We start from the raw sequence: 72,089 nt of genomic DNA on the forward strand, positions 1-72,089 counted from the left end.
TGAAACCGCTGGGGTGAGAGTACGTAGAGATGGCTAGCAAAATGGAGCATTTATATGCAGAGATGAAAGAGCTTGAAGAGCGGTTCAGGAAGATTGAAGAAGAAAAGCGAAATCAGGAAGCGGTGGAAATTGCGGTGCAATTGGTATATGACAGGGTCAATATATTTGATGGTTATGATCCAGAAAGCTATCTAAGGTGTTACGAGACAGAGATGGAGAATCAAGGGGTATTAATAATAGTGTGGAGCGTGCAAAGCTAACTGGCTTGAGAGAGAACTGGATATTAATGAGTGTTGGGTGGCACTTTTGAAATTGGGACGAGAGGAGGCCCTTGGTAGGGATGGGCTGACGATTGAGTTTTTTATATCATTCTAGCCTTCCCTAAAGGAGATTGTGTGGGAAGCTTGCCAACAAGGCTTAAGACTGAAGATTTGGATAAAGACTTCAAGGAAGGCCTACTAAAACTGATACCTAAACAAGTTGCTTGCAACAAGTTTGGGCATTGGAGACCAATCACTTTGCTAATAACAATGATATACAAAATATTGGCTAAGGTCATTGCTATCAGAATCACCCTAGTGATACAAAAGGTGATATCTAAGAGGCAATATGGGTTTATTAAGGAGAGGTCAATTTATGATAATATTTTTGCTACTGTGATAGGAAAAGATATTGCTCTTAGAAGACTCAACAAAAATGTGTTATGTTTCAGTTGGATTTGGAAAAGGCCTATGATAGAATTCATTGGTCTTTTGTGGCTAGTGAGGGAGAAGTTAGGATTTGGACCCAGAATGGCCTCATGTATATATACTCTCACTGGGGGAAGCTTCTCTAAGGTTCTACTGAATGGCATAGTGGTTGGACGTTTTGCCATTAATAGATCTATTAGGCAGGGTTGTTCCTTGACCCCTCTTTTGTTTGTTGTTTGCTTCGCACCCGTTAATAGTTGCCCTAGAAGATGCCTGCTCAAGAGGTATTATTACTAGCTTAAAACTAAGATACAGTGAGCAGTTAATAATCCAATGTTTTGCTGATGACTCTTTATTGTTTTTGAAAGCTGGCAATGAGAACTTGAGACATGCTTAAAGCATTATTCAAGATTTTGCAGAGGCATCTGGTTCTAGATGTAATTTACAAAAATCTAGGATCATCAACTGAAGATAATGATTTTGACTTGTAACGATGGGGATGTGAGGTGGTTAAAAGATGACAAATTGTAAGACACATGGGAGTTCCAATTGGGGTTGATGTCACAAATAAACAGTTGGTTGATTGGGCCTTGGACAAATTCTTAATAAAGATGAAGAAGTGGGAAGGAGTCTGAATGTCCTTCCATGACAGAATAGTGATTTGCAATACAGTGTTGAATGCCTATGTAATGTTTTAATGCCCAGTGTTAGAATTTGGCAAAAGTCATTGGAAAAGGATAATGAGCCCTATAAGGAACTTTCTGTGGAGAAATGGCAATGGTAATGTAAAAGCTTTAGCTTGGTTGGATTGGGATAAATTAGCCATGCCAAGGAGTGAAGGGGGGATAGGCATTGTGCACTTACCTACTCATACCATGGCAAGGATGGCTCAACTTCTTCCAAAATGTCTGGTTCAGATTGAAACATGGACTATCATGACAAGAGAACTGATAGAGGCTTCTTTGGTCTTACATAAAGGTAACTAGCTGGATATGAGCTGGAAAGATAAATTGTTCTCTTATGCCCCTTTAAAGGTGACAGCTTCTTCAACGTGTAAGAGAATGTGTAGTAACTAGAAAGAGATTCTGAATCTAATGAATTGGGATGGAGACTACAAGGCCTTAGGCTCATTACTCAGCTTGAGCTTATGGTGGTCTCATAGGTTTCACCCACCATTGGGACTTCTAGACACTCTCTCTGCTAAGAGGTTGAATAACAGGGGCTTGAGAAAACTAGCTGATTGTTGGGATGTGATTGAAATGGGATGGAAAGAGTTAGAACAGTTGCAATAAGAATATGCCTTATCTACAAGAGAGAGTCTTAATGGGAGGTGTTGACTCTAATTCAAGAGGGCTAAGTCTCTACTGCTTTTGATGAGTTCTATTGGATCAAAGATTGGGCTTGGATTAATGGGGTTAAATTGGTGAATGGCTCAGCTAGGGTCTTGTATGCAATGCTAAGGAGAGAGGACTGGAATGTGGAATATTGCAATAGAATATGGAAAGTAAGTTGGAGCCCAGACTGCTGGAAAAAGAGGTGGAAAGAGCTGTGGGAGAGTTGGATTCCTGTTAAATTCCATGTATTTTTATGGAGAGTTTGCATGTGGGCTCTACCTATTAGAGCAAAGTTGACACAGAAGAACATAACTAGTGGTGGTTGTCCTAGATGTAAATCTGCCTTAGAGGATGGTAAGCATGCTTTCTAGAGTTGCCTAGCCATTAGAGGTGCATGGGGAAAATTAATGAAATGGGTGCAACATGGATTGGGAATTCAAACACATTGGGGGGATTGGTTACTGGGTAAATGGTTTGTTGCTGATGAGGGAACATAAGTTCTTTTTAACATCATCAGGGCCTGATGCCTGTGGGAAATATGGACTTCTAGGAATTGTGTGGTGTTTCATAAAATGTTGGATGTGATAGGTCTAATGTATAAATGTATATATATGTGTCGATATGTAATCTGTGTAAACAACATAAAAATTGATGATCTCGAACTACTGGTTCAGAGAGTGCAGAGTGGTATCAAGTGATTGTTGATCTTCCTGGGAAACCCTCTAGCATACTAGGGAAACCTAACCTGGAAATATTATGATTGCAGGTATCATTGGATGTGAAGCTGTCACGTAGGCTGTAATGCCTGTGACCGACAGCAGACCGGATGGCCATGTCCGGGGTTCAGTGGGAGAGGACGCCCGTGCGGAGTCATGGGCGGCCAGGCTAGTGTGGACGGCAGGCCACACACTATATAGCCTGGGGGATGAGGGGCAATCCTCATTCTTCCTCTATGGCTGGGTGGTGAGCCAGAGGCCGTCCCCTCTCGTGGTAACGCCCGTAGTGGCGTTACGGATATCTAACACTGGTATCAGAGCGTGGTTCGAGGGGATCGTGAGAGTCCGCGCGTGAACGGGGGACCGGAGCCCACTCGATGGTTTTCATCCACAATCTTCTCACCCTTATCTCCACAAGAAGGGAGTGTGTGGAGGAAGGAGGGCCAAGACTTTTGAAGGGAAGAACTCTTTCTCTCTCTCTCTCTCTCACTCTCTCTCCCCGACACACACAGGAAGTCGCAGGTAAGCAAAATTTTTGTTTGTTTTTTTTGTTTTCTACGTTGAATGGCTGCGAAATACTCTCCGTTGAATGGCTGCGCAAAGATTTGAAACCTGTGTGGAAATGGGGGGGGCGCAGACCAACCCCACGAAATTAAAAAAACGCGTGTGTGTGGGGGTGGGGCAGCGAAAACCCCACGAGAGAAGGTTTTCAGAGTTGAAGCTCGTGTGTGTGTGTGTGGGGCAAAGCACATTCCCCACGACCTGTGTAGAGAGCGGGGGAGGAGCTTCCTCTGCTTCGCATCCAACCACACGTCAACCCCAAAGCCCACGTGTGTAGAGGGGGGGAGGCGCAGGAGACCACAACGACGAGTGTGAGGCGCAGGAGACCACGTTTGACTTTTCGCCGTCGTACAGCCTTGCGGGGAGGAGGAGGCGGCCACGGCCACAGCCAGCCGATGGAGGCCAGCCAGCCAGGCCAGCCCTGGGCGGCCAGCAGGCGGCGGCGCCGGCCAGCCAGGCCAGCCATGGGCGGCCAGCAGGCGGCGGCGCCGGCCAGCCAACGGCGACGGCGGCCAAGGGCCACAACGGCCAGCATACGCCAGCCAACCCACCAGCGGCGGCCAGAGACCAAAAAAAAAGATTTTAAAAAATTTATTTTTTAAAATTAATTTTCATTATTTGTTTCTTGAAAATTAAAAATCAAAAAATTCAAGGAAACCCTCTCTCTCGGCTGGGGAGGAGAATCATCCCCGCAAGAAATAATCCCGGCAAGGCATCTCTCGATCATTTAAATTCTTGTTATGAGTTGCAGGCATTTTTCTCGTGGATCGGAGCATCCCGGAAGCATCCTTGTAGAGGCCCGCAACAACACACAACAATTCGACAGGCGACCATAAAGGGGGGTGACTATTATTCTGTCTCCACCATTGCTCATTTTTATTAGCGTTTTTTTTAGTAATTTCCGAGTTCTCGCATTATTTTTTGCAAGAATTAAAAATGTCTGCTAGGCGTAGTGTGTCCCCACCGCCTTCTACTTCTCTAGGTTTTTCCAGTCTCTTGTCCTCGGTCGCGGGTTTGACCCCGACCGAATTGTCAGGCCGTACACGCCCGACCGTTGTTCGGTCCGGAGTGCGCTTATCGATCACTCGTGATCCGCCAGCGCCCTCCTCGTCTATTGACCCCGTCTTAGGACCCAGCGAGCCCGCAGAGCGCGGCCGCATTGGCTGATGACCCCCTTTTTGGCCGATGAGCCAGAGGACATGAATACTGACGTCGCCGAGGGGACCGAGGAAGACCTCTTGGATTATGACGACGACGACTATGACCTATTGGACCCTGTTGATGTCCTGACAGAGACGGAGCTCTCTAGTGGATTGTTTAAATATCTTAATGACAAATTGAACACTATGGGTAAAGTCCAGGCTGATTTAGTAACGATGCTACAGAGCATCTCCACACGGTTAGATGCACTGACAGCCGCCTCGGCTAGTACTCCGACTCCTCGAGGTAGCCGAGCTCCTACAGCACGGGTGAGCGTAGCCTCGCCAGTAATTGCAGGAGTACAGGCCGATGCGCCTGCGGGGCCGTCCGTAGCGACAGCTTCGTCGTTGTTAAAAGACTTAAAGCCGCCTAGTTTTGGTGGCGAGGAAAAGGAGAGAAACAAGGACTCAGTCAATATGTTTCTAGCGAAGTGGTCAGATTTGCATGTGCTGCGACAGCAGCCTAGCCGTATACAGCCCGTAGAGAGGCTAGCCTCTCATTAACCGGCAAAGCGTACAAGTGGTGGATGAGTTTGACAACTCGCCCTGCCACTTGGACGGAATTTGAAACAATGTTTTGAAAAGAATTTTTGCCTGTTAATGAGGCAGAGAGAAGCTGGGAGTTATGGGACAAGTGCTCGATGGAGAACAAATCCCTAACTCAGTACATCTCAAACTACAGGGAGATAGTACTCAAGCTAAAGGGAATCAATGCATTCCAGACATTGCGAGGCTTTAAGAGAGGCCTCAAAGATGATTATCTTGAGTACGTAGAACCCCTACAGCCTAAAGACTTAGCAGAGGCAATTCAATATGCACAGATATTCGATGACATCAAGCGCCGTAGTGCGCGTGGTGGTTCTAGCAGGGCCGAGGGTAGTGAAAAGAGGAGGTCAGGCCTCAAAAGAAAAGGGTTCCGCAGTGACAAACAAGGGGATAGGACGGACCAGGAAGAATAGGGTGGTCATTGGTCTAAAAAACCGCGACCATCCAGGAAGAAAAGAGACACCGAAAACCAAAAGAAAGAGCAATATATTAAAGCGCAAAAGGAAAATCGCTGCTTTAATTGCAATGAAGTAGGACACACGAAGGCTGAGTGTCCAAAGCCTAAAGCCAGCACGAGTGGCAACGAGCCCAAAAAAGATGGTAAATCTTCTAGGCAGTTGCATACAGTGCAGAGACTCCCTCTCAGTTCCGCAGAGTTCAGAGAGGTGACAGTGTGTCATTGTGATGAGCATCACGCTTGTTCAGTGACACCAGCGATGTGGCAGCCTACTGTAGGTCCGCATGACATGGTGCGCATGTATGGCACCATAGGTGGCCGTAGAGTCACAGTTTTTATTGATGATGGAGCTAGTCACAACTTCTTGAACTACTCGTTAGTCAAGAAATTGGGATTGACTGAGACTCGGAGTGATCATGAGTATACTGTTGGCCTAGCCAACGGATATGACAAAACGGTATGGAATACCGTAGTATTGGGGGTCCCATTATCTATGCAGGACTACGAGGCTCCGCGTGACTTTCAGGTCATGCACTTAGCCAGAGCAGACGTATATCTAGGCAGGGAGTGGCTGTATGGCTTGGGCCCTAGTCTAGCTCGGAATTACTTACATAATACGCTATGTTTTGAGCATGGAGGTAGTGTCATCACCCTGCAGGGCCATCGTACTGTCCCTGCCACACCACTTATTTCCTCCATGGAGCTGTGTACAGCGGTCCGCAGAGACCAGATAGCAGAGGTATATGCTTGTTACCCTCTTTTGAATTCTGTTTCCGTAGATGAAACGATAAATGATGTTTGCGTAGACAAACAAGAAAAACAAAATAACCTTGGACGAGACTCATTGTTTGAAAACCCTGTTTGGCATGCATGTGATTCAAACAAGAAAAAATCCAAGGTGAATGAGACATTAAAGAAAAAGTACGTAGATACTTTAACGAATTTATTAGAGGAATTCAGGATGTTTTTCCTGATGATTTACCAGATGGTTTACCACCATCTAGAGAAGTAGACCATGGCATCGAAGTTATGCCAGGATCAAAACCTATAAGCAAACCTGCTTATAGATTAAGCCACTCCGAGGCACAGGAGGTGGAAAAACAATTAACGGAATATTTGAACAAAGGCTTTATTCGGCCTAGTTCAAGTCCGTGGGCATCGCCTATTCTTCTGGTAAAGAAGAAAGACGGATCTATGCGGATGTGCATAGACTATAGGGCTCTTAATCAGATAACGATTAAGAACAAGTATCCGATGCCACGCATGGATGAGTTGTTTGATCAACTCTATGGATCGAGATACTTCACAAAAATAGACCTGAGATCTGGGTATCATCAGGTTAGAATAAAAGCAGAAGATGTTGCGAAGACAGCATTTAGGACCTGTTTCGGGCATTTTGAGTTTTTGGTTATGCCATTTGGGCTAACCAATGCTCCAGCGACGTTTATGACGCTGATGGATAGTATTTTACGTCCATATCTGGGAAAATTCGTAGTAGTTTTCCTAGATGATATTCTTGTGTACAGTAAGACACAGAAAGAACACATAGAGCATTTGCGTCTAGTGTTCAAGTTGTTGCGAGAGCACAAATTATTTGCAAAGAAAAGCAAATGTGAATTTTTTGAAACAGAAATTCACTACCTTGGCCATATTATATCCGCCGATGGTATGCGGATGGAGCCAGAAAAAGTAGAGGCTATTCTTAAATGGCCAGTGCCGAAGAATCTCGAGGAACTGCAGATTTTTCTTGGCATGTCGGGGTTCTACCGACAGTATGTGAAGGACTACGCGAAGATCGCAGTCCCGTTGACTGACCAGTTACGGTCAAAAACAAAAAACATTAGTTGGGGGGACGCCCAACAGAAGAGCTTTGACAAGCTCAAGGTGACCGTAGCAGTTGCACCTATTTTGACAATTGTCGATCCAAATGAGCCGTTTGTTTTGGAAACAGACGCTAGTAATGAGGCCATTGCTAATGCAAAGGGGATGCCCAATTGCATTTGAGAGTAAAAAGTTAGATCGTGCGCAGCGTAACTACTCGGCTTACGAGCGAGAGTTACTAGCGATAGTTCATGCACTGAAAAAGTGGAGACACTATTTATATGGTGCCACTTTTGAGGTCCGGACGGACCATGAAAGTCTGAAATGGCTTTCAAGTCAAAATGAACTGAAGGGTAGAAAAGCTCGGTGGGCGGAGATTCTACAGGAGTTTGACCTTCAGATACGTTACCAGAAAGGTAAGTATAACGTGGTGGCAGATGCACTTAGTCGCATGCCACAGATTAATGAACTTAGTTTCATAGTCTTCAAGAATGATTTCTTGGAGTCCCTACGTGGTTTATGTGAGCACGATCCATCTTTTACAGAGGTCTGGCACGCTGTACGCGTACGCACTTCTTCACAGACGCGACCACCTCCCTCGTTGGCACGTATTGCTAGTCCGGAGAGACTGGCCGAAGGTGCAACGAGAAGGGAAGCGAGAGTTAGTCCGGAGAGACTAGCCGTGTCTTCTGGGTATAGTTTGGAACCGGAGAGTTCTGACGTAGGCCCTTCATCACCTTTGACTGCCACGGCTTCAAAGGGGAGTGATAAACTTCGTCGGGGGGAGAAATATGCTAATTACTCCATTGATGACGGGTACTTACTCTACAAGGGTAGAATATGTGTACCAACTATTGGTGACTTTCGGGCCCAAATTCTTAAAGAAAGTCATGATAGTCCAAGTGCGGGTCATCCTGGGATTCAGAAGACCTATGCACTAGTAAAAAGACAGTTTTATTGGCCTAGTTTGTTTAAGGACGTCCAGGCTTATGTGCTGAAATGCAGTAAGTGCCAGGTCAATAAACATGAACGTCTTAAGGTTGGAGGACTACTCCATCCGCTGGATATTCCTCAAGGGAAATGGGAAAGCATTTCCATGGATTTCATTACCAGTTTACCCAAGACGAGTCGAGGGAATGACTCGGTGCGGGTGGTAGTGGACAGGTTAACTAAAATGGCAAAGTTTATCGCCACGAAGAAAACTGTTAAAACGCTAGAGTTGGCATATCTCTTTATTGAACATCTCTACAAGCTATATGGCCTGCCTGCAGATATAGTGTCGGAGAGAGATAGAAAGTTCAACAGTCATTTTTGGAGGAAAGTCTTCAAAAAGTTGGATACTACTCTGAGTATGAGTACGGCAGATCATCCGGAGTCTGATGGTCAAACTGAAAGAGTTAACCAAATTCTAGAGGATATGTTGCGTTCTTATGTTAGTAAGAAGCAATCTAATTGGGAAGAGTACTTGCCCTTATTGGAGTTTGCCTATAACAGCTCCAAACACTCAGCGACTGGATTTACACCATTCATGTTAATGTATGGATTCCAGCCGAGATCTCCGATGGGGCTATAGGCCTAGAAAAGGAGAAGATTCAATCTGTCAAGGATTTCCTTGAAGATATGAATGATATGCTAAGAGCCGCACGTGAGAGCATTCGTAGCGCTCAGGATCGCGCTAAAACTTATGCGGTAAAGGACGAAGAAAGGTGACCTTTGCAGAAGGTGACTTTGTATTCCTCAAGGTTCCTGCGCAATCAGAAACCATGAAAACGGGAAAGTGTGATAAAATTTCTCCGAGATATTGTGGTCCTTTTAAAATCCTTAAGAAGATTGGGGACGTAGCATATAAACTTGAGTTACCGGAGAGTTCTCAAGTCCATCCTGTCTTCCATGTCAGTAAACTGAAGAAATCAGTTCACGGGTTAGAGAACGCAGTTTCTCCAGAGATTTTGGTGGACTTGATAGAGCCACCAAAGATACCACATGAACATGAAAAGATTCTACAGTATTGTGATAAACAAACCCGACATAAAGTGTACCAGGAAGTACTTGTTAAATGGACAGATAGGGATGAGGAGGTATTAACCTGGGAACGCCATAGTGCAATTTCCAAAAGGTTTCCCCAGTTTGTTTTCGAGGACGAAAACTCTTCTTAAGGGGGGGGTAATGTCACGTAGGCTGTAATGCCTGTGACCGACGGCAGACCGGATGGCCATGTCCGGGGTTCAGTGGGAGAGGACGCCCGTGCGGAGTCATGGGCGGCCAGGCTAGTGTGGACGGCAGGCCACACACTATATAGCCTGGGGGATGAGGGGCAATCCTCATTCTTCCTCTATGGCTGGGTGGTGAGCCAGAGGCCGTCCCCTCTCGTGGTAACGCCCGTAGTGGCGTTACGGATATCTAACAGAAGCCTAAGCAGTTGAGGTTTGGTCCCAAGTCTAGAAGATGGTACTTGAAAGAGAAGAAGATGAAATACATTGTTGTGGCTTTTATAGAAAATCCAGTAGGGGCTAGACCCACTATAGAGATTTGGTCAGACAAAGGAGATGTGTTGGAAAAGTAGACTCCAAGAGGATGCACCACAAAGGCTTTAATGGAGGCTTTGTCTTTTGCTGGATTATAAAATATCTTGGGAGAAATCTTCTTTTATAAATGAAGATGAGAGATGGAATTTTCTATACAAGTTGTTAAACAATGAAGAATAGAGATGTGGACACTAGGAATAAATAGGTGGCAACAGGGATTTATTTTGATGTAATGGTCTCATGATAAATATATATATATATATATATATATATATATTTGGTCCAAAAAAAGAAAAGAATAGATAGATGTGTATGCAACCCAACATGACGTTGTAGGCAAGAAAACATAATACAGAGCCAGGGAAACTACTCATCTTTCCTTGTCTCATAAATCTAAGGAAAAAGGCCACCATCTTTTTGAAATTATCTTTTTAAGCTAGTGCATGAAGTTGATTGGTTGCTCCTCCCTTTGTCCCAAGTTTACATGATCTAACACACATTTAAGACTTCCTAATGTGGGCAATGTGTAGAGGGGAGGCCGCCAACCTAGAAGATCTTGTGGTTTGCATGCAACCTTTCCCTTGGTGGCAAAGTGTAAAGGACCATAAAGAGGGCAGTCTACCGTGAGGACATGACCCTCATTGAAGATTTCTATAAACCTAAACCCCAAAAAGTATACTCAACTTTTAGTTAAGGTGAATGTATTTGATGCGTGGCATCCTAGATTTATTAGATAATTAGTAAGACTTTTCTCTTGTAAAGTTTTTCTTTTTCTCGTCCTCTAGATGTTTGGCATAAGACCTTCATAGTCTTTGTATTGTGTATTTGGTCTCATAGACTATTTTGGCCTTCCACAGGTGTCAACATAATTTTCCTTCTCTCTCTCTCTCTCTCTCTCTCTCTCTCTCTCTCACACACACACACACACACACACACACACACACACACACACACACACACACACACACACACACAGGTAGGCTCTTACAAATTTGTAAAATAGAAATTCTTATTGTGTTGATATAGAAAATAGGAATACACCCCAATTAACTATAATTATAACCAGAATAGAGATTAGGGATAACATGTTGAGTTAGTGTGTGTGAGGAAACAAGCATGTTGAGTTAGTGTGTGAGGAAACAAGCATGCCCGTCACACAAAAATGATAACAATGCACGATATTTCATTTTTTAATATGATTCTTTAAATGACTTTTTAGGTTTTTAAAAAATGATAAAATAAGCAAAAACATCCATAACGGTCATAAAATATCAAGCCTAGGGAGGGAGACTTCTCTGCTCTAAAACCATACTAAATGATCAATGTAACAACATCACCAAAAAGGAAACTTTAATCAGTACTTCCATCTAGTTCAGCTAAGAGCCTTTAAGAATCAAATTTGATGGTTTAATATTCTAAGTAGTTCAGAGGTTAAATGTAGTGTTAATAGAGAGTGAGTGTGAGTGCATGTGTGTGTGTGTGTGTGTGCGTCTGCGTGTGCATGTGCGTGTGTGTGTGCGTGTTGCTAGTTTAAAACATATACAATATCCACAATGAATAGACAAAACTATTCATGAAGCCATACCATATTGATTTAAAGAAATGTTATACATGAAACAAGTTCAACTATGAGTCATGTACATTTTAGGGTCAATGATGACAAGTTGCATCCTAGTGGAAATAAAATCAAAATAGCAAGGGAAGCTTATTTGAAACCGTAAGAGAAGACAAGGTAGGTCCTATTACCTGCATCCATACAAACAGACAAGGTAGGTCCTATTACCTGCATCCATACAAACAAACAAGGTAGGTCCTATTACCTGCATCCATACAAACAGACAATAATTTGTTGACCTGAATGCATATTACAGGTGTCATTGTACCTATCCACATGTTATAGATGTCACCCTATCTCTGCGAGTTAAAAATAAAGAAGCCTAACCAAGCTAAATTATGTAAGTCCAAGTAGCACTTAACACCGCATGTACTAATACATCCAGTTGTTATGTGTTTATCCAATAGTCATCATTAAATTTATGTTGAAAGAACCTCCATTTAGCAAGTTCACTAATATCTTACAAATCTTATGATTTTTTTATGAGCCAGCCTGTGTCTCTATCAATCTTGAAATCTTGTTACATAGATAGAAGGAGGACCTGAATAGAACCAGATCAAATAGGTGAAAGGGGAGTGTACTTCCTGAATAGAACCAGATCAAATAGGTGAAAGGGGAGTGTACTTCCTCTCAGTAAGAGTAGACCAAGTGAGCTAAAGATAGTAAAGTATTCATTGCTATGTAACTAGCAAACTTGCATACAATTTCTATGGAGTAGTACCCCTAGAGCTAAACCCTGTAGGTTTCAATAAGATGTTACTATTTGAAACGGACTCTTAAAACTCAATAAGACCATAATAATCTTAGTAAGATTGTAAAAACACTTGTGAGTGAAGATCTGAAGTATGTTAGAGTAAGGTTTGAGTCTGATAGCATCACCTGAGAGTCATTAGTGCCCGACATGGTCAAGTGAGTGTCATAACTCGTTAGTTGAGGATGCGGAAGAATAGAGTCAATCTTTTTGGGTTGAGAGGAAGCTATTTTGGGTCTAGTTTGATAATCAGAAGTCAGTCTAAGTCAGTCAAGTAGTTTGTAGGTTGAAGGATATCTAACAAAGTTAGCTGGAAGATAGTTGATGTCGGTTTAGAGGTTGTAAGGTTGAATCTTTGTAAAATTTAAGGTTTTGGAAGGTTTTTAAGCCTTAGAGGATACATAAGTGGAAAGATCTGAGTCAGATCAATCAAAACTAGACAGGACTTAGGCAGTCATCATAGTTGAAGGTCAACTAAAGTGAGGTAAGAGATTGTAGTGTTCAATCTTTGTAGGATCTGAAGTGTTTGAAGGTGAGTGTCAAAGGACACAGAGGTAAGGAGATCTAAATCAGTTGAATCCAGTTTAGTCAGAAGAGGACAAATAAGAGTTAGTAGAGGACAAATAAGAGTCAGTAGAGGACAAATAAGAGTCAGTAGAGGACAACAATTGACATATTTAGTAGGGTCTTAGAGCTAGAGATTTGAGGATTGAAGATTGCTGGTTCTGGAGGAAAATCTGAGGGTCTAGAGGATAAAAATCTAACAGAGGAGGTCAGCAAAAGCAGCAGTTAGCTGAATCAGATTACAGTCAAGTATGGGTCAATTGAGAGTCAACTGGGGTCAGTTTAGGTCAGCAGGTTATCAGAGAAGGTTAGCTAAGGAGATAGGGTTGCTTAGAGTTATATCTGACCTAAGAAGACATTTTAGAGAATCAACTCATTCAAGTTGAGGAGGGTAAGGTGTCGAGCTGTATCAGCAGAGATTCAGACGATAGTTGAAGGTCAACTAAAGTGAGGTAAGCGATTGTAGTGTTCAATCTTTGTAGGTATGTGAGTGTTAAAGGACACAGAGGTAAGGAGATCTAAAACAGTTGAGTTAGACTTGAGTCAAATAAGAGTCAGTAGAGGACAACTGACATATTTAGCAGGGTCCTACAGCTAGAGATTCGAGGATTGAAGATTGTTGGTTCTAGAGGAAAATCTGAGGGTCTAGAGGATAAGAATCTAATAGAGGTCAGCAGCAGTTAGCTGAATCAGATTACATTTAAGTAATGGTCAGCTGAGGTCAGCTTAGGTTAGCAAGTTGTCAGAGAAGGTAAGGTAAGTAGATAGGATTGAAGATTAGGGTTGTTTAGAGTCATATCTAACCTAAGAAGACATTTTAGAGGATCAGTTGGTTCAAGTTGACGAGGGTAAGGTGTTTGACTATATCAGCAGAGATTTAGAGAATAGTTATAAATTTGTTGTGTGCCCTAAGCTAGGCAACTCATAACCATGTCTACTGTATCTTTAGTATGAGTAGATGTAGTCTAAACAGAATGATGATAACGGCCAGAATGAACCCATGTTCATAACCATGTGTATTCATAGCTCAAAGCAATACTTTTTCATTTTTCTCAAATACTTACCATGTAGAACAATTAAAACAAAGCTTTGATCCAGCAATATCCACAGCTAAAACACATAATGATGGCCATGAATATGGTTCCATAGATTAGTTTAATTACTTGCAAAATCCCAGCTTATTGAAGTATGAAAAATAGTGTTTTTCTTAAGTATTGTGTACCTGGGCAGAAGGACCCCCATGCAGAGGCAAGGGCGAGAGACATCGTGTAATGCTCAATAAGAAGGCAGATAGGCTAAGTGAGTAAAAGAACCCACCTCCATTCTAATATATGGGTCATGACTGAGGCAGAGGGGAGGAGTCTTCCATCTTCATCATAGTAGCAGGTGCCGCAAGAACATTACTCCCCACCACCACCCCTTGTAAGATTATGATGAACAATCGTGTATAAAGGCGCAGCAAATTCGTAGCAACCCATAGGCAACAAGTGCCACAAAAATGTAACTGCCCACCACCATCCCTTGTAGGGTTATGATGATGAACATTCATGTACAGAGGTGCGCCAAAGTCGCAACAACCCATAGGTCCAATGTGAAAGAGTTGCAGAAGTAAAGAACCCTAGTAAAGTAGGCTATTATGAAATTTGTGCCGTTATATGTGTCATATGAGCACAAATGGAGTTTGTGTGTGTGTGTGTGTTTTGTGTGTGTGTGTGTGTGTGTGTGTGTGTGTGTGTGTGTGTGAGAGAGAGAGAGAGAGAGAGAGAGAGAGAGCGAGAGAGAGAGAGAGAGAGAGAGAGAGAGAGAGAGAGAGAGAGAGAGTATGTGTAGGTGAGAGTATGTATGTAAGAGTGTTTCTGTGTCGTTTTGGGGGTCATGTATGAGACAATGTAGGCACGAAAATATGTGATTGCTACAAAGCTTTATGTAATGAGAGAACCTTATTGCTACAAAAGGCAAAGCTCCTAATGGCTTTGATGGAGGTGACAATAGATTCTGGGAAACTATGAGATGAGTAGGCATAGTTTGAATCCACAAAGAAAGTAGTGGGGCAATCTTTTTTGATGGCTAAGATTTCCATGTTTGGGTCATTTAGGTAAAGGCTAAGAGAGAAAAAAAGGATGAGATAGGCTTTCATAGTAGCAAACCTAGTTGTGATAGGTTGATATGGGCTATGGGGTGATGAGCTTTAATATCGACAATGTAAATTATATGGAGTTTATCTAAAGATTAAAAAATGTCTTATTTACATTTTCTAACTATGTAACAATATAAACAAAAAAGTCCATGTTCAACTATGTTAAGTATATAGGGTTTTTTCCTTAAATTTTATAAAATATAAAATAAAAATAAAACCTATAAAATGTGTTTGATTAAAGGGAAGATGGTAAAATATAATGTATAAGAGATCAAGTATATACCTATTAAAATTTAGCAAGTAAACAATGGGTAGAGGATAAATTGATAGGTAAAAAATAATATCTGTATATATTTAAAAGAAATGTAAGTACAAGTGTGTGTGTGTGTGTGTGTGCACGCGCGCATGCATGTGTGAAATGACTCCATAAATCATTATAAGACAAGATCTAGTGTTCTCTCTTTTGAAAGAAAACTAACTTTATCCTAACCCCGAGAGGAGTATACATGATTTATAATCATTCTTATGATTATGCAGTTGTTATATAAATTTTGTTAAGAATTTTGCATACATTGCACATTTGTTGAGACGTCTCCTAAAGAAGGCTAAACAATTCCATTGGATCAATAGACACAATGGATCCTTTTAATAAGCAGCTCTTACTTATGCCCTTGTTTTATAATTTCCTAACTGTACTAGACCTTGTTTGTACTTGTGTGACCAATGCCAATGACTATGGGATTCCTCATGCAAGATGGTCGTCCACCAGTACTATGTTTCTTCTTCTTCTTCATAAGATCGCAAAATCTTGTTGTTTGAGGAATATGTAGCTCATCATATGACTAAAGGTTGCAAGAGCCTTAGTAAGTCACATTGCTTATCACTTTTCATTATGCCTCAGTGATTTGCCTCTGCCCCATCAGGGCTACCCATAGCTGTCCATCACTTTGCCCTACACCTGGCAGCAAATTGATCATGAACTAACCGCTTATCCTTAGTCGTCTCGCAAACTCCATGGCATATCTTGGACCATCCACATCATCCACTTCCTAGGCAATTGCTTCACTACCAACTTGAGTGATATGAGGATGTGGTCACCATTAGGAAGGGGGTATGTTAACCACTATGTTGGTTAACATGGTTTCGCTTGCCCGACCTACCGTAAGGTGCTTTGCCATCTTACTTTTGCAAAAAGGCACTTAACTTTTGTAAAACAGTGCTGGAACATATAAAGCAGCCTTACCATGAGCTTAATGTCAATAGGGAAAGCCTACAAACTTAGTACGCATACTTGTTTAAGACTAGTAATACAGGCCAAACTATTTTTAAGTTTCATAAGCCTAGTGTAAAAACTAGTCACTTGTATATAAGTCATTTTTTACAATAAGTAATATACAATCAATAGTTTTCTTATGATATCTCTTTCTTCCCTCTTAGTGCTTAATTATATGCATGCTTGAATAGGTTTGATTGTAGTCTTCCCTTTGCAATTAGCTTCTTCTTCCCCTACTTTTTATGAGAGAGAACCATTAGGAAGGATCCTCTCTTCTTGCCTCCATCTAGGCGTCGAGAGCTCTCCCTTCACCCCTTTGGCAACAAGGAGCATTCTGATGTGACAACGGTGAAGTAAGGACATGCGATAAGCTAGTGTACCTACATGGGAAGTTGCATTTACAACTCAAAAGTAAAACCCAATAACACATGCTTCGATAAGGCTAAGGTAAGCTCTTGACTTGAACAACATCAATATAACCCTTACATTGATCATGATACACATATTATATGGATTACCAAAGATAGTTAGGGGTTTTTTTGTATAGGGGGTCAAATCAAAGAAGAGCGTAGCATTTTTCTTAGCCACATGTAGGCTAAGCGAGCCTTGCATAAGAGGGAGAAAACTTATATGGTGTTGGTTATAGGCATGGAAAATATACCTACTAGTCCCTCACAACAAATATTCCTCTGTAAGTTCAAGGATTGTTTCTTAGAGAAATTGCCTCTTGAATTTCCACATTTTGACCTAAAGACCATAAGATTGAGGTAATACACCACCTTGTACAGCACCTTATAAAGTTAATACTCTAGAGCAAAAAGCAAAGTTAATATACTAGAGTAAAAATAAATCTAGCATTAGGTAAAAGAACATTTAGAGAGAGGTTTGACTAGACCTAGTGGCTTCCACCTTATGGTGCTCTTGTACTTTTGGTCAAGAAAAAAAGCATCAATTATCGTGTATATGTATAGACTATAGAGCCCTAAACATGGTAAAGAATAGGTATTTAGAAATTTTGACCTTAAGTCTAGCTATCATCAAGTAAGATGTCTGAGGAGAATGTATATAAAACGACTTTTTGGTAATTCCCTTTGGACTTACTAATGCTCATTACAAGTTTTTGGCTCGATATCAAAGTTCTCAAAGCCTAAAACCTTTCCAAAATCATTTGATATACCCCTCAATGATAATAACACAGGTATTGACACCAAGGTTGATGATTCACAACAAGCTAATAAAGATGATTCAAAGAAGTGTTACATGTGCAATGCTGGACATATCGAATCGAATTGTCCACAGAAGTCAAAGTATATTTCACTTGGGACAAATATGATTGATGGTGGGACGAAGAAGAACACCCCTACTACGACAAGTATTCTGACTCCTAAGGTAGCATACTCATTTCGTTTGATTATTTTTACAATAAATTTTATTTAAGACTTTTTTTAAATTTCAAGGAGAATTTTTATGCATCAAAAGTAGAACTTCTTGGAGGAATTGGCCCTTTCATCTTGAAATATATATACTTCAGAAATTTTTCACTACGTATTAGTCTTGTGGTATGGGACATAAAGATTAATCTTGTGTGAAGGATTCCGATGCATACTTATCTCTCGATCTATGTGGGATAATTTCTGGTGGTATGGGACATTAGAATTTATTACACACATACTTATCTCTCGATCTATGCATACTTATCTCTCGATCTATGTGGGATAATTTCTGGTGGTATGGGACATTAGAATTTATTACACACATAGAATTCCTTGATAGAATGTCTTTTATCATAATTAGAGAAGATACTATCATTTGTATATTGTAAGAAATTGATCTCCTTTTCTCGCCCCAATAAGTAATCACACAACTGATGTGCCCATGTAGAGGCACCATCCCTTTCACTAGACTCACGTAGCCACAGACCGGTGCACTTTCACCATACACCATCCTTTGTACCCTGCTTTTTTCTCTCTCTTTCTCTGCACTCGTACCCGTATTAGCCCCTATATAAACCCACAGTACTCCTTTGTGTGGCTGACACTTGACGCTCCGAGCGCGGAGACTGTACTCGACAGCCCTCTGTAGCCCGTACTCGACAACCCTCTATAGCTCGTCCCCCCAGTAAGCCCTTTTCAGCCCATCTCCCAGTACGCTTAGCAAAATTTATTTTCAACATCCCACCCTTGTGTTGTGGAGGAGGTTTCCTACACCGTTCCCCCCTCATGTGAATAGACTTAAGAGGGAACTCTCCATCTCCCCCTTGCGGTTTAGTTTCCAGTCTTGCCCCCAACTTAAGGGCACTCTACTTTTTGCACCCCCCCCCCAATTTGCTGTGACTTAAGTAAGCACACTTTGGCTCTTAGGTGGTTCCCACATGAGAGTTTTATGCTCATAAAGTGAGCAAACAAACTCCGATTCACAATCCAACTGAAGTGTTAAGTTCGCAATGATACAAGCTATGAGAGGGTGGATAGACTGGCTCCTCCTCAAAGACGCCAAAATACCACCTCAAAAAGCTTGTGTAATGAGATGACCCTAGAGATAATGCCCCGGATGCAGCCCCGACTCTCCCCTTGGGAGTCCCACAAGGAACCAATGGCCAGGTTAGCTTAATAATCATTTAAAAAGAGGTTTTTTTATTAACCTTTAATGTTAACATGAATTAAGTAAGAAAGAGGGTGATACTTTTCCTTGCTTTAAAAATACCAAAATTCTTGTGAAATTATTGCTAGAAGATGATGTGGTTTCTTGTATCTTATGGTTTAGTTAAGTAATTGTGTTGTTATCTCGATTAAGTCAAAGTACAAGTACATCTTCTCCTAGCCTTGATGCTAATCCCGTTCATGTGCTTGTGTAGTCGGGTGGCTACGTTAACGAGGCCTGGAGTCGGCCCAAGGTATCCCTCCTACCATTGGGAAGTTGAAACTCACCGGTTTGGGCGAGTATTATTAATGTTGCCTAGTTCTATAGGCCTAGGCTAGTGTGGTAAATAAGCCCACCCTAGCGTGTAGACATCCCTCCGAGAGGAGTGGGATGATCAAGCGACGGAGCTTGAGAGGGTGACAGGCCGGCTACCAACGACGAGGTGTATGGTCCCGTAGTAGGGATTGCCTAGTCTATGGAGACTGGAAGGCCAAATTCTAGATAATTGGCGGAATAAAATAAGCCTTGATCTAGCTATGGATAGATTTGAACATTGTATCTATTTTTTAAATTAAATCCCTTGTTTTCTAGTATTGTTGTATCATTGTTAAGTGGATGTTTTAACGAACATTGTGTAAGGTCTCTAATTAAGGAACTCGTTTATTTATGTTACACAGCGTAGTAGGACTAATTAGAAAACAAAATTGATGCATGAGTTGGGTGGAAAGTGGGAGGATGGAATGCCCTGATGGCACCATCCTATGGACGGGTGGACCCAATTAGTTGGGTAGCTTTCCAACAGAATCAATTAAAAGCCCTACGTTAAGTAAGTAGGTCCCTGGGTAACCCTACTCTAGAGGATTAGACCAACGGTTGTGCCTCGCTTAGATGGGAAAAAAGTGTTATTTCTAGGAATCAAGAATAGACGTTGCCCAAGTGACGATCAATCACTTTATGGATGATTCGATTTTAAAAGTAATTTAGGAGACCATGCTCCTCCTCGAGATAGAACTAGGTCTTACCTATTAGATATCCTCACATATTTACACGATCGAGGTGTTGACAAGAAAATATTTCTTTTAGACTTAGTAGACTATCTTAAGGTTTCCAAAAAAAAATCTGATTTAAAAAAAAAGATACCTTACTAGTATAATTTGAATTTGTGATTGAATGATTGTAGGAAGAGGGAGATGCTTACACGATATTCCTAGTCTTCCACACATCTTGTCGCTCTTTGAATTTTGAATTCCATGATACAATGGTACATATACTCGAGAATTTGTCCCTCCCTCATTCCTCTCGTATCCAAAGAGGGTGGGGTAGAGATCACTTCTAAAATCATGGACCGAGGTACTTTATCATCCGAGTGAACCGAATTGTAACCGCACCATCAATTTACAACAGGTTCATTGGATTGAGAAGCTGAAGATGGTCTGCTTATTCTAGTTCATGACCCGACCCAGCTACTTGACCATAGAGGGGAACCGTATACCACAGAACCACTGGGTATATGATCAAGTGATGCAAGTCTTACCCACCGAGAGAGTAGCTGTTATGGGACCCAATACCATCTAGAGTCTACCTCCCCTACCTTCAATCTTCCATATCTTAGAAACCACGGTGGAACCCCCGTATTTCACCGACATGGATTGCACGAGTCTTAAGTCTTAGTTAAGACTAGAAGTCTCTTTTCTAATAAATAAAGACTAATTACAATAGTCTCAAACCCTTTTAATAAATCTTGTCCTTGTAAATATTTGAATTGAGAAATAAAGTGATTTCAAAGTTTTAATTTTAAAATCATGAGCGTAGTGTAAAGTATGAATCTCGTGATCCTAAATTTAATCTTGCGATGATGACCAAGACGATCAACCTCCTCTCCCCAATGCACTATACATAGATACTCGAGAAGAAGCTACTACTAAAACAGGTGCAACCTCCCTCCTTTAATGGGGAAGGTTCAAAAATTGAGAAGGATGCCGAAGTATGGATTGATTACTTCTCAGCTACTGTCAGTATTGGAGCAGCAAACCAATCCATGCTTGCATGATTTCTCACTGGGGATGCTAAACTCAGGTGGAAGCAATGGTGTCATGATAAGGGAGTCATCGAATACTCCCAAACCTGGGATGACATCAAACAAGCTGTGAAGGAGCAATATCTTCCCCCCTCTCATATGAGTTCTTTAGCCTTAAGCACCTTAATTTAACCCTGGAAGAATACTACTCTAAGTTCATCACTCTCCGAAAGTATGCCCCATCCATGACTACCTCCCAGCAGGTAGCCCGTTTCTGCCAAGGCTTGAATGGACCTTGGATTCCTGCCTCAAAGCGATGAGGCTCAGTACATTACAAGATGCTCTCATACGAGCCAAACCTCTTGTGAAGGAGTAAAAGTTTGGCAAAGCTAGGTCCTAGAAGAGATCTCACCCTGAATCAAACCCTAAGGATCGGTCTTACAAGAAGCCCCAGCAAAATTCTCCCTACTACAACCGAGGTCGGCAAACCAACTCCTTTGTTCCCCGCTCATATGTTGCTTCTTCTACAGAGGCCCTTGTGTGTTTTCAATGCAACAAGCCAGGACACTTTAAGGCCAATTGCCCCAAGCTAGCAACATCCTTTCCTCAAAGTGGTTAAGCAAATCAGGGCTGTGGAACCCCCATCCACCAAGGTGCAAGAGGTGGAGGACATTACAGAAGTCATGGAGCATTTGCTCGTACCCGTCTGTGCTATAAATGAAGAACCAACTTTGGAATTGGCTAAAGAAGAGCGTGCCACTATCCATGCGGTTGTATAGCATCAAGGTCCTAATCAGCAATTTGGTGTTATTCAAACCCTAGCCACTCATCATGGTAAGCCATTCCAGCTTTTGATTGATTGCAGCAGTATCCATTCATTTCTTTCTCTAAGATGTTTACAAAAATTAAACCTGGGTACCAACTAGGAAAATGGTTATAGAACTAGCTAGTCGAAAGGAAGTAGTATCTCACCACTCTCTAGGAAACCTTGATTTTGAATTCGGTAGTAAACAAACTCATGGCCATTTTAGGGTCTTACCATTAGGTATTTATGATGGGATCCTTGGGATGGACTGGTTAATCACAAACAATGCTGGTATTTATTGTAACCAGGGGAGTTTCACTTTTAAAAATGAGCATGGCCAAGTAGTATTAGTTCAGGGGAAGACATGTAAACCCAAGTCTAGGGTAGTCAAAGCAAAACATCTTCTCAAGGAAGCACATAAGGGACAACAAGTTTTCCTAGTTAATCTCAACAAAGCTGATGAACCTACTAAAGAATCAGAACCCTCTTGGCTCCAAGAATTCTCTTACATCTTTCTTAATGAGCTTATAGGGCTACCACCTCCTCGAGAAGTCGATCATGAAATTAAGCTAATTCTTGGTACTCAACCTGTCTCAAAAACACCCTATAAGATGTCTCTCCCTGAAGCCATAGAGCTCAAGGAGCGACTTTCCCAACTCATTGAGCAAGGATTTGTATGCCCCAATAGCTCTTCTTGGGGAGCACCCATTCTTTTCCAAAAGAAGAAGGACGACACTCTTCATCTCTGCATTGATTATCGGGGGCTAAATCAAGTCACTGTCAAGAATAAGTATCCTATCCCTCACATTAATGAGCTTCTTAACAGGCTTCATATGGGGCTAAGGTTTTCTCAAAGATAGACTTGAGGTCTGGCTACTACCAAATCAGAGTCAAGGAAGCAGTTGTACCCAAGACAACTTTGAATACCTGTTATGGCCACTGAGTTTGCTGTAATCTAATTCGGGTTAACCAATGCTCCTGCAACTTTCAATCGCCTAATGCAAGATATATTTTGTCCCTACTTGGATGAATTTGTGCTTGTCTTTTTTGATGACATCTTAGTCTACTCTAAGTCGGTAGAAGAGCATGAGGAGCATGTGTGTAGAGTTCTACAATTATTGTGTAGACATAAACTCTATGCCAAGAAAAGTAAATGTACCTTCTTTACTCACCAAATTGAGTATCTTGGATTCATTGTCTCCTAAGATGGTATCTCAATAGATCCTGACAAGGTCAAGGATATAGTGGAATGGCCACCCTTTAAATATGCCCGTGAAGTTCGTGGATTTTTGGAAATCATAAGATGGTACAAGATTTTCATCAAAGATTACTCCTTGGTAGAGCTGCACCTTTCACCAATCTTCTTAAGAAAGATTACAAAATAGTGTGGTTGCCAATCCATCAAGTCAGCTTTGATCAACTCAAAGCCATCATTACATCAGCGCCAGTCCTGAAACTTCCTGATTTCACTAGGAAATTTGAGGCGGTTTACTGATACCAATAGTCTAGCACTTAGTGGTGTCTTAGCCCAATAAGGAAGACCGGTGGCTTATACTTCTTGCGAGCTGAATCAATATGAGGCTAACTATGCCACCCATGATTTGGAGCTCTTAGCAGTTGTTCATTGCCTCAAGTTATGAAGACATTGTCTCTTGGGATGCAAGTTCCAGCTTGTAACCAATCACAAGAGTCTAAAGTGGATCTTCACCCAGCCTAACCTCAATATGAGGCAGAGAAGATGGGTTGAAATCCTGCATGAATATGATATCGACATCAAATTCGCTCTGGGAAGATAATGTGGTAGTAGATGCACTTAGCCCTGCAAATCTTTCTTGAGTGCAATTTCGATGCCAAATGACCCCATACTGGTCAAGGTGAAAGAAGTCTCATTTCATGATCCTGATTACCAAAAGGATGGTGAAATTAGTCGAAGAAGGGGAAACAGAGAGAAAGAGAAAAATCTAATCAAGGGTTACTTCACCCATGATGGGTGCCTCTATTTCAATCACATGCTATATATTCCTAAGGATCCGGCACTAAAGAAACTAATCCTCCACGAAGCTCATAATAGCCCTGTTTTGCAGGACATCCATGCTATGCAAAGACCTTGAATGCTGTAAGGAGGAGCTATCATTGGGTAGGCTTAGAAAATGATGTCCTTTGATACTTGAAGCAATTTCTCTCATGTCAAAGGATCAAAGCTGAAAGAGTTAAGATGCCTAGGAAACTTCAACCCTTGGATATCCCCCAAATGAAGTGGGAATGCATTAGTATGGATTTTGTCACAAGTCTCCCCACTATACAAGGAGGATATGATTCCATTTTTGTGGTGGTGGACTTGCTCACCAAAGTAGCTCATCTTATACCACAAAGAAAACCTTCAAAGCTTATGATGTTGCCCAATTATTCATCAAGGAGGTCTTCAAGCTTCATGGTTTACTAAAAAGGATAGTCAGTGATCGGGACTCTGTCTTCACTTCAAATTTTTTGGCAATCCTTGTTTCACGCCTTGGGTACCCAACTTTGCCCTTTAGTACAGCTTATCATCTAGAGATTGATGGCCAGACTGAGAGAGCCAACCAAGTAATTGAAGACATTATTAGATCATATTGTGGGCTGAAGCCAAGAAGATGGATTCAATGCCTTTCTCTAATAGAATTTGCCTATTAATACATATTATCATTAGAGCATAGGAATGTCACCATTTAAAGAACTCTATGGGCAGGAATGCTTATCTCCTCTAAATTTCTTTGATCCAACCTTGAGAGTCAAAGCCTCCAGAAAAATGCTCGAGGAGATGGAAGAGTAGACCAAGGCTATCCAGAAAGATATTAAAGTTGCTCAAGATCAGCAAAAGCATTATGTCAACACAAGGAGGTCTGAAAGGATCTTCAAAGAAGGAGACAAAGTTCTTTGCGACCCAAGCGTAGTTCTCTGTCACTTGGAAAATATAAGAAGCTCAGCCCAAGATACTGTGGACCCTATAATACAATCATCAAGTGTCTGGACAGAAGTGTCTATAAGCTATAGCTCCCAGCCCATATTAAGATCCACAATGTATTTCATGATGTAAGCTTGTTAAAGCCTTATGTACCTAGTATTGATCATATACTTTATGATGAGAAAGTTGTAATCCCAACTCAAGGACTCCTTGAGTTGCAACCTAGTACGATCATAGATTCTAGAGAAAGGAAACTCCGTAATATAACTCTTATAGAACATGTGGTGCAATGGAAAGACTACCCTCAAGAGGATGCAACTTGAAAAGATGAAGCTACACTCTTAAGAGATTAACCTAAATTCATGTGATGAGATGAATACATCTCAATTTGTTTCAGGAGGGAAGGATGTAACACGCCCATCTTCAATAATAATATATATCCATTTCATAGATGAATTTATGGTCCCTTTTATAGTGTAGAATGCATCAATTTTAATAATTGAGCTATTTCCACTTGGAATCTTAAAATTTTGAGTCCAAATTTGGAATATGTGTGCAGTTTTACCCTAATATAAGATTTTACAACGCTCAAAAACTTACAATAGAATAAGCCTACGTAAATTTTTAGTTAAAGTACGGTAACTTCCAACCTTAACAAATGCATGTCCGGGTGTCCGATTGACAAACAAACTGCACCCCTACAACCAAGGAGACACCCTGGACAATTTCAATAGAAAACAATTTGTAACCATCGGGTGCATCAGCACGCATATCGAGGTTGGTGCCCAAAAAAGGGATCCCTACTCCAAAAATATGTTGTACACATATTAGGCGCCCATACAACAGCCCCGTAAGGACCAAAGGCCGACTGCCCTAGCGTGTGGTCCCCACTATCTACTACCACGTGGACACCCATGCAACACTAACCCGGAGGTACATGTGTACGGCCCACATACAAGCACCATCCCTTTCCCCAGACTCATGCACCACAGAGACCAGTGCACTTTCACTTTATACCATCCTTTGTACCCTGCTTGCTCTCTCTTTCCCTGCACTCGTACCCGTACTAGCCCCTATATAAACCCCCAGTACTCCTCCGTGTGGCCAACACCTGACGCTATGAGTGAAGACTGTACCCGACAGCCCTCTGCAGCCCGTACTTGACAACCCTCTATAGCCCGTCCCCTAGTAAACACTTTTCAGTCCATCTCCCAGTAGGCTCTGCAGATTTTTTTCTCAACATCCCACCCTTGTGTTGTGGAGGAGGTGTCCTATATCCTTCCCCCCCTCCCCCCATGTGAATAGACTTAAGAGGGAACCCCCATCTCCCCCATGTGGCTTAGTTTCTAGTGTTGCCCCCAACTTAAGGACACTCTACTTTTTGCAGTGACTTAAGTAAGCACACTTTGGCTTTAGAGGTGGTTCCCGCATGATTGTTTTATGCTCATAAAGTGAGCAAACAAACTCTGATTCACAATCCGACTGAAAATTGAGTTCACAGCAACGTAAGACACGCGAAGGTGGATAGAATGGCTCCTCCTCAAAGATGCCAAAATACCGCCTCGAGAAGCGTGCATGATGACGACCCTAGAGAGAATGCCTCGGACGTGGGCTCGACTCTCCCCTCGGGAGTCCCACGAGGAACCAATGGCTAGGTTAGCTTAATAGTCATTTAAAAAGAAGTTTTTTTATTAACCTTTAATGCTAGCATTAATTAAGTAAGAAAGAGGGTGCTACTTTTCCTTGCTTTGAAAATACCAAAATTCTTGTGAAATTATTTCTTTCTCGATAAGATGATGTGGTTTCTTGTATCCTATGGTTTAGTTAAGTAATTGTGTTATTATCTTGATTAAGTCAAAGTATAGGTACATCTTCTCCTCACCTTGATACTAACCCCGTTCTTGTGCTTGTGTAGCCGAGCGGTGACATTAGCGAGGCCTGGAGTCAGCCTAAGGTATCTCTCCTACCATTGGGAAATCATAACTTACCGGTTTGGGCAAGTATTATTAATGCTACCCAGTTCTGTGGGCCCATGCCAGTGTGGTAAATAAGTCCATCCTAGCACGTAGACATCCCTCTGAGGAGTGAGAGGATTAAGTAATGGAGCCTGACAGGGTGACAGGCCAGCTTGAGTCCTCACTGGCTACCAATGACGAGGTGTATGGTACCGTAGGGATTGCCTAGTCTATAGAGACTAGAAGGCCGAATTCTAGATAATCGACGGAATAAAATAAGCCTTGATCATGGATAGATTTGAAGCTATTTTTTAAATTAAATCCCTTGTTTTCTAGTATTGTTGTATCATTGTTAAGTGGTTGTTTTAACGAACACTGTGTAAGGTCTCTAATTAAGGAACTTGTTTATTTATGTTACACAGCGTGGTAGGAAACAAAATTGACACATGCGTTGGGTGGAAAGTGGGAGGATGGAATGCCATGATGGCACCATCCTATGGATGGGTGGACCCGATTAGTCGGATAGCTTTCCAATAGAATTAATTAAAAGCCCTACGTTAGGTAAGTAGGTCCCTGAAATGCTACTCTAGAGGATTAGACCAGCAAAGCTGTGCCTCGCGTAGATGGGAAAAAAAGAGTTGTTTCTAGGAATCAAGAATAGAGGTGGCCCAAGTTAAGGTCAATCACTCTATGGGTCATTTGACTTTAAAAGTCATTTAGGAGACCACACTCCCCCATGGGATAGAACTAGGTCTTATCTATTAGTCGTGTCCTCACATCTTTACACGGTCGAGGTGTTGACAAGTAGGAAAATATTTCTTTTAGACTTAGTAGACTATCTTAAGGTTTCCCCTTTTTAGGTTGGGAGACCTTACAGGTTGCTTCTTGCTTATGTACATGAATCACCAAGGTAAAATCAAAAACCACTTGTGGACACTAGTGTGTCATAACATTCAGCCAATCTGAGTCTGTAAATGCATGCAATAGTGATTTATCCCCCTTGGGATAAAATAACCCAAACTGCTTAGTGCTCTTTAGGTAGCGAAACACCCGTTTGATAGACTGCCAATGCTTTATGCCTATGCTATGCATAAATTTGCTCAATATTGAGACCACATACTAAATGCCAAGCCTGGTGTTACACAAAAAGATATGCAAGAAACTAGGGTTGGTCGCTCAAGGAATGTAGTGACAACATGGGTGTGATTCACCATCCTAACATCTCAAGAGGGAGAAGTCCACCATGGAAGCTTAGAGCTCTAAAGAGTAAGTGTACTCACACAAAAATGAATATGATCAAAAAGGGTACAATGCCCATGAGCCCTATACCTAATATAGCCCAAGGCCCCCCAAAAGTACACATGTAAATGACCCTAAGCCCAAGTTCCTAGGCCCCATTCCCCATGTGCATGTGCAATGAAATCTACTTCATTGCAAACCATCCCCTCCTACAATGATTTTATCCTCGAAATCGAAGGGTGGTTGTGCCCAATAAAAAGACATATACAAGTGGCTATGTACAAAAACCAAAAATCACATCCATAATTGAATGTCGATGTAGCAAAAGACCCATACATGAATCATATGACCCCCAGGCTCAAATAGAAAGGATAAAGGACTCCTGTCAATGATGAGGGTATCTATGCAACCACCTAGAAGAACGAAAGGAAATACGAGGCATGCAAAATCCAAGGCAATGGTCCCACGATAATTTGGTGCAAGTGGAGAGGATAAGGAACCACTATAGTAGATGACGAAGCTATTCGAGTATCGTCTAGGGATCAAAAGGACATGTACCATCCTCACGATTGCAGTGTAAATCTACCACGAAAGGTATCCACCAAAAAAGCTCGAAACTCCTGGCCAAAATGTCAAATGGTCCTGGCATAAAAGGGCCATCTTGTAGGCCAAGACTGAGATATGTCATAGGTGTATTTGAATGTCGAGCCACATATCCAAAAACTATGCTCCTCTAGTGGCAAAGAATGCATCCAAAGGAAAATGTCATGGCTCCAAAGAACATAGGCTCGTGTGTCGACATCCGTAGGAGCCAAAAGAACATATCTCAAGGTCGGCATCATGCGAGGGTAAGAGTGAACCAATGCTGTCATCCCAGGTGGCATCACTCAAAATGTCAAAGACACGACGATCCACTACATGTCAATAGGTATATGGACATGAGCCAAACTATACACTACATCCTCATGTGCAAAACCCTCTATGTGTGTATGAGATCTAAGATATCAATATAATCATCAACATCATCATAATCATCACTGAAAAATAAAGAGATATCCTCACATGAAAGATAAATGCTATCATCTCCTAAGTCATCATCTATGGCATCCCCGAGGCCTCCAAGGTCATCCTCATAAACATGGTCTATCTCCATCAATGATGCCCCTATGTGACCTAAATCCCATGATAAATCTATCTCCAATAATATAGAATCTAAGGAGATGTCTAGATCAAATGCAAATCTCTCAAGATCTATGCTATATGATCTACTATGAAAATGGTCAATATGCATAATCCCAATACGATGTCTCACATCAATGAAATCATCACTACACTCATGCACTATTCTTGATTGCTCAAATATATGAACTCTATCCACACGAATAGTGCCAGGAATGCTATGAATAGTAGGAGTAGTGGTCTTATCAGTGATATCTCCACAAATAGAAATCCTAAAAGAATAGCCTGATGCATCTAACACTAATAACTCAGGCCTATGCTCATAGGTGTCTCTGACTCGTATGCGAAGTATCACTATCCTCTCAAGTGTGCTAATGGATACACCCATCCCAAATGTGCTAATGGATGCATCGCTAAAATGAACACGATCCTCTAAAATGTCACCACGATCAACTAGAATATCCTCACGATCCACAGGAAAGATGATAGGCAAAGAGGTGTCGATGCTCGGTATGCTCGCTGCCATCTCTGCCCCCTTGAGATCATGCCCACATGATCTAACTCACACACATCACCCTCGCTATCACTCACATACATCATCATCCTGTGTATATGTGTTAGTGGCATCATGTGCACATGTATCACTATCATTATGTAAATGTGTGTGAGATACATCAATATCATCATGTGTGTGTGTGTACAATATAGCATCATCCCCATTATAATACAATGAATAAGTCACTCTAAGTAAATGAGATGATGGCTAGTCGATGTTGTGGTGGGTGAGTCGTAGAAGCTCTCAAGGCCCATGCGAACACCACTGTGAGCAATGAAAGTGGCATCATGATCGATACAAGTCCTCCCAAGGATCCAATCCTATCATGCCATAACTCATATCACATTATTTCGTATTACTATTTGTGATTTGATGATGAGTGTGAGGGTCACCAACTTAGGTGTCGCACGACTTTTATTATTGCAGTCCATGCTCACCCAAGCCTCTAAGCCATGCCTTTGTGCCTTTGAGCCATGCTTGGTCAATGCACTTCTGAGTACGTTTGTGGTATTCCATGTCCATAAGAACCTTTGAGCCATGCATGATCAGCCTTTGAGCCATGTTTGGACCTCTGAGTTTACCTTGCAGGTTATGACGTCGATAGCAACAAGCATGATGTTATCGTTGTAGCATTTTCCTCTACACGATTGAGGACAATTGTTTTCTCAAATGGGACGTTTGTTGTAGGTATATATTTTATCATGTTTTTGATGCATAATAATCGTAAAAAAATATGCTTGATTTAATATGTATAGAAATCAGCTTAATAAATGGAATGTGCACAAGGTTATTTTATGAGTTTTTTTTTTGGCCACATGCCAAATGTTTGTACAAATTATTTATGCACACTTGTGCATGCTGTTGCTATATTCCTTGCACATAAGCTAGAAGAGTTTTAATTATTTACACTTAGTGTGTGAACAAGCTCTAGTGGTTGAGCTATTTTTGTAAAAAGTGGAAAAAGCTAGCCCAATTTTGAATGCACAACTATTAATAGCTCCTTAGGATATTTATTGAATATAATTCTCAAAATACTGATGTCGTGGAAATGGAGGTATACCAAACAACGAGCGAATGGGAACAAGCAAAATTAAGAATGGGAACAAGCAAAATTAAGAATGAGCGAATCCTATCAATACAATCCCGAAAAGAAAAGACAGTGCCATCTATAATGTCTATTGGAATGAACAATTCATGCACAAGATCACATCGCTTTGGCACAAAAAAGGTTGAGGTTTCATCTAATTAGAGTGACATTCCATTCATAGTTAGAAGGTGCAAGGAGCCACAAACCAACTATGATAGTGAAAACATAGCTAGCTAAATGCGTGTGCTCCATTAGACTGCATGGAGTCACACTCATCACATCAACAAAAAAGTTGCATTTGTGTTGGCACTCTTGACATCCCTGACCATATCGGGGATCGCCTACCATGAGTCCTGCAGTTGTCTCAGTATACTATGGCAGCATACTTCACATAGACAAAAATAACAAGAATAAATTTTAGGCTAAGTCATCATTTATGCACATAACAGAGAAAGCAAATGAAAAATTACATCTCCCTTCTAAGCATCTTTCAATCAACCACCAACCAAAAAAATGTTGATATACGAATCAACGGTGGAAAAACAAAACGCATTGAAAGGTGCCAACACAATAAAATAGCATTGAAAGACGTGATAACCCTATCGTCCACATCCATCGAAATGCACATGCATTGAGAATTATGAAATCTTCTCTCTCTAAACATCCATGGTTACACATAAATTGAAGTGTACAATAGAGTTATGTTCTAACAAAGTAAAATTTAGTCCATTGTAGCCATGAACAACATCATGAATATATAATTTGGAGTGCTTCTATTTCCAAGTAAAGAAGTGGAAGGGTGTGACCATTTTTATTGGAGAAAGGAAAGGGTAGTGCCTTGGTGGTGATGGTCAGAAGTACATATGTGGTGTAAAAAAGATGTGAATTAGCCATGCTAGAAGTAACCATTTATTCATTCATGTAGCCAGAATTAGAGAGAGAGGGTGGTGCCTAGCTGGAGAGAATTGACGATGGCTCCTATGATGTCGACATCCATGATGATGACCATGAGGTTGTCGTCTGGGATCGAGCTCGTGTCTGGACTCCACATACACTTCTGCTGGCTCGTGGGCTATGGTTGCCCCTTCTTCAACATACATTTGTCGTCTAAGTTTTACGGTCACAGTCAAAAAAGAAGCCCGGTCCAATATCCTATATGCGGAGACTCTTGTGCTGGGGAGGGGAGCTGTAGTCAGAGTCGGCTACGAGTGGAGCACCACAGCAGAACGAGGTGTCTGAAGAAGGAGACGAAGAGGTGATTAGGGGCTTTGGATTATAACCTACTCATTGTATCGGTGCGGGCTACTTGAATACAGAATGGAGTTGCAGGGAGCCAAAACAGATCATTATGGTTGATGCACGCTGATAACATGATCTGATTGGTTGTTGCGGGCGCCACAAGCATAAACACGCTGCTTGTTTTGCCTTTTATCTCATCCTTCACGGCAAGAAGAAGCTTCCGCCTTAATCTCGCTTCTAATAAGGCCTTTCAAATCACTAAAATTATTTAATCTCTCCTTAATCCTACACATTCTTGGGTCTTCCAAAACAGCTGCAGAGCCAGCCGCCCATGTTCTGTGGAGAACTAGCACTACGATAGATTCCTTACTAAACTTAATCTACAAATTAGGGGATTCTAATCCATCATTAATCTGCCGATTAATCTTCTATATTTTTGTGTACATAATGGTCTTCCGTTCTCAACACTAATGGGTCTACGATTCTGATTAACTGAGGGTGGTGATCTGGCGTTCTTTGATTGGCCACAAGATTTGAGAAGATCCTGCACTGCAGACCTAGGGAAGGTTGCGTAACTAGCTGAAATTCTGCCTCATGTTACTTCTAAACACTGATTAAGCACACCTTTCTTAGGCCTAATCTTTGATCTGGGTGAGAGATTAAAGCCTATAATCTGTGAGTGGCCTCTACATGAGGTTTCATGAAGGGGATTTTCGGGGAAAAATGCTTGTTAAGCTGAGGAAAATCCATAGCCCGATTGCTCACCTAGTAGGTAATTATTGCTTCCAAAAGCAATAATAATCTCTTGCTAAATAAAAGGCCCATAAGGAAAAAATGGTTGCCCAAATTAACTCTCCAAAGTTTTGATGTCACACAAATCCACAAGGTTTAATAATTTATGGCAATTTTGCCAAATCGAACTTCAAAAGTTGAATGTAATTTACGATAATTTTGTAGAATGGCTTGGTTAGATAGAATTTGCCTGATGATGGGAGAATATAATTAGAGGGTTTCCACATCTTCTAAGCATAGTCAAACAAGAGACAATTATATGTCTTCCAAGCCGAACTTGAAAATTGATCATACAATGGATTCTCATCAATCTTCCACAAACCACTCAATGTGTCACCTAATGCATGATCATCCAAAGCATGGTGATCACATGTATCACCAACAAATGACTCATCATCCGATTCGCCATTAGCAAATGAGTACTCATCCAAAATGTTGTCAATGACCATGTCCTCACAATCTCGTGGAGTTATATCATGAGCTAAAAAATCCTCAATCAAAGAACTTATGAAAGCTATCCAATCACACCCATTTTCATCCCCTTTAACCACAGATACATTGGTGACTTGTCGAGAAAGATTCGGCAACAAAGTATCTTCATCTTCTTGCTGTCCATAAATTACAGCAAGTGTCTCATCCACTTTAACACCCACAATGTGTGCATAAAGACCCACATGATCATACACTATTATGCAATGACCAAATGTGATAGTGAATGGAAGTCCTCTTTTATATTTTCTCAAGCCAAAATCTTGTAACATTGAGTGCATAGTAGATCTTCTATCCCCACTCAAAGCAAGAGGAAGACCAAGTGTAGGTATCAATAATTCACATATATTACCCTTGTTTATCTTGGCTTCACTTGTAGAGGTTTTAGCATCAATCATTGCACAGTGTCTCCTTCCAATCACTCCCTTTGAAGAAAATAGTGTTTGAATATGTGCCTCATCATGTACATCAACTTGATACATGGGTATATCAAACTCATTTGTCTCACCTTGTTGCATAGGAATCCTCAATGCACTTGTCTCCTCTTGGTGCATCAATGGTGGAAGTAAATTCTTCTTCCTAAATATAGAACCACAACTCCGATCACCTTGTTGCAGCTTGAAGGCTATGTATTTCATTTGCATATGAAGTTTCAACAAGAGATCCATAATATTGCGGTTTGACTATCATAACTTGAGACCTTTTTCTCCTTGTATCAAAGAAATCTTGCCTAGAGGACATCCAAGTGCTCATTTCTCCTCCACCATTAGGCATTGACAATACATAGCTCCTTGCTTGCATTGCATCAACGTCCTCTTCATCAATATCCTCATCAATTGCGAATTGCATGTAAGAATTAACAAATTGAGCAAAGTCTTTGTACTCCTTCTTAATAAAAGAAGGCAATTCCATCCAACTATCATAAGCTTCAACTTTGTCTTTGTGCAAAAGACATGTGCTCCCAATCATAATCAGCCCCATCCTTATCCCCAAGAATCTCCTCATCTACCATGATGGACTGATTTGCTTTTGAATAAGATGGTAACCTCTTGGCATCTCCATAACATGAATCCATGGGCTTGAATGAATCTTAGGTTGTTTACTCTCAGTGGCTTCTTCATGGTGTTGATTCATAGATTGCCCTAATTGATCTTCAATGGCTTCCATTTTGGTAGTCATAGACTCAAACTTTGAATTCAAGGTTTGGTTGATGATATCCAATCTATCCACCGTGAGTGGCTTAAAATCAAGTCTATTCACAAGTGTAAGATTCCTCCCTCCAGCTTTTGAGGTGTGCAAGTGTAAGAACCTCCCCTTCTGATCTTATAATTATTCCCCTCTCTGAAATAAAAGAAAGATTATGTTTTACGCTGTTTTGGCCTGGAGAGAGAAAATGTCTAGAGGGAGATAATTCAAAATAGAGATATTTTTGGATATAAAAATCCTCCTAGTGTCTAAAATGGTTTCCCCTGAAACAAAAATTCAAAAAGAACTTTCCAATGTACAATTGGAATTAATTGAAAATAGGTATAAAGGACCTTAGCCTAAGGGTCCAGATTTTCAAAAAAATTTGAATTATGGTCCAATTAAGGTTCCTATGGACCAATAGGATCAATCCAAGTGTAGGGAGGAGATAAATTGAAGAATAAAAGAAAAACCCCCCAAAAATGAGTAAATGCTCACATAAGATGAAGAGTGGACTAAGGACCAAAGAAAAGAATTAAAAAACTGAATTTTGACACCTCAATGTGGGGATCTCCCCTCATGAAGTAGGTGCCTTTTTCTCATCATTACCCCCAATTTTTAATCGATAAAATGAGATATTTTCATCTCTCCTCTCTCCTATTTCAAAACCTAGATCCAAAAAGTAAGCTGAACTGACCCAAAAATGGTCAGAAGTTGACCAAACGGATCTGAAAAATTCTAGAATCAGTTTGTGTGGTTAGAGGCTCACTTTTTCCTATAAATAAAAGCCTCCCCCTTTGTAAAAGCTTAATGGTGTTTATGCACTGTTACTCTACTCTTGTCCTGAGCCATCTATATTGAATTTTTTAATAATTCAATTGTTTTTGGCCTAATCCTCTCCAAAGTGAATTGGTGGCCACTATTGCTTCAAACAATAGTAGAACCCTCAATCACTCAAGCCAATTTTCTTACTTGTTTATAAATTTTAATGAAAAATCTATTATTCTCTTGATTTTTAGGTTTTGCAAATGATTGAATTGAATGCTATGCCTTTGATTTTTAGGTTTTGCAAATGATTGAATTAAATGCTATGCCTTTGATTTTTAGGTTTTGCAAATGATTGAATTAAATGCTATGCCTTTGATGAAAGGCCACCTCCTACTCTTCTTTACATTCCAACCTTTTTTAATCCTAGAAAGATTAATTAAGTGATTAATTAAACTCTTCTTATTGTTTACTCTCTTGAATTTAGAAAGTTGTGTAGATTAGAGTTTTATAATTTTAAATTGGATTAATTAGGTTAAATAAAGAAAGATAAAAATGAGAAATGGTCAGCCATACAAAGGAGGTTATGGCAAAAATTTCTAGAATTTTGTGAAAAAGAAAGTTTGTATTTATGTTATTCCAAAAGAGTAATTCCCACCATTTTTGCATCTAAAAGAAATATTCTAATTACTCCATGTACATATTCACCTATGAATATGCATGGATATCACTGATATTCTTATTAAATTTGATTTTATGCATAGAAAGATGCATAAAAGAATGTTTTTATTACAAAAGCGTTATTCTTATTAAATTTGATTTCTATGCATAGAAAGATGCATAATGAAATTTTTTTTATTACAAAAGTGTTATTCTTATTAAATTTGATTTCTATGCATAGAAAGATGCATAATGGAATTTTTTTAATACAAAAGTGTTATTCTTATTAAATTTGATTTCTATGCATAGAAAGATGCATAATGTAAATTTTTTAATTATAAAAGTGTTATTCTTATTAAATTTAATTTTTATGCATAGAACGATGCATAAAGGAAAGTTTTTTATTATAAACGTGTTATTCTTATTAAATTTGATTTTATGCATAGAAAGATGCATAAAGGATTTTTTTTTGTTAGAAAAGTGTTATTCTTATTAAATTTGATTTTTATGCATAGAAAGATGCATAAAGGAAATTGTTTTCATTATAGAAGTGTTATTCTTATTAAATTTGATTTCTATGCATAGAAAGATGCATAATGGAATTTGTTTTATTACAAAAGTGTTATTCTTATTAAATTTGATTTCTATGCATAGAAAGATGCATAATGAATTTTTTTTATTACAAAAGTGTTATTCTTATTAAATTTGATTTCTATGCATAGAAAGATGCATAATGGAACTTGATGAAAGGCCACCCCCTTCTCTTCTTTACATTCTAACCTTTCTTAATCCTAGAAAGATTAATTAAGTGATTAATTAAACTCTTTTTATTGTTTATACTCTTGAATTTAGAAAATTGTGTAGATTAGAGTTCTATAATTCTAAATTGGGTTAATTAGGTTAAATAAAGATAGATAAAAATGAGAAATGGTCAGCCATACAAAGGAGGTTATGGCAAAAATTTCTAGAATTTTATGAAAAAGAAAGTTTGTTTTTATGTTATTCCAAAAGAGTAATTTTCACCATTTTTGCATTTAAAAGAAATATTCTAAGTACTACATGTACATATTCACCTATGAATATGCATGGATATCACTGATATTCTTATTAAATTTGATTTTATGCATAGAAAGATGCATAAAGGATTTTTTTAAACAAAAGCACTATTCTTATTAAATTTGATTTCTATGCATAGAAAGATGCATAATGGAATTTTTCTTATTACAAAAGTGTTATTCTTACTAAATTTGATTTCTATACATAGAAAGATGCATAATGGAAAATTTTTTATTACAAAAGTGTTATTCTTATTAAATTTGATTTCTATGCATATAGAAAGATGCATAATGTAATTTTTTTAATTACGAAAGTGTTATTCTTATTAAATTTGATTTTTATGCATAGAAAGATGCATAAAGGAAATTTTTATTATAATAAAAATGTTATTCTTTTTAAACGGGATGTGAGTGAATGAGATGTGATGTAAATTGGGATAGATGTGAATGGATGATATGTGATATGAATGAATATGATGTGATGAGATGTGGATATGGGTAGATGCGAGTGGATGAGATCTGATGCGGATAAATGAGGAAAGATATGATGAGAATGGGAATATATATGAAATGAATGAGGATTGATGTGGAATAATGTGGAAAGATGAGAGTTCGTTATAGAAACTGTATTTATGACCTGTTTTTAAATGACTGTTTTATGTCAAGAATGCTGGGGAAGCATTTTGACTGTCTTGTGAATGAGGTCGTGGTGGAGACCAATCTGATAAAGTTGCAACAGTGACGGAGAGTCAACGGAGGACGTCTCGCATAGCAAGGTCGGCCGAGGTCTTGACCAGCCTCGGTTTGATTTAAATGGTGAGCTTCCGGTATGGTGGACGAGGGACTAAGGAAGCGGCCTATGAGTGAAGCGCTAGGTGACCTGCGAAGGATCCTAGAGGGTGCTGACCATACGGTGCTCGGGCTCTGGGTCGCTGAAGATATCCACACGTGCGTCGTGGAAGATATTGGAACAAGGAGTAAGAGTTGTTTTCTGAATTCGGGCATGGATCTGGTTGATTGACCTTGTTGGTCCTCAACGGATGAGTCCATGGCTCTTTTATATGGATCTGTTAGTTGATCTTTCTGATCTTCAACAGAGATACCATTTTGATTTTTATAAGTGAATATATTGTCGGGTACTATGAGCTAGGAACTATCGAAAAGGACCCTGAGTGGATAGGTGGTGAGCGTTCTTGCCAATCATGCCATAGGTACACCGATGAAGGAAAAATTAGAAGTTAGGATTCAACCGGATATTTTGGAGGATTATGATCAGTGATACTATAGTTTCATTAAAAGATTGTTTTAAAGATAGCTGAATGTGTGAAAAAGGCAATTTCATATTGGGTGTGTAAGTGGTGTGACTAGTTATAAGTTTCCATGAATATCCACCTAGGGGGCCTGGGAACTCTTTTCCCGGGTACCCAGGAAAAAACCTAACAATATTCTTAAATGGATCCCATCACTACAGTGGGTGGGCGATTGGCCCACGGGACTGGATGGGGTTAGAGGCTGGAGTGATGGATCCCTAAAATGAGACTCAATTCTGTTATGGTACGATAGATGAAGTAAATCCTGAAAAAAAATTGTTCTATGGAAAAGAATCAATGGTTGTGCCTCTCAATGAGGAAAGAAGCGAAGTACTGCAATTGTATGGAATCTGTGACTTGCTTGAGGCCTAGACATGATGGTGTTTACCTTAAAATTTTGAGGACTATGACTACCCGTATATACCGAGGGTATAACTGTAGCTCTTTACTGGCAGTATATACGAGTAAATCTAAGACCTTGAAATTATAATAAAAAATGCTGTCCAGATGATGAATTCGAATGTGGTTGATATGATTTTAAAATTCTGGTTGAGAATTGATGAGTTGATTTGGATTCTGATTGAAAAATGATGATTCCTGAATTTTGGTTGAAAAGCTTTAAGTTGAGCAAAATCACAAAGAGGATGAATGGGACGAGTCCCTGTGATGATGTTCGTAACTGGAATGACGATAATGACTTCAGCAAATCACTATGAGATTAGTGGATTGTGCTGACAGATTGCTAGTGTTAACACTTGACCTAGTGGATCAAGTCAAGGGATGACAAATTAAAAACCTGTATAATTGAAATTCCCATGGATGAATGTTCAGATGGAAATTTCGGTCTAATGGACCATTATTGGTGTTGAGGATATGAATGATATGATCTGAATGAATTGTTATCTCATGATGAGTTCTATATAAGGGATCTTTATCCCAGGATTCTGTTGGGTTCACCAGACTATACGGAATCCCAGAATCAGTTGGATCTTAAGGGAAAGAGTTGTCCTCTAGTTTGCGAGATGTGGACATCTCGCGTTTTTTTAAGTGGGGTAGGATGTAAGATTCCTCCTTCCAGCTTTTGAGATGTGCAAGTGTAAGAACCTCCCCTTCTGATCTTATAATTATTCCCCTCTCTGAAATAAAAGAAAGATCATGTTTTACTCTGTTTTGGCCTAGAGAGAGAAAGTGTCTAGAGGGAGGTAGTTCAAAATTGAGAGATTTTTGGATATACAAATCTTCCTAGTGTCTAAAATGGTTTCCCATGAAACATAAATTCAAAAAGAAATTTCCAATGTGCAATTGAGATTAATTGAAAATAGGTATAAAGGACCTTTAGCCTAAGGGTCCAGATTTTCAGAAATTTTTGGATTATGGTCCAATTAAGGTTTCTATGGGCCAATAGGATCAATCCAAGTGTAGGGAGGAGATAAATTGAAGAATAAAAGAAAAACCCCCCAAAAATGAGTAAATGCTCACATAAGATGAAGAGTGGACTATGGACTAAAGAAAAGAATTAAAAAACTGGGATCTCCCCCCTTTGAAGTAGGTACCTTTTCTCATCATTATCCCCAATTTTTAATCGATAAAATGAGATATTTTCATCTCTCCTCTCTCCTATTTCAAAACCTAGCTGAACTGACCCAAAATGGTAAAAAATTGACCAAACTGATCTGAAAAATTCTAGAATTAGTTTGCTTGGTTAGAGGCTCACGTTTTCCTATAAATAGAAGCCTCCCCCTTTGTAAAAGCTTAATGGTGTTTATGCACTGTTACTCTACTCTTGTCCTGAGCCATCTACATTGAATTTTTTAATAATTCAATTGTTTTTCGCCTAATCCTCTCCAAAGTGAATTGGTGGCCACTATTGCTTCAAACAATAGTAGAATCCTCAATCCCTCAAGCCAAAGGAGAGCTTACAAGCTCCATGTAAGCTAATTTTCTTACTTGTTTACGAATTTTAATAAAAAATCTATGGTTTTCTTGATTTTTAGGTTTTGCAAATGATTGGATTAAATTCAAATGCTATGCCTTTGATGAAAGGCCACCCCCTTCTCTTCTTTACATTCCAACCTTTCTTAATCCTAGAAAGATTAATTAAGTGATTAATTAAACTCTTCTTATTGTTTACTCTCTTGAATTTAGAAAGTTGTGTAGATTAGAGTTCTATAATTCTAAATTGTGTTAATTAGGTTAAATAAAGAAACATAAAAATGAGAAATGGTTAGCCATACAAAGGAGGTTATGGCAAAAATTTCCAGAATTTGGTGAAAAAGAAAGTTTGTTTTTATGTTATTCCAAAAGAGTAATTCCCACCATTTTTGCATCTAAAGAAATATTCTAATTACTCCACGTACATATTCACCTATGAATATGCATGGATATCACTGATATTCTTATTAAATTTGATTTTATGCATAGAAAGATGCATAAAGGATTTTTTTATTACAAAAGCGTTATTCTTATTAAATTTGATTTCCATGCATAGAAAGATACATAATGGAATTTTTTTATTACAAAAGTTTTATTCTTACTAAATTAGATTTCTATGCATAGAAAGATGCATAATGGATTTTTTTTATTACAAGTGTTATTCTGATTAAATTTGATTCCTATGCATAGAAAGATGCATAATGGAATTTTTTTTATTACAAAGTGTTATTCTTATTAAATTTGATTTCTATGCATAGAAAGATGCATAATGGAATTTTTTTATTATAAAAGTATTATTCTTATTAAATTTGATTTTATGCATAGAAAGATGCATAAAGGAATTTTTTTAATTATAAAAGTGTTATTCTTATTAAATTTAATTTTTATGCATAGAAAGATGCATAAACAAAAATTTTTTATTATAAAAGTGTTATTCTTATTAAATTTGATTTTATGCATAGAAAGATGAATAAAGAAATTTTTTTAATTACAAAAGTGTTATTCTTATTAAATTTGATTTCTATGCATAGAAAGATGCATAATGGATTTTTTTAAATTACAAAAGTGTTATTCTTATTGAATTTGATTTCTATGCATAGAAAGATGCATAATGGAATATTTTTTTATTACAAAAGTGTTATTCTTATTAAATTTGATTTTTATGCATAGAAAGATGCATAAAGGAATTTTTTTATTTCAAAAGTGTTATTCTTATTAAATTTACTTTTTATGCATAAATAGATGCATAAAGATTTTTTTTAATTTTAAAAGTTTTATTCCTATTAAATTTGAATTTATGCATAAATGGATGCATAAAAGGATTTTTTTAAAGTGTTATTCCCATTGAAGTTGATTTTTATGCATAAATAGATGCATAAAGAGTTTTTATATCAAAATTAGAATTCTCTCTTAATCTCTGTTTTACCAAAGTCACCTGCAGATTTGATGAAGAGCTTGGATCTCATTGTAGACTTGATCAAATCAAAATCTGTCTTCACTAGCTTGTAGAGCACCCTTGAAAACTTTTAGGGCCAAGAGGAATAAGAGCAATTTGATCTAGAGCAGCAGAAATATCAAATTTTCTTAAAAAAAATGCGTCTGTAGAATCGTGAATTTTGTAAGCTATAGAGGGCGGTTTGCTGCGCCTGCTTGGCTGGACTGTCCGGAGGCTGGCTATGCATGCCTAGAAGGACTTGCCCTAATGTTGCTCTTGGAGGGAGATTAAGCCCCTCCAATGGCTGGGGGTGCAAAGGGCTACTTGAAAACAACTAAAAAAGTGATTTTTTCTTAATCATCTACTAATCCTATTAATTAGTTAGATAATGGGCTCATAAATTTGATGGATTCTAGGCTAGGCTCTGATACCATGTTAAAATTACAGCAATGTGATGAGCTATGGTGGATCAAATGCTAGAATCAACATCGTTAACAAAGAGATTAGATGATAAGTAAGACGTGATTAGTGAGCAATTAACTGATAGCTTAATGTAGGCATGGATAATAAAAAACCACCAAATTCTCATTAGGTCAATGCCTTAATTTATAGAGTTTACATCCAAGCATCCAATCCCACTGATTTCTCCTCGATTCACTCCACCTCTTTTACTTGATTCTCTCCACCTCTTCCCAGAATATCTCCACACCTCCTAAATCTCCTCATGCTACCCTTTATTCTCTCCGAGTAGATACTTCTCACCTTTTCACAGGTTCTCTCACATTTACACATTCTCTTTTACAGCCGCTTGCCAAGGGCTTGTTCCCGCACACACCCTATTCACTTGTATATTTTACCACCTCCCCTCAAGTGAATACTCCTAGCACACTTGGACCCTATACCAAGTTTCCCTCTTACTTGATAGTCCGCAACAACCAGTGCCTAGCACACCTCCCTTCAAGTGAACAATCCTAGCACACCTGGACCCTATACCAAGTTTCCTTCTTACTTGATAGTCTGCAACCAGTGCCTCAAGTCCCTAAACTCATACTCCTTGACACACACTCTCTCTCTCTCTATGTGTCCAAGGCTACTACAAGTTCCCGTGACCTTGACTAAAGTGCTCACACATACATCTACCACATGGCCTACATCATCGGTTGCTCAGAGGTGGTTTTACTATGTTGGGGCAGGTTACATTGGGTTGTGGGGTTTCTCTCTCTCTCTCTCTCTCTCTCTCTCTCTCTCTCTCACACACACACACACACACACACACACACACACACACACAGATTTTCACATGGCTCCTCACTTATTGGAGCCTCACATCTTCTCTTGTCTTGAGTCTTCTTGTTATGGCAGCTTCTCTTCACGCGTCCATGTCTTCCTTCAATGCTTCCTCTAGCTCTTCTTCTCGGTGTTGATCCTCCTCTTGGAAAGAGATGTTCTTCTTCTTTCATAGGGCTGGGGCCATGAGCTTGTCCGTCAGTTCTTGCACCATGTGAGCAACATGTTTTAATGTATTGTTGATAGTTTCTTTGGGCTTTTAATGTTTATCTTGTGTCATTATGCAATGCAAACCCAAATCTATACGAGAGGTCTTGCCTCTTGCCTTATTCTGGACAAGGGTAGTGTGTGATCCCATTTTTACAATGATGTAATCACCCATGTGTGCCCAATACATAATGCATATAGCATTCATTCTTATGCACATTCCCAAATGCAACTCTGGCTGTGAATAATCTTGAATTTGAGTGTGATTTGCAGGCATTAACCAAGGGGTAAATGCAAGATGATGATTACCACAAATTTATCAGCATAATTTTACTAGAAATTACATTAAATCAAGGATAACAAATCTGTACGAAATGGTTGGAGTATCAAACCATCTCTGAATTACAATCTGAAGTTATAGAGATCTGTATCAAATACCTAATGGTTAATTTGAACCCTCAATTGCACCAAAATACAGTGATTAGCATTGATTAATCATTGATTAGCAAATTAATCCTCTGTTATGTGTGTAGAAAACAGAGTATACGGGGAGTCTAGATCTGAGGCCTTAGAGTTCAAATGAGCTCAAATCCTCTCAAAGCCATCAATAGCAATTAGTCTAGTAGAGGATTAAGCCAAGAAACACAAGATTTAACCAAACATTGAATGCTTAATCTCTGTTTTACCAAAGTCACCTACAGATTTGATGAAGAGCTTGGATCTCACTGTAGACTTGATCAAATCAAAATCTGTCTTCACTAGCTTGTAGAGTACCCTTGAAAACCCTTAGGGCCAAGAGGAATTAGTGCAACTTGATTTGGAGCAGCAAAAAAATCAAATTTTCTTCAAAAAAAATGTGCCTGCAGCATAATCGTGAATTTCGTGAGCTGTAGAGAGCGGTTTGCTGCGCCTGCTTGGCTGACTGTCGGGAGGCTGGCTATGCATGCCTAGAAGGACCTACCCTAATCTTTCTCTTCGAGGGAGATCAAGCCCCTGCACTGGCTGGGGGTGTAGAGGGGTACTTGAAAATAACTAAAAAAGTGATTATTTCTTAATCATCTACTAATCCTAATTAGTTAGATAATGGGCTCATAAATTTGATGGATTCTAGGCTACGCTTTGATACCATGTTAAAATTACAGCAATGTGATGAGCTATGGTAGATCAAATGCTAGAATCAACATCGTTAACAAAGAGATTAGATGATAATTAAGATGTAATTAGTGAGCAATTAACTGATAGCTTAATGTAGGCATGGATAATCAAAAACCAGCAAATTCTCATTAGGCCAATGCCTCAATTTATAGAGTTTACATCCAAGCATCCAATCCCACTGATTTCTCCTTGATTCACTCCACCTCTTTTGCTTGATTCTCTCCACCTCTTCCTAGAATATCTCCACACCTCTTAAATCTCCTCATGCTACCCTTTATTCTCTCCCAATAAATACTTCTCACCTTTTCACAGGTTTTCTCACATTTACAGATTCTCTTTTACAGCCTCTTGCCAAGGGCTTGTTCCCGCACACATCCTATTCACTTGTATATTTCAACACCACCCCTCAAGTGAATACTCCTAGCACACCTGGACCCTAAACCAAGTTTCCCTCTTACTGGATAGTCCGCGACTAGTGCTTAGCACACCTCCCCTCAAGTGAACAATCCTAGCACATCTCCCCCCTCAAGTGAACAATCCTAGCACACCTGGACCCTATACCAAGTTTCTTACTTGATAGTCCACGACCACCAGTACCTCAAGTCCCTAAACTCATAGTCCTTGACACTCTCTCTCTTTCTATGTGTCCAAGGCTACTACAAGTTCCCGTGACCTTGACTAAAGTGCTCACACATACATCTACCACATGGCCTACATCATCGGTGGCTCAGAGGTGGTTTTACTATGTTGGGACAGGTTACATTGGGTTGTGGGGTTTCTCTCTCTCTCTCTCTCTCTGAGATTTTCACATGGCTCCTCACTTCTTGGAGCCTCACATCTTCTCTTGTCTTCAGTCTTCTTGTTGTGGCAGCTTCTCTTCATGCGTCCATGTCTTCCTGCAATGCTTCCTCTAGCTCTTCTTCTCGGTGTTGATCCTCCTCTTGGAAAGAGATGTTCTTCTTCTTTCATGGGGTTGGGGCCATGAGGTTGTCCGTCAGTGCTTGCTCCATGTGAGCAACATGTTTTAATGTATTGTTAACAGTTTCTTTGGGCTTTTGATGTTTATCTTGTGTCATTATGCAATGCAAACCCAAATCTATACGGGAGGTCTTGCCTCTTGCCTTATTCTGGACAAGGGTAGTGTGTGATCCCATTTTTACAATGATGTAATCACCCATGTGTGCCCAATACATAATGCATATAGCATTCATTCTTATGCACATTCCCAAATGCAACTCTGGTTGTGAATAATCTAGAATTTGAGTGTGATTTGCAGGCATTAACCAAGGGGTAAATGCAAGATGATGATTACCACAAATTTATCAACATAATTTTACCAAAAATTACATTAAATCAAGGGTAAGAAATCTGTACGGAATGGTTGGAGTATCAAACCATCTTTGAATTGCAATCTGAAGTTATAGAGATCTGTATCAAATACCTAATGGTTAATTTGAATCCTCAATTGCACCAAAATATAGTGATTAGCAGTACTGATTAATCATTGATTAGCAAATTAATCCTCTATTTTGTGTGCAGAAAACAGAGTATGCAAGGAGTCCAAATCTGAGGCCTTAGAGTTCAAATGAGCTCAAATCCTTTCAGGGCCATCAATAGCAATTAGTCTAGTAGAGGATTAAGCCAAGAAACATAAGATTTAACCAAACATTGAATGCTTAATCTTTGTTTTACCAAAGTCACTTGCAGATTTGATGAAGAGCTTGGATCTCACTGTAGACTTGATCAAATCAAAATCTATCTTCACCATCTTGTAGAGCACCCTTGAAAACTTTTAGGGCCAAGAGGAATTAGAGCAATTTGATCTAGAGCAGCAGAAATATCAAATTTTCTTAAAAAAAATGCGTCTGTAGAATCGTGAATTTTGTAAGCTATAGAGGGCGGTTTGCTGCGCCTGCTTGGTTGTTGGGACTGTCCGGAGGCTGGCTATGCATGCCTAGAAGGACTTGCCCTAATGTTGCTCTTGGAGGGAGATTAAGCCCCTCTAATGGCTGGGGGTGCAAAGGGCTACTTGAAAACAAATAAAAAAGTGATTTTTTCTTAATCATCTACTAATCCTAATTAGTTAGATAATGGGCTCAAAAATTTGATGGATTCTAGGCTAGGCTCTGATACCATGTTAAAATTACAGTAATGTGATGAACTATGGTGGATCAAATGCTAGAATCAACATCGTTAACAAAGAGATTAGATGATAATTAAGATATGATTAGTGAGTAATTAACTGATAGCTTAGTGTAGGCATGGATAATCAAAAACCAGCAAATTCTCATTAGGCCAATGCCTCAATTTATAGAGTTTACATCCAAGCATCCAATCCCACTGATTTCTCCTTGATTCACTCCACCTCTTTTGCTTGATTCTCTCCACCTCTTTTGCTTGATTCTCTCCACCTCTTCCCAGAATATCTCCACACCTCCTAAATCTCCTCATGCTACCCTTTATTCTCTCCCAATAGATACTTCTCACCTTTTCACACAGGTTCTCTCACATTTACAGATTCTCTTTACAGCCTCTTGCCAAGGGCTTGTTACCGCACACACCCTATTCACTTGTATATTTCAACACCACCCCTCAAGTGAATACTTCTAGCACACCTGGACCCTATACCAAGTTTCCCTCTTACTTGATAGTCCGCGACCAGTGCCTAGCACACCTCCCCTCAAAGTGAACAATCCTAGCACACCTCCCCTCAAGTTAACAATCCTAGCACACCTGAACCCTCAAGTTAACAATCCTAGCACACCTCCCCTCAAGTTAACAATCCTAGCACACCTAGACCCTATACCAAGTTTCCTTCTTACTTGATAGTCCGCGACCACCAGTGCCTCAAGTCCCTAAACTCATAGTCCTTGACACACACACTCTCTCTCTCTCTATGTGTCCAAGGCTACTACAAGTTCCCATGACCTTGACTAAAGTGCTCACACATACATCTACCACATGGCCTACATCATCGGTGGCTCAGAGGTGGTTTTACAATGTTGGGGTAGGTTACATTGGGTTGTGGGGTTTCTCCCTCTCTCTCTCTCTCTCTCAGAGATTTTCACATGGCTTCTCACTTCTTGGAGCCTCACATCTTCTCTTGTCTTCAGTCTTCTTATTGTGGCAGCTTCTCTTCATGCGTCCATGTCTTCCTTCAATGCTTCCTCTAGCTCTTCTCGGTGTTGATCCTTCTCTTGGAAAGAGATGTTCTTCTTCTTTCATGGGATTGGGGCCATGAGCTTGTCCGTCAGTGCTTGCTCCATGTGAGCAACATGTTTTAATGTATTGTTGACAGTTTCTTTGGGCTTTTGATGTTTATCTTGTGTCATTATGCAATGCAAACCCAAATCTATACGGGAGGTCTTGCCTCTTACCTTATTCTGGACAAGGGTAGTGTGTGATCCCATTTTTACAATGATGTAATCACCCATGTGTGCCTAATACATAATGCATATAGCATTCATTCTTATGCACATTCCCAAATGCAACTCTGGTTGTGAATAATCTAGAATTTGAGTGTGATTTGCAAGCATTAACCAAGGAGTAAATGCAAGATGATGATTACCACAAATTTATCAGCATAATTTTACCAGAAATTACATTAAATCAAGGATAACAAATCTGTACGGAATGGTTGGAGTATCAAACCATCTCTGAATTGCAATCTGAAGTTATAGAGATCTGTATCAGATACCTAATGGTTAATTTGAATCCTCAATTGCACCAAAATATAGTGATTAGCAGTATTGATTAATCATTGATTAGCAAATTAATCCTCTATTTTGTGTGCAGAAAACAGAGTATGCAAGGAGTCCAAATCTGAGGCCTTAGAGTTCAAATGAGCTCAAATCCTTTCAGGGCCATCAATAGCAATTAGTCTAGTAGAGGATTAAGCCAAGAAACATAAAATTTAACCAAACATTGAATGCTTAATCTTTGTTTTACCAAAGTCACTTGCAGATTTGATGAAGAGCTTGGATCTCACTGTAGACTTGATCAAATCAAAATCTGTCTTCACCATCTTGTAGAGCACCCTTGAAAACTTTTAGGGCCAAGAGGAATTAGAGCAATTTGATCTAGAGCAGCAGAAATATCAAATTTTCTTAAAAAAAATGCGTCTGTAGAATCGTGAATTTTGTAAGCTATAGAGGGCGGTTTGCTGCGCCTGCTTGGTTGTTGGGACTGTCCGGAGGCTGGCTATGCATGCCTAGAAGGACTTGCCCTAATGTTGCTCTTGGAGGGAGATTAAGCCCCTCTAATGGCTGGGGGTGCAAAGGGCTACTTGAAAACAAATAAAAAAGTGATTTTTTCTTAATCATCTACTAATCCTAATTAGTTAGATAATGGGCTCAAAAATTTGATGGATTCTAGGCTAGGCTCTGATACCATGTTAAAATTACAGTAATGTGATGAACTATGGTGGATCAAATGCTAGAATCAACATCGTTAACAAAGAGATTAGATGATAATTAAGATATGATTAGTGAGTAATTAACTGATAGCTTAGTGTAGGCATGGATAATCAAAAACCAGCAAATTCTCATTAGGCCAATGCCTCAATTTATAGAGTTTACATCCAAGCATCCAATCCCACTGATTTCTCCTTGATTCACTCCACCTCTTTTGCTTGATTCTCTCCACCTCTTTTGCTTGATTCTCTCCACCTCTTCCCAGAATATCTCCACACCTCCTAAATCTCCTCATGCTACCCTTTATTCTCTCCCAATAGATACTTCTCACCTTTTCACACAGGTTCTCTCACATTTACAGATTCTCTTTACAGCCTCTTGCCAAGGGCTTGTTACCGCACACACCCTATTCACTTGTATATTTCAACACCACCCCTCAAGTGAATACTTCTAGCACACCTGGACCCTATACCAAGTTTCCCTCTTACTTGATAGTCCGCGACCAGTGCCTAGCACACCTCCCCTCAAAGTGAACAATCCTAGCACACCTCCCCTCAAGTTAACAATCCTAGCACACCTGGACCCTCAAGTTAACAATCCTAGCACACCTCCCCTCAAGTTAACAATCCTAGCACACCTAGACCCTATACCAAGTTTCCTTCTTACTTGATAGTCCGCGACCACCAGTGCCTCAAGTCCCTAAACTCATAGTCCTTGACACACACACTCTCTCTCTCTCTATGTGTCCAAGGCTACTACAAGTTCCCATGACCTTGACTAAAGTGCTCACACATACATCTACCACATGGCCTACATCATCGGTGGCTCAGAGGTGGTTTTACTATGTTGGGGTAGGTTACATTGGGTTGTGGGGTTTCTCCCTCTCTCTCTCTCTCTCAGAGATTTTCACATGGCTTCTCACTTCTTGGAGCCTCACATCTTCTCTTGTCTTCAGTCTTCTTATTGTGGCAGCTTCTCTTCATGCGTCCATGTCTTCCTTCAATGCTTCCTCTAGCTCTTCTCGGTGTTGATCCTTCTCTTGGAAAGAGATGTTCTTCTTCTTTCATGGGATTGGGGCCATGAGCTTGTCCGTCAGTGCTTGCTCCATGTGAGCAACATGTTTTAATGTATTGTTGACAGTTTCTTTGGGCTTTTGATGTTTATCTTGTGTCATTATGCAATGCAAACCCAAATCTATACGGGAGGTCTTGCCTCTTACCTTATTCTGGACAAGGGTAGTGTGTGATCCCATTTTTACAATGATGTAATCACCCATGTGTGCCTAATACATAATGCATATAGCATTCATTCTTATGCACATTCCCAAATGCAACTCTGGTTGTGAATAATCTAGAATTTGAGTGTGATTTGCAAGCATTAACCAAGGAGTAAATGCAAGATGATGATTACCACAAATTTATCAGCATAATTTTACCAGAAATTACATTAAATCAAGGATAACAAATCTGTACGAAATGGTTGGAGTATCAAACCATCTCTGAATTGCAATCTGAAGTTATAGAGATCTGTATCAGATACCTAATGGTTAATTTGAATCCTCAATTGCACCAAAATATAGTGATTAGCAGTATTGATTAATCATTGATTAGCAAATTAATCCTCTATTTTGTGTGCAGAAAACAGAGTATGCAAGGAGTCCAAATCTGAGGCCTTAGAGTTCAAATGAGCTCAAATCCTTTCAGGGCCATCAATAGCAATTAGTCTAGTAGAGGATTAAGCCAAGAAACATAAGATTTAACCAAACATTGAATGCTTAATCTTTGTTTTACCAAAGTCACCTGCAGATTTGATGAAGAGCTTGGATCTCACTATAGACTTGATCAAATCAAAATCTGTCTTCACCATCTTGTAGAGCACCCTTGAAAACTTTTAGGGCCAAGAGGAATTAGAGCAATTTGATCTAGAGCAGTAGAAATATCAAATTTTCTTCAAAAAAATGCGCTTACAGAATCGCGAATTTCGTGAGCTATAGAGGGCGGTTTGCTACGCCTGCTTGGTTGTTGGGACTGTCGGGAGGCTGGCTATGCATGCCTAGAAGGACTTGCCCAAATGTTGCTCTTGGAGAGAGATTAAGCCCCTCTAATGGCTGGGGGTGCAAAGGGCTACTTGAAAACAAATAAAAAAGTGATTTTTTCTTAATCATCTACTAATCCTAATTAGTTAGATAATGGGCTCAAAAATTTGATGGATTCTAGGCTAGGCTCTGATACCATGTTAAAATTACAATAATGTGATGAACTATGGTGGATCAAATGCTAGAATCAACATCGTTAACAAAGAGATTAGATGATAATTAAGATGTGATTAGTGAGCAATTAACTGATAGCTTAATGTAGGCATGGATAATGAAAAACCAGCAAATTCTCATTAGGCCAATGCCTCAATTTATAGAGTTTACATCCAAGCATCCAATCCCACTGATTTCTCCTTGATTCACTCCACCTCTTTTGCTTGATTCTTTCCACCTCTTCCCAGAATATCTCCACACCTCCTAAATCTCCTCATGCTACCTCTTTATTCTCTCCCAATAGATACTTCTCACCTTTTCACAGGTTCTCTCACATTTACAGATTCTCTTTTACAGCCTCTTGCCAAGGGCTTGTTCCCGCACACACCCTATTCACTTGTATATTTCAACACCACCCCCCTCAAGTGAATACTCCTAGCACACCTGGACCCTATACCAAGTTTCCCTCTTACTTGATAGTCTGCGACCAGTGCCTAGCACACCTCCTAAAGTGAACAATCCTAGCACACCTCCCTTCAAGTTAACAATCCTAGCACACCTGGACCCTATACCAAGTTTCCTTCTTACTTGATAGTCCGCGACCACCAGTGCCTCAAGTCCCTAAACTCAGTCCTTGACACTCTCTCTCTCTCTCTCTCTCTCTCTCTATGTGTCCAAGTCTACTACAAGTTCCCGTGACCTTGACTAAAGTGCTCACACATACATCTACCACATGGCCTACATCATCGGTGGCTCAGAGGTGGTTTTACTATGTTGAGGCAGGTTACATTGGGTTGTGGGGTTTCTCCCTCTCTCTCTCTCTCTCAGAGATTTTCACATGGCTCCTCACTAATTGGAGCCTCACATCTTCTCTTGTCTTGAGTCTTCTTGTTGTGGTAGCTTCTCTTCATTATTAATCTTTTCCAGAAGTGTGGGGGGGGGGGGCAAGAGATGATTGGGTTGCAATTTTTAAACATCTGGGTAGCTGAGTTTTGTTCATGGCTTAGCACCAAGCTCGGGCCAAGTTGTGTACTTGCTTGGTCTTGCATTAGTGTGGTGTGCTTTTTGTAAGAATTTGCATTTCTCATTATCGTGATCAATGGGTAAGAAAAAGTGTGAGCTCTGTGTCTTGAGTGGGATCATGGCATGAAGGATTGCCAATTTTATTTGTGCACACATTGCTTACATAGAGGTATCGCAAAACATATTGTGTCTTAGCTCTTGAAAAGGATTTTGATAGGATTTTCAAATCTTTTCGCAAGGCAACATTTGCCAAGCGACATGATCGGGTCATGGGAAAATTGTCTAATTTTTTGGAGTGGGTAGAGAATGCTCATAGATGCCATCTTTTGTACAATAAGGGTGATCACATATCATGTTCAGGCATACTAAAGATAGAAGCATTGCAATTAGTTGCTAAATCCTTGATAGAGGAGTATAATAGCTCGGATGAGAATGACTCAGAGTCAGAGGATCATGAGAGTGATGATGATATTGGCCTTGATAGTAGCCAGGATGATGGGATGGATAAAATGGGAGTTAAGAGTGCATGGGAGAACTAGGAATTCCGAAAGTGCCAAGAAGAGTTCTCAGATGTACCAAACTTTGTCGGATGGATCCCAAGGTGTGGCAAATGGTCAGGATGATAGAGATGCCGATATGCCTAGTTAGGATGACAGAGATGCCAATGTGCATAGTTTTGACTCACATGTGTGTAATGATGTCATATTACCCCATGATTTAGAGAGCATAGCTGATGTGATCGATGGATGCCATGATGATGTGCCACATGCACATGATGATGTGATTCTTGATTCTTCATTGATTTCTCATATTCTAGTTTAGCCATATGTTGCGGATATAGAGTGTTCTCATATAGCTGTGACCAGTGAAGATATGCAAATTCTTGATCCAATTTCTAGTGGTGAAGTAGTCGATGATACTATCACTCAGTTTCATGATGATGATCCAAAGGAGCTAGTTCTTGGTAGCCTTGATCCAGATATGATGAGTCTCTTTTGATGTATTGACCTACAACTTTCATTACCTTAGTGTAATTATACTTTGTGCTAGTGAAAGTAGCTTTAACCATATAATGTAAGGGAACATACTCTAGGCTACGCAATCTCGTAGTTCTTTCGAAAATAAAGTCACGTGTGCTACCATCATCATGCAAAATAATATCTTTACCATTACTAGTTCCTTTCATTTATAAAAAACAATGAGATTTATTTTTACCTTCATCATATGAATACTCATGATCGCCATTTCCCTCTTGCTTTAATGAACCATCCTCCTCCTTGTCCTCAATCATGTGTAGCTTTGCCATGTTGCTCTTCATCTTCTTTGGATAATCCATTACAATATGGCCCTCTTTGTTACACCTGTAGTACCGAATGACATGAGGCTTGGAGTCCCCTTTGTTAAGCTTGGAATACCTTCACCATAGAATCCATCATCATCCGTCTTGAGAAAGTTGCACACGTAGATGAGGGATAAGTATTTACAACAATGTCTTCAAAGATTGGAATTGAAGGTAAAAGCAAACCATGTTTGGAACCAGCACAGTATGCTTGACAAGTGGCATCTCTTAGGTGCAATGCACATAGATGTGGCAATTATGTAAGCTTATAGGGTAGCTATAACATGTAGTAAGCATAACCTTAAACTACATCAAAATACCAAGGTTGTTATTGGGCTTAGGTAAGGGCTTTCCAACTAGCCTACAAAGGATGCCAATTGTATCCAAATAGGGTGCACATAGCAGCCATTCATAGGTAGTATACTACATGGGAGAATTCCTATGCCTAGAAGGTTGAGGTGTTAATATTCTCGGAGGCAATTGTGTTGCATATAAGAAATGGGAGTTGGGATCCCTACATATATATATAGAAACAAGCGACACAGAGTACTTAGAACTTGGGAAAAAAAATACAACTTAATACCACATGGTTTTGTTCATCACCATGAGGGGCTTCTCTTTCGTGATAGTGAAAGGGCCATAGGTCTCTCATACGAGGAAAGTCTATAACATCTTAGTAGCAAGGCCAGGGACCCTATGAAGCTAGATAGAGGGTTCAAAGGCATCAACCTTATCATGATCCTTACAAATGTTTCAAGGCAACCAAACTTTCAATGTTACATCGTTTACATTATGTATGTATGTGTGTGTGTGTGTGTGTGTGTGTATATATACACACACACACACACACATATAATTAATTATATATATATATATATACATACATGTAATTATATGTACACACACACACACACACACACACACACACACATTAACTCATCTCTACATCAGTGTCCTTTTATTGAAGAAGATGGTGGGTCTAGAACCAAGAACATGAGAAGGCACCCGCGTGACACCAAATAAGGAAATAACCTATCATATAGCATACTTGGTCTTTTGTATATATAGTGTAGCTAAATTGAAGCTAATGACTAGGGGAGCTTTCTATCTTTTCCTTGTATAACTCAATAGTTAACATATAATAATATTATTGCTAGAAATATAGTTTACATATGTAATATTATTGAAATTATAATATTAGACTTTAAGAAAATCATGACCATACTGTGACCAATTTTTCCTTTTTGATATGGCAAGCATGATGAAAAGTTATAAGGAAACATGAGTTATTCCATCAATGTGGAAAGTCTTATAGGCAATAGTGTAATTTCTAATAATTGGTAGAAATTGATTCACCATAGTTTATGTGAGTTCAACTATATGGAATGTAATGTCCAACGATAAAGAAGCCATCCTTTCCCTTAAGAACATACGATGGGATTTATGGCATTATTATGTGTGTCATAAGACTTGTGAAGGTGTAACAATATATTCACTACCTAAATGGCAAATGGCATGGAAATGTGAAAAAGCTTTTTAAATTTGAATGAAGTTTATAACTATTGGTCTAGGTTTCCATGTGATATAATGTGTGTATCCCTAGATACCTGTCTCAACGGGACCTCATGTACTTCTTGAAGAATTAATCAAACTCACTTATATATCAAGGAACATAGCAATGAATTGAATTAAATTGACAAGATTAAAACATAAAATAAAACATGACATAGAGTAGACATCACTATCAACACACTCTTGGGTGTATTCTCCCCCCTCATGCGTGCAGCTCATCCTTTCATGACATGAGTATTTTGAGAATCGTATTCAAAATATAGCCCAAGAAACTAATAATAGTTGTGCATACAAAATAGGGCTTTCTTTTCCTCTTTTACAAAAACAACTCAAGAACTATAACTTGTTCACACAATATAGCAATGCCACGCACAAGCATGTATAAATAATATGTACAATCATTTGGCACATGGCCAACAAAATAACTCATATGAAATAATAATAATCCAAGATATTAACAAGATCCTCTGTGTGCAACACACGCACTACTCATTACCTATCTCATAAATGTAAACACATTAGTTGTTGCTATCATAACAATTAATCCCAATATGAAATGTTGATAGGCGTAAAAACAACATACACTCACCACTTGTTACACTTCGATGAGAGTATCATTAAACACATCATCCAGCATGGCACGTTATTTGCATAAACCACGTATTACGCTTCAATCGTGTGCAGTTGTCTAGTGTAGTCCACTTGTTTCACAACCACACACAATCGTCAAGCATGGCACTACTTGTTACACTTCAACAACACACACCCATCAACCATGGTCTCAAGCTATACCAATAACACTAGGTAACTAGTATCTAATGTGGGTCACCCACGATACCAATTCACTAGCATGGTACATTAGCATCCGGGCATCCCCGTTCAGCTGAAGGGGTGGACATTATGTAACATCCCTCCTGCCTAGACAAGTAATGATTATTAAAACTCCACTGATTCCAGCCTAACCCCATCCGGCCCATGGGTTAGCCACCACTCTGCCACTGGAATCGGTAGATCCAAGCAAGTACTCACCCACCAATAATTGAAATGCCTTTCTTAACTTTAGCTTTAGAAAACAGATATGCACAAACTCCTCTTTAAAAACTTTAATATAAAAATAATCCATTGACAAAATAGATATGATCACAGATTTCATAATTCAAAATTTCCATTCAATCCCTTGTTTCACAAAAACAATACCAATCTCCGTTGGGACCAACTGGTCAGCAACGAGATCCAGTAACAGATTACAATAATCATTTCGTCAACATACATATGTATATCTTCCTCGACATACGTATGGGTGTCCTATGCACCGTGAGCCCGTGCATCGCCTAGTCAGAACCCTCCAGGATCCTCCTTAGGTGTCATGGTACTTCACTCAGGGACCGCTTCGTCGGCCCTCGCCCATAGTATCGGAAGCACACCATTTTTCACTATACCCAGGCTGGTCAAGACCTGGGCAGGTTTTTGCCGCATGAGCTGTCCCTCGAACACTCCCCGCTAGCTGTTGCAACCGAACTTCCCTTAGATAAACATATATGCCAAATGCTCCCTCCAGCATTCTGGCGTAAGACAGTCCTTTAAGAAAACAGGGTTTCTATGCAAGTTTTCAGTTTTGATTTTGTTTGAAAACCATGAATAATCTTAAATCCGTATCTCAATACTTCTAGATCCAAGTCTGAATTCCAAAGAGAATTCCTCGAATTCTGTTAACTTGATCCTCAAATCAAAATCAAAAGTCTTAGCTTAGTTTCACGTTCGGTGGGGGATTTGAGTACATTTTTCCTGAATTGGGCACATCGTCTCATTGATTGAAATTGATGAAGGAATTAGGTCTTGGTCAATAGTCTGAATCAGAGTTTGGGTCTGGAAAGATTCTTCCTAAACTATCTTTCTTGAAAGGTACTATTTCAATTTCTCTTTTTTCAAATTTCGTTCGACGAATATTTGCTTACAGATTTCTAAAACATGAATTTCTTATGAGGAATAAAATAATCATTTATCTCGATCTCCGATTTCGATAGTTTAATTGAATTTTCTCATTACCATCTTAGTGAATATGAAACGGTAGCATTTCTTCTCACAAATGATCTACTTATTCATTTTTCTAATTTTTGTGGAAATTAAATAGAGGATTAAGGAGAACCCTTATTTAATTATAAAGATTCTATATGCATCTAATTATGCATAAAATCCAATTCTGATGAAAGTCACACTTTTATCATCATAAAAATCATTTATGTTGAAAATCATTCTTTTACCATGAAAGAATTTCTTTTATGCATATGTTTATGCATATAAATCATTTATGATGAAAATCATTCTCTTAATATAAAAGAATTTCTTTTATGCATATGTTTATGCATAAAAATCATTTATGATGAAAATCACACTTTTAATATAAAAAAATATCTTTTATGCATAAAAATCATTTATGATGAAAATCACACTTTTAATAAAAAAAATATCTTTTATGCATAAAAATTATTTATGATGAAAATCACACTTTTAATATAAAAAAATATCTTTTATGCATATGTTTATGCATAAAAATCATTTATGATGAAAATCACACTTTTAATATAAAAAAAATATCTTTTATGCATATGTTTATGCATAAAAATTATTTATGATGAAAATCACACTTTAAATATAAAAAAATATCTTTTATGCATAAAAATCATTTATGATGGAAATAATATTTTTTATGCATATGTTTATGCATAAAAATCATTTATGATGAAAATCACACTTTCAATGTAAAAAAAATCTTTTATGCATATGTTTATGCATAAAAATCATTTATGATGAAAATCACACTTTTAATATAAAAAAATATATTTTATGCATAAAAATCATTTATGATGAAAATCACACTTTTAATTTAAAAAAATCTTTTATGCATATGTTTATGCATAAAAATCATGTATGATGAAAATCACACTTTTAATTAAAAAAATATCTTTTATGCATAAAAATCATTTATGATGAAAATCACACTTGTAATAAAAAAATATCTTTTATGCATAAAAATCATTTATGATGAAAATCACACTTTTAATTTAAAAAAAAATCTTTTATGCATATGTTTATGCATAAAAATCATGTATGATGAAAATCACACTTTTAATATAAAAAATATCTTTTATGCATATGTTTATGCATAAAAATCATTTATGATAAAAATCACACTTTTAATATAAAAAAATATCTTTTATGCATAAAAATCATTTATGATAAAAGTAACACTTTTATAATACAAAATATTCTTTTATGCATACTTTTATGCATAGAAATCAATAATGATAAAAGTAACACTTTAATAATTAAAAAAAATTATTTTATGCATAAAAATCAATATGATGAAAGTAACTCTTTTGTAATAAAAATATACTTTTATGCATTATTTTATGCATAAAAATCCATAATGAAGAAAGTAACACTTTCATATAAAAAATTTATCAATAAGTATCTTTCATAGAATTTAATTCTATTGAAAATCATTCTTTTATAAAAATTAATCAATATGCATCTTTCTATGCATGAATGAAAATGACACTTTTAGAATACTCTAACGATGGGGATTACTCTTTTTGATTAATAAAAGATGAAATCTATTTCATAAAGTTTTAGAAAATTTCGCTATAACCTCCTTTGTATGGCTGACCATTTTTCAATTTTTAACTCACTAAAATAAACTAGAAGTTCACCAAGAGTATTTAAATCATTCTAGTGTAAACATTTTCTACTTATTTAAGAGAACATTTTGAAAAACTTGATTCTACTTATTTAAGAGAACATTTTGAAAAACTTAATTTTATCCAATAATCAATCATCTAGGATAAAGAATGGTTGGATTTACTAAAGAAGAGAGGGGAATGCCTTTTTTCAATGAAGCATAACATCATTTCATTTTAGAGAAGACAAAAATCATAAAAAACCATAAAAAAAAATAGAAAAGAGAAGAATCTCCAACTTACATGGATAATTTGAGAGCTTTCCTTTGGCTTGATGGTTTGAGGGTTCTACTCTTGTTTGAAACAAGAGTGGCCACCAATCTTTTAGAAGAGGGAAGGTCAAAAACTAATGAATTATGAGTAAAATTCACAATTTTTGGCACTTGGGAGAAGCAGGGTAACAGTGCAAAAACACTATTAAGCTTCAGCAAAGAGGAAGGCTTCTATTTATAGGAAAAAGTGAGCTTCTAAACAAGCCAACTGATTCTAGAATTTTCCATATCAGTTTGGTCAATTTTTGACCATTTTTGGGTCAGATTAGTCCACTTTTTGGATCTAGTTGAAACAGGAGAGAGGAGAGATAAAAATATCTCATTATTTGGGAGTTTAAAACTCATTCAAGCATGTGAAATAGGCGCCTCGTTCATGAGGGGAATTCCCTTATACTGAGGTGTCAAAAATGCATCATTTCATCTAAATATCTCTCTTTTTTAACTATTAACCTTGTCCTTAGTCAACTCTTTATCTTATGTGAGTATTTACTCATTTTAGGGGGATTTCCCTTTTATTCTTCTATTTATCTCCTTCATACATTTGGATGAATCCTATTGGTCCATAGGAACCTTAATTTAAAAATTTTCGAAATTTAGACCCCTAGGATAATGCCTCTTGAACAGATTGTACTTAATTTCTAATGCACCTTCTGAAAATCTTTTTGAACTTCTGTTTTAGGGGATCTTATTTTAATAAGATGAGATATTTTTCTATCCAAAAATATTTAAAAATTAAATTACCACTCTCTAGAAGATTTTCTCTCTCTAGGCCAAAACTGGTAGAAAGAAGATCTTTTATATTTCTGAAGAGGGATTCGATTATAGGGGACGATGCTGGACATCTTGAGAGGCTGGGAGGAATCTTACATTCTCTCCCACTTGAAAAACGCGAGATGTCCTCATCTCGCAAACTGGGGGTAATCCCGTATAACAGATCGGTTTCATTCTCCCAGGTGGCATCTTCAAAAGGATAGAACTTCCATTTTACCAATAATTCTCTGAGAATTCTGTTCCTGAGAATCTTTTCTCGAACATCAAGAATTTCTTCAGGTTGGTGTTCCATCTGCCCTTAGGTTTGAAGAGGTTAGGATTTCATCATCAAGCACATGATTTGTGCTTGGCACATATTTCTTTAAAAGGCTTACATGATGAAATACATTATGAACTTTGAGATGAGGAGGCAGAAGAAGCTCGTAGGCTAAGTCACCTACTTTCTTTGTAGTCAGATATGGCCCACAATATCTGGGAGATAACTTCTTGTACTTCCCAAGAGATAAAGAACTTCTTTTGGGCCGTACTCGAATGAAGACCATATCTGCTTCTTTGAATTCTCTATATGTCCTCTTCTTATCTGTATATTGCTTTTGTCTATCATGGACAGCTTTTATATCTTTGCGAAGAATTGCTTGTATCTGCTACTCCATGTCGTCAAGCATCTGTTTGGACATCTCGACACCCTAATCAATGGGTCGGACCAAGTTAATGGAGTTAAGTAATCTTGTCCATACAGAGCTTTAAAAGGGCTCATCCCAATACTTCGGTGATAAGAAGCATTGTAGGCGAACTTGACTAGGTGCAGATAGCTTAGCCACTTCTTGGGTTCCCTGCCACACAGCATGACCGAAGTATATCTTCGATTACTTGGTTTACCCTTTCAGTTTGACCATCGGTCTCAGGGTGATAAGCTGTGCTGAGATCCAAGAAAGTTCCCACTGCTTCGAAAAATGTAGTCCAGAACCTTGAAGTAAATTTGGGATCTCGATCACTTACTATTCTCCTGGGTAGGCTATGCAATTTGAAGATTTCTTTGAGGAACACTCTGGCCACATCCACTGTAGTGTAGGTTTCTTTTACTGGGATCAGATGGGCAACTTTGGTTAGTCTGTCAACTACCACAAAAATGGAGTTGTAACCTGATTGCACTGAAGGTAATCCAGTAATAAAGTCCACACTGATACATTTCCACTTCATTTGGGGGATGTCCAATGGATGTAACTTCCATGGATGTAACTTCCCAGGCATTTTTACTCTTTCAGCTTTGACTTTCTGGCATGTCAGACATTGACGTACATGATTCAGTACATCCTTTTTCAGACCAGGCCAAAAGAAGCTTTTCTTTACAGACATGTAGGTTTTGATGAAACCTGGATGTCCTGCTATAAGGCTGTCTCATGGGCTTCATTCAGAATTTGGTCCTTGGTTCCCTCATTATTGGGAATGCATAGCCTGCGATTATAATACATAATGCCATCATCCAGGCTGTACCCTTGAACTCTGTTCAACTCCTGTGGAGTTTTGCTTTCCTGCATAAGTAGGGTAGCAATAGGGCCAAAGAATCTATCCTGCATGATCTTCTCTCTTGCTTCAATAATCAAAGGATTTGATATTACAGTAATTGCAAGCAAGGAGGCTTTTCTGCTGAGGGCATCTGCTACCACATTTTTTTTTCCTGGGCGGTACTTGATTTCAAAATCAAATTTCTGTAAGGTCTGCATCCACCTTCTTTGGTGCATGTTGAGGTCCTTTTGAGTAAAGATCCACTTTAAGCTCTGATGATCTCATTAAAGTGAATCTTTTTCCCAGTAGGTAATGTCTCCACAACTTTAAGGCATAGACTACTGAAAGTAATTCCAAGTCGTGAACAGCATAATTTCTCTCATGCGTTCTGAGCTTTCGGGATTCATAGGCCACTGCATGACCTTCCTGCATGAGTGCACCTCCCAGAGTAAAACCACTTGCATCAGTTACTACCTCAAAGGGTAGAGAGAAATCTGGAAGCTTCAGAACGGGATTGGTTACCAAGGCGGTCTTCAGCTTATCAAAAGCACTCTGGCACCACCTGGCAGACCACTGAAATGGGGTATTCTTTTTGAGAATGTTAGTCAGGGGGAAGCTATGAGAGCATACTTTGGTATAAAAATCCTATACCAACTAGTCAATCCCAAGAATCCTCTGACTTCTTTCACTGTCTTTGGTTCAGGCCAATCTATGACTGCTTGGACTTTTGTGAAATCTGGAGAAATTCCATCTTTGGATACCAAAAAGCCCAAGTATTCAACGTGGTCAGTAGAGAAAGTGCATTTGCTCTTTTTGGCAAAGAGTTGGTGCTTCCTTAGAATCTCAAGAACTTTTCGGACATGAGTCTCATGGTCAGCTGCATTCTTTGAGTAAATCAGAATGTCATCAAAGAAAACTAGAACAAAATCATCCAAGTATTCTCTAAGGATGTCCTGCATTAGGCGATTGAATGTAGCTGGGGCATTAGTTAATCTGAACAGCATGACAGTAAATTCATAATGCCCATAGCGAGTATTGATGGCTGTTTTTGGTATATCTTGATCATTGATCCTGATCTGGTAATACCCAGATTTGAGATCTATCTTTGTGAAGATCTGGGCTCCATTTAGCTTGTCCAAAAGCTCATCAATTCTTGGGATAGGATACTTATTCTTAACTGTCAGCAGTTGATTTAGACCTCTGTAGTCCACACAGAGTCTAAGCATTCCATCTTTCTTTTTCTGAAAGAGAACTGGTGCACCCTAAGGTGAAAGACTGTGTCTTACAAACCCTTGTTCTAACAGCTATCTAAGCTGTTCCTTGAGTTCGATGGCTTCAGAAACTGACATTTTGTACGTGCGTAGGGCTACTGGCTGAGCTCTCGGGGTTAATTCAATCACATGATCTACTTCCTGAATTGGAGGCATTTCAGTTAGTTCTGCTGGGAATAGATCATCAAATTCATTTAACCATTCATGTTCTTTAGCCTTAAGCTTTGAGTCTACTGGGTTCAATATAAATTTGCTGCTTCTTTCTAAGTCCTTTTAGCAACCTACAAGCTTTTACTAAAACTGAAGGTCTGGGGATCCGGAAACTCCAGTTCCTTGAACTTTGTTCCCGTGAAGGTCATGGAAGGAAATGGTTCCATTGTGATAGTGTATGTCAGCTTGATTTTTATGGAGCCAATCCATTCCAAGGATCCTGTCAAAAACTCCAAGAGGTAAGACTTTGAACTGACAGTTGGTTACATTACCATCTAGATTGAACTGGATAAGATCTATCTCATGGTGAGTGAAAAGAGTCTTCCCACTGGCCAATTCAACTTGCATAGGTTTCCCTGATTTCTGTTCTAAGACTAGCTTACACAAGCATCCAGGGAAAATGAATGAATGAGAACTGCCTGAATCAATCAAAAGCTTATAAGGCTTACCCTGATATTCTGCTGGAGTATGGATGACTGAGAACTGACGGTTAGGTCCTTGGTTTTCAATTGCAGCAAAGATCTGCCCTCTTTCCTCTTCTACTACATCTGAAATTGTGACTGCTCTAGCTGCTGCAGTCTGAGGCGGAACTCTTTCTCTTTGGTTGCCCCAGTTCTGGGAAGGAGTTCTGAGGTTACTCTGGACAGAGGCAGATGGCTGAGCTGGAGTTCTTTTGGGGTTTCCCTAACTTGGGCGAGACGGACCTTGATTAGACTGGTATGAAGGGGTTGGTCTCTGAACTCAGGGTCCTTGACTTCCCTGTCCCCTTGACATGGCAGGAGTCGGGTAGTCTTTCAGTTGGTGACCAAAACCTTGGCATCCAAAACATCGGTTTTCACTTCTGAGTTCATCCTTCTGATTTCTTGAAAGAGGGGGGGCTCCTGAGAAAGTATTCTGGGGGAAGGGTCTTCCTTCACTTCGGAATCTTCCTGCATCCTGATTCTGATTCGGGCCTTGCTGCCTCTTCGGGGGTGGAAAGTTTGAAGTACTTCCTTGGGCTTGGAATCTTTTAAAGTTAGAGGGTGCAGGCTTTGGCGGGACCTTTACTACAAAGGCTTTAGCAAAATCCTTTGCCATTCTTACTGCTTCAGCCATGGACACTGGCTTGGCATTTTTAACCAGTGTGTCCAAGGGTTCGTTCATTCCTCGAATGAACCTGGCCATGAGTTGATCTTTGTCTAGAGGTGCTGAATATTTGAGTAGAAGAGCAAAGGCTTGGTGATATTCCTCGATGGTTTTCCTCTCCTGCTTTAGCTCTACGATTTCGTTTATTTTGATTTCCAAAAATCCAGGGGGCTTTCTTAAATAGGTTTTTAGGTCATTCTAGGACTGAGTATTTCTGTCCAGACGGTTGGTGTCACAGTGGTTCCTCCATGCTACCCTGGCTGTTTCCACTATTTTCAGCCGGGCAAGAGCCATTTTGCTCCGCTCATTGTAGCCTGTGACGTCAAAATATTCTTCCATGGCTTCCACCCATTTCTCCATAGCCTCGCCTAGGTTCTCTTCTTCTCCTTTGAAGGGTCCTGGCTGAGTCCTATGAAGAGCCTTGCGAACATCAGGGTCAAGCTTGTCATCTTCAGAGAGAGGGTCTGGCTAACGGCCACAGTTTCCTCATCTCATGATTTTGTCAAAAATTTATATATTATTAAATTTTTATTTTGATATCATCCACGAGATCCTAAGACTTAAGAGGTTCGAAAAATAATTTCTTAAACGACAATGATCTTATTGGAGATCTATGACATATGTCCGATAATAGATTTTTCTTTATCAGGTCGTTCGTAAACGATCACTTATACAACAGGGAATTTTTTTTCTCCAGAAAACATTTCTATATTTATATAAAAGTTGCAATATGTACATAGAGCAGCTCGGCTCCAGAATCACCCGCCGCCTGAGTCATCGTAATCGCATAAAGAAGCGAAACTGTGAAGAAGACATACCATGGTACACACGATTCATTACACAAAGAGGTGCTCTAATTCTATTTCTCGGGATAAGCGGCTAAGAAGTCTAAAAAATCGGCATGAAGTTCTGAAGTTCCTATGTGAATGATCAAAAAGCTGAACATGCTGAACAAGCCCTAGTCTTATCAGAATCATGGCCAAAGAAATATTTTGCCTGAGCCTCTAACGCTGTCTGGTACTGATATTAATACACCATCCTCCATTGAACCACAGATACCGACGTCGCTCAAGAGGATCAGGAAAGTAAAGACTCTCAAAATGGCGAGCGAGTCTCACTCTGCTCATTCGGGTCGTAGCAGAGTTGACGAGGTGATCAAATGTAAAAGTGTCATGAGAATATATTTTAAGTCCTCTAGAAAAATATTATTTATCCCCTCTTGAGTAATTTGGGGACGCCTAGATTACTCTTGCGTCATGCCGGCTAGGTTAATATCGTGGGTGACACCACTATAAATATTAATACGTGCGGTATATGACGTATGTTTGAGGCCGCCTATGATTATTTCAGTTAGGTTTGTATGGCAGGGTGATTCCTGGGATACTTACGCCTGGTAGTCATGAGTTGGTGATGATTTGTGCCTGTTTAATATTCGTGGGATTAATTTAATAATTAATTGGGCTTATATTTTCAGGTGATGAAGACTATGGGAATTGAAGAGTTTACTTTGGAAGAAATGTCTTGGTTCATCACATTTCATTTTTGGTAAGCATAGTAGCTTGTAACCTTATCAAATGATTTTTCCATTTTGAACTTTAGGAAAGATACATTTATTTATGTGGAATTTATTAAAGCTTATGGCTTTACCCTAGTCCCAATTTGACACTCTATTTTTGTTAAAGAAGAGTGCCGTGCTCTCTAAAAAGCACATCTTGTATTTTGGGGGCTATGGCCTAATTTTGGTGAAAAAGAAAGCTAATAAAGAAATACTCTTGTGTGGGGAGAGGCCACGCACAAGAGGGGGGAAGATTGCACCCAATATGGTCTATGAGCTAAGTATTTTTAAATTTTGTTTAAGTGTTTAAATCTCAATTGATTTGATTTAGTTGAAGCTTACAAGCAATGGTTTTTATGATTGAATTAATTCTCTACTTTTCCACAATCAATTCCTAGAATAAGATTCCGGTTGCAGTGGTATCAGAGCTTGGGCTAGGAGATTTATGGAGAAGGTAGGAAAGGGCTTCAACTTCTCAAAAATCAAGAAAGTGCAGGAATTTATCCAGTGGACAGAAGGGTGTTTTGCAGGTCTTTACCCAAAGGTCAAAGATTCAAAACTAGATCTACTCTCAAACCCACTCACCACCCTGCAAAACCATCCCTCTCTATCAAAAAGTGGTTTTTCCAAATACTCAGTGAAATCAAAATCTGACCGTATGGATGAAATCCTCATAGCCAAAAACCTCACGGGTATCTCTCAGAAATCAGAAAGCTTCAAGGATGAACAAATCTATAATGGATGGAGCAGATTAAGCATGTAAAAGCCATTAAATAAATTCTCCAAAAAGAAAAACCAAGAGGCGCACGGCGGCAGCCTGCCGCGCAAAAACGCGTGGGGAGGAGAATTTAAAAAAAAAGCCCAAAGAGCTTAGTCTCCATAAGCTAATCAACTCCCTAATCCAAAGTTAATCAAGCTTACTTTTCCCAATCCCCATGCAAGTCACATCACTTTTTGAACCTTTACTTTTCCCTATTTTCAAATTTGAAGAGAAATCCAATTCTGAAAATTTCTGGGTGCAGAAAAGTGATTTACAGGTTTTAAAAAGCTTGAAAATTGCCTAGAAAAGGCCAGAAAATTCCGAAATCGCTTCTGAAAAATTCTAAAAAAAATTTCAGAAAATATTACAGAGTTTGGGCAAGGTTTACAGGACTGTTTCAGCAGGTTTCAAAGTGCAGAAAAATTATTTCATCAACAATTCGACTAGCCCAAGACTCTTGAATCACGCGGAATCGTTCGGGATTTGTTTGAGGCGACGAGAATTCAATTCAGCCATTGAACAACGTCTTTGTTCAGCTTCAACCAAGATCAAATTGCGAGAGAAAAACAAGATAAGTACTCATTTTTGCTTTATTTATTTACATCAAATAAAGTAAAATTTTATTTATCTACATCATTTGCACAAGCACTATGGCAGATTTGCCTATCTCGCCATCAATTCAAGAGCAATTCCTTTCTTTACAACATCAAATTGTAGAAGAAAGAGAGAAGCGTATTGAATTGGAGAGACAACTCTCGAGTCGTAGACGCAAGCGTGACTCTTCGCTATCTTTTGATGACGAAGATGACACTATTCAAAGGGCTATAAATGCTACATTGCAAGCACAAAGGTCACAAAAAGAATCCAAGATTAGTCGGAAAGCTTTCACATTTCAAAATTATGATGGAAAGAAGGATGCTAGGGTCATTTTAGCTTGGCTTAGTCAACTAGATGACTATTTTTCTGGAGAAAAATTTTCAGAGAGTGATAAGATTAAATGTGTAGTCAATCATTTGGTAGACAGTGCAGCTTTATGGTGGAGTGTAATAAAGCAAGGTCGTGACAAGCCAGATTCTTGGAAAAGATTTCAACGGCTGGTTAAAAAGCACTTTTTACCCTCACAATTCAAGTCCAAAGTTAGGCACCAATGGGACACTTTGCATCAATTGGAAAAGGAGACTATGTCACAATATGTAGAAAAGTTCTGGAATACTTTATTACATGTGCAGGTTGTGGATAGAGTCAGCGAGAAGGACCAAAAAAGAAAATTCATATCGGGCCTTAGATCTACCATTAGGGCCGATGTGAATATGTTTCGACCTCATTCACTATCTTCTGCAATATCTTTGGCAACTAATTCAGAACGTAAAAATGGTTTTCCTAAAGAGATTAAAGCACATGAGGGTACTTCTTCTAAACCATTTACTAAATCTTTTTATGCTTCAAAGAAGATGTATAAACAAGGTTATAACAAAGGCAAGGACGAGGCTAAAAGCAACATGAGTACCAATAAGAAAGTCAATGGTGGCAAACCGAAGACATCTCCTATCAAATGTTTCAAGTGCCACAAAGAAGGTCACATAGCACCGAATTGTCCGGAGCGTACCAAGAATTCGACACTAGCAACAGCAGCAGCTCGAGTCAACATGATTGAAGAAGACGACAATGAAGAATAATCATTCGAGCAAGAGGGTAATTTCGATCCAGATTACTCAGAACAAGAAGGTAAACCTCATGTTCATTCTTTGCTTAAAATAAAAGGAACAATAAATGGACATGAAGTTCTTATTTTGCATGATGATGGTAGTACACATGATTTCATTTCTGAAAAGGTACTTAGAGCATTAAATCTTCATTCTTCACCTACGCACTATAAAGTCAAAGCAGCATTTACTAGAACAAAGTATAATTGCATGCAAGAGGTGAAAGATTTGGATTTATGCATCAAACCTTTAATAGAAAAGAGGGATTTCTTAGTTGCACCTTTACAAGGGGTAGATATAATTTTGGGTATGCCTTGGAGACACAAATACAATCCTATTATAGACTATGACACTCATAATATTTCTCTAAGGAAGGACAATGAAAATATTATCCTCCAGTGTCAAGTCAAAGGAGAAATGAGTCCTTTGTTGAGTCACACTCAAACAAAGAGAGCTCTAAGAAAAAGAGACAAGACTTATATGGTATGGGTTAACCAGCTTGATGCTGAGTTGGACACATCCAAAAGACCAAAGTTTGATCTTTTTATCTCCAAATTTAGTGACTGTTTCATGGAAGATCTGCCTCCAGGATTACCTAAGTCTAGGCCTAAGGATCATAGTATTGACTTATTGCCTGGAAATTCCCCGCCTTGTAAAGCTCCCTATAGAGTCAACAATTTAGAGCAAAGAGAAATCCAAAGCCAAATAGAAGACTTACTAGAGAGAGGCCTTATTCGACCTAGTAGTTCACCTTTTGGAGCTCCAGTACTTCTTGTTAAGAAGAAGAATGGAACTTACCGAATGTGTGTAGACTATCGTGCATTGAATAAGATTACTGTCAAGAACAGATATCCTATTCCTAGGGTAGATGATCTTCTTGATAAGCTTAGAGGATCAAAGGTCTTTAGCAAGATTGACCTAAAGTCTGGGTATCATCAAGTTTGTATGACTCAATCTGACATTTTCAAGACAGCTTTTAGAACCCAAACTGGTCATTATGAGTTTTTGGTTATGCCATTTGGTTTGACCAATGCTCCAGCTACTTTCAGCCGTATGATGAATCGCATATTCCTTAAGTTTCAAAGTTTTGTTATAGTGTTCTTTGATGACATTCTTGTTTTCAGCAAGGATCGACAAGAGCATGAACAACACTTGGAACAAGTGTTTAATCTATTGAGAGAAAATGAATTGTATGTCAATCCTGAAAAGAGTTCTTTCTTTCAAGAGGAGATTGAATACTTAGGTCATATAGTGTCGGCTGAAGGGATTCATGTAGATCCTAAGAAAATTGAGTGTATTGCTTCTTGGCCTACGCCTAGAAACATACATGATCTTAGATCTTTTCTTGGCTTATGTAGTTATTATAGGAAGTTCGTCAAGAATTTTGCTTGTATTGCTCATCCTTTGACCGAACTCCTTAAGAAAGCTACAAATTTCAATTGGACTGAAAAGCAAGATAAATCTTTTGCAACACTCAAGAATGCTTTAACACAAGCACCAGTTCTAACACTACCTGATTTTCAAAGACCATTCTTTATAGTAGTGACTGATGCTAGTGGCAAAGGATTTGGAGCTGTTCTTATGCAAGACAACCATCCTATTGCTTATCAAAGTAGAAAGCTTAAGCCTACAGAGCAAAATTATAGCACTTATGACAAGGAATTAGCAGCAGTAGTGCATGCTTTGAAAATCTGGAAGCATTACCTAATGGGCTCTGAATTTCTTATCAAGACAGACCAACAAAGCATTAGGCATTTGCTTACGCAACCTCTTATTTCAGATAGGCATATCAAATGGGCAGCTTTCATTCAAAGTTTCCAACCTATGATTCAATATCAACCTGGAAAAGAAAATGTTGTTGCCGATGCTTTGAGTCGAAGACCAAATATCAACAACATTTCCATAATTGAAAGTGAACCATTTGTACTTATGAAAGAAACTTATGAAGTTGATCCAGATTTTTCTCAAATATGGATCAAATTGCATGAAAACAATTGGACACCTCAAGGAAGTTATTCTCATAATGATGGCTATCTTTTCTTTGAGAAAAGATTGTGTGTTACTCAACCTTATAGACAACTTGTCTTGGAAGAGATGCACCAACCACCATTTGTGGGACATAGAGGAGTTTCCGCAACACTTCAAGTAGTTTCTCGAGAATTTTATTGGCCTCATTTGAAGAATGATGTAGCTGAATGTAACATTTGTCAAACAATCAAAAGCTACAAAGGCAAAGCTTTAGGATTGCTTATGCCTCTACCTATTCCTGATAGACCATGGGAACAAGTGTCTATGGACTTTATTACTGGCTTCTCTACTACTTCCAGTCACCATGACATGATTTGGACAATAGTGGATAGATTTAGTAAGCAAGCCTATTTCATTCCATGTAAAAAGACACTAACTTCTCAGCAAGCCACGAACATATTTGTTAAGCAAATTTTTGTTCATCATGGTCTACCCAAAGTGATAGTTTCTGATAGAGATTCTAAATTTTGTAGTCACTTTTGGGTTGCTCTTTTCTCAAACTTAGGCACCACGGCTTTCCATCCGGAATCGAATGGACAAACCGAAGTCACAAATAGCACTATCTTAGATATGCTTAGAGCCTATGTTTCCTAGCAACCTAGTGCATGGGATAAGTACATACACCTACTCCAATTTGCTTATAATAATACTCCTCATACTGCTACTGGTCGAGCACCATTTGAGATCATCTTTGGTAGAGCATTGCCTATTCCGGCTACTAGACTCTCTCATAAGATTGAAGCTGCCGACCAATATGTTAGAGACTTTGATTGCATTTTATCTGAAGTGCGTGATTGTATTGCAAAAGCTCAAGAGAAGTATACATCTCAAGCAAATAGGAAGCGCAAAGATTTTTCATTTCAAGAAGGTGAATATGTACTTTTGAGAATTGAAAAGCGTCGATTAAAGAGTGTGGAAAAATTCCCTGCAGTGAAGCTAGTGCCTAGATATTATGGGCCATTTAAAATCCTTCAAAAGATTAATGATGTGGCCTATAGACTAGAGCTTCCATCTAATTGGAATATCCACAATTCTTTTCATATCCATCTCTTGAAACCTTTTCGAGGAACCACCTCTTATTGAAGGAGAGGAAGAAGTACTAGTTCCTGATGCTATCATTGACCAAGAGATAACAACAACAAGGACAGGTAATCAATACTTCAAGTATCTTTTGACTTTTAAGAATCATCTACAAGAAGATGCTAAATGGATGCCTGAGAAATTTTTCCGAGTTTACCCTGAAATTCTTCATTCTTTTCAAACCCAGCAAATCCGCAATTGAGGACAATTGCAAACTCAAGCAAGAGGGATGTCATGAGAATATATTTTAAGTCCTCTAGAAAAATATTATTTATCCCCTCTTGAGTAATTTGGGGACGCCTAGATTACTCTTGCGTCATGCCGGCTAGGTTAATATCGTGGGTGACACCACTATAAATATTAATACGTGCGGTATATGACGTATGTTTGAGGCCACCTATGATTATTTCAGTTAGGTTTGTATGGCAGGGTGATTCCTGGGATACTTACGCCTGGTAGTCATGAGTTGGTGATGATTTGTGCCTGTTTAATATTCGTGGGATTAATTTAATAATTAATTAGGCTTATATTTTCAAGTGATGAAGACTATGGGAATTGAAGAGTTTACTTTGGAAGAAATGTCTTGGTTCATCACATTTCATTTTTGGTAAGCATAGTAGCTTGTAACCTTATCAAATGATTTTTCCATTTTGAACTTTAGGAAAGATACATTTATTTATGTGGAATTTATTAAAGCCTATGGCTTTACCCTAGTCCCAATTTGACACTCTATTTTTGTTAAAGAAGAGTGCCGTGCTCTCTAAAAAGCACATCTTGAATTTTGGGGGCTATGGCCTAATTTTGGTGAAAAAGAAAGCTAATAAAGAAATACTCTTGTGTGGGGAGAGGCCACGCACAAGAGGGGGGAAGATTGCACCCAATATGGTCTATGAGCTAAGTATTTTTAAATTTTGTTTAAGTGTTTAAATCTCAATTGATTTGATTTAGTTGAAGCTTACAAGCAATGGTTTTTATGATTGAATTAATTCTCTACTTTTCCACAATCAATTCCTAGAATAAGATTCCGGTTGCAAAAAGCTATCATATCCTGACTCTGAGAGAGTCCAGGAATTCCAGATAGGTTCGGGGTGTCCATCTATAAATTTCCAATTCAATTTATAAGTTTTCAATTTTTGAAGTTCATTCACATAGTGTTAACAAGTGAAAAACATTTCTTTCCCAGATTTCTATTAAAAATTTAGGCAATTTCTGCTTATGTTACTTAAATTTACAACAACGCTCTGATACCAACTGTGGGATCCCTCTGCCCCCTCCGCGCACTAGACTCCCGATAGCTGATAGCGGAAGCAGCACCCTCATGCACGGGGCAGGGTTTCTCACTCGGGGCCTCGCCCCACG

The sequence above is a fragment of the Cibotium barometz genome, chromosome 38, assembly GCF_041138505.1.
Source record: "Cibotium barometz isolate CiBa-2024 chromosome 38, ASM4113850v1, whole genome shotgun sequence".
In the NCBI taxonomy this organism is placed as follows: Eukaryota; Viridiplantae; Streptophyta; class Polypodiopsida; order Cyatheales; family Cibotiaceae; genus Cibotium; species Cibotium barometz.